Raw genomic sequence first — 72089 nt, forward strand, 5'->3', positions numbered from 1 at the left:
TCTCTGCCTCTGTCAAAGCTTCATCTTGAGCCATCTCTCCAGACATAATTTTCTTCTTTCTTGCCCTTTTCTGTGGCAGAGTGGCTTCCACCTCCTCCAGCTCTGTGTCCTCATCCTGTTCTTTGATCTTCTTATTTGCAAACTGAACAAATGTGTCTGGAGCCGACTTAGTGGTGTCAGCCTCTTGACATGCCTTTCAGGGTTTCCTGTGTAGCTACAACCATTCGATGGGCAGACAGGATGCTCATCCCGCTTGTCTGCAGGTATTTGGACAGTGGTGACATGTTCTCAAATATCAGAAGAAATATAGTATTGTCTCATATTGGAGAAGAACCTCAGTAAATCCTCTTGCCTTCACATGAACAGTTGTCTGATGGCTGATAGTGTGAGGAGTACTTCAACACAGAGACCCTGTCTGGTTTTCTAAAGGATCCAAAGACATTCTTCAAAGCACTATCCTTAGCTCACCAGCGTGTTTCTCAGATTGGAGATAGGCTTCTGTGTCACGTGTCCCTGCTCTTCTTCTCCCACACATCCATATTTTGGTAGGATTCACAGAGTAACACAGCAATGTCGTTAAGGAGAGCAAATAGTGACCCACTTAGTGTGACAATTTCAGTTCAATTTCAGTTGTGTCAGACAACCAGATTAAGGACATTTGCACAGCACCATACATGTACTTGATTGGGGGACTTTGAGGATAACAGAGTAGAGAAGCCCTTATATTTGCCCTGCATATTGGATGCTCCATCTGTACCATTTCCAATGCACTTGCTCATGTCTAATTTTAGTTTATCCACAGCATCTGTCAACAACTGGACAAAGTACTGTCCAGTGGATGCCTCACACCACAAGCCTCTCTTGTACGACGTCTGTCACATATCTCACAATGACAGAGTACTGGTCTTGAGAAGTTATGTCCTGAGTTGTGTTGATCTGGACAGAGAACATTCCAGCTCGCTCAATTTTACTTGACATGGATAATGGTCTGAATTGTGTGAATGACGGTGTTGACAGTATTCTTTGAGAGGAGTGTGATTAGAGAACCTCTGCCTCTTGCCCCAGACTGATGTAGGTTCTTGCTTTTGTCAAAGCATTCTGTAAGATGTTCTTTCAAGCAGACGTCATACTTTCCCAGCAGTATTATCATCTCTAAGAAATGACTGTGATGGATACTGGTGTCCTCTAATGTATACGCAGCCTCAGACTGTATCCCCCTGTAACTGAGCCCCCTCTTGCCAATGGCTTTCACTCTGTCTACGACACGTTCCAGCACCTGCCTTCTCCTGCGTACCTGCTCTGTGTGGGCAGACACCTGACTGCAGACACCTGACTGCAGACACCTGACTGCAGACACCTGACTGCAGACACCTGACTGCAGACACCTGACTGCAGACACCTGACTGCAGACACCTGACTGCAGACACCTGACTGCCACTGAGCAGACTCTGAATGTCTGCTCCGGAGGACCTTAAAAAGAATGCATCAGCACTACTTCTGTGCATGTCGCTCTTCTCATGCTCTTCTACACTTTGGTGAACCTGTTTCCAATCCGTCATTCCACTCATAAAAATACTGCTGTCAGTAGGCTTCGCAAATGCCATACAAATTGAACAGTATAACGCATAGCTTTCTTCATTGTATGCCAGCCATTTCCGATTGGTGCCGTCTTTAAATCAGAAAACCCTCTGTACCACAGAGTTATTTGATTCCTGCATAGGGTGGAAACCAAAAAATGTTTTTAGGTCATCTGACTTGGGTCTATTGAAATAATCAAAACTTGGTCTGGCATCCTGGCCTTCCCTGACTCTCTCTTCCACTGAAACCGGACTGGGCCTGTCATCAACCACAAAGATCCTCTCGTCCACTGAAACTGGACTGGGCCTGTCATCAACCACAAATATCCTCTCTTCCACTGAAACTGAACTGGGCCTGTCATCAACCACAAATATCCTCTCTTCCACTGAAACCGAACTGGGCCTGTCATCAACCACAAATATCCTCTCTTCCACTGAAACTGGACTGGGCCTGTCATCAACCACAAATATCCTCTCTTCCACTGAAACTGAACTGGGCCTGTCATCAACTGGGACATTAATAACATAATATTTAAATTAACTAATAAAGGCCCAATTTTGAAAAACTACAAAAACACAGCAGCAGCCCCACTATTTCATATCAAGTGAATGAATGACAACACAACATGTTTTTTTTTTGTGTGGCTTTACTTGCTGTTCACACCGGACTGCTGGCATGATGATGAGTTTCAATACATTGTCTAGTAAGAGGTGAAGTGGCAGAAACTGTGGCGATGAGGATCATTGCTAACAAATCATTGTAGACATATTCTCCCGCACAAAATATGAATTTGAGAGGGACAGGACTTGATTGGTTTTACAACATGTATACTATTTGCAACCAATGTGTCACGGATCCCTCTGGACATTTCATCACGCACACCTGGCCCCTATTCCCAGTGATTAGCAATTGTATAAGTGTGTCCAGTGTCCTGTCGATTATTGTTACAATGTCCGTTGGTTCGTGTGAGTACCTGTGCTATGTTGTTTTGGCTTTCATGCCACGTATATTGTGCAGATGATTATGGGTCTCGTCCAGTGTGATAATCATTGTTCGATTGTGTATTTATTCAAGGTACTTCTCTCTCTTTTGTTTGGGTTTCTACCCTATGTTTTGTATACATGTTTATTTGGTCTTTGTCCCCATGCATGTGCATGGCACGCTGGTGCTTAATAAAAAAAACGATTATGCATTTCTGCGCCTGTCTCCCGACACTTTATACCAGCGCGACACAATGGCTGTATAAACATGAAATAAAATTAGCTAATTAACGTTTGTATATGTCTAATGCAATTTAGCGTTTAGAAAGACAAGGCGAAAGCAAGCAGAATCAAACGAAAATGCATATTTAGCTAAGTAAAATCATATGACAGTAAATCACTGTACTCCGCTACACACGCCGAGCATGTGTCCTTGATGCGCAAGGTACTTGGACGACTGTTGGAGCATTGCCGGTTCTTTCAGCAGGCCATCTCCTTCCTAGGGTATCACATTTCCACATCAGGGGTGGAGATGGAGAGTGACCGCATAGCAGCCGTGCGTAATTGGCCGACTCCCACCACGGTAAAGGAGGTGCAGCAATTTTTATCCTGGGTTTTGGCCAGGTGGCTGCTCCCATTACCTTACTGGACATTGAGCAGGCGTTGCATACAGAGCCAGCTCCACTCCAGTGTCCCGTCGGGCGTTAGTACGTTCTGTCTCCTGTCCGTGACCAGTTGATCTATTGGGCCCACACATCACCTTTCTCTGGTCATCCGGGGATCGGTCGGATGGTGCGCTGTCTGTCTGGGAAGTACTGGTGGCCCACCTTGGCTCATGACATGAGGGTTTATGTTTCCTCCTGCTCGGTTTGCACCCAGTTTAAGGCTCCTAGACACCTGCCCAGAGGTAAGCTACATCCCTTACCCGTTCCACAATGGCCTTGGTCACACCTGTCAGTGGATTTTCTAACAGATCTTCCTCCCTCACAGGGAAACACCACAATCCTGGTCGTTGTGGATTGTTTCTCTAAGTCCTATCGTCTCATCCCTCTGCCTGGTCTCCCTACAGCCCTACAAACTGCAGAGGCCCTGTTTACACACGTCTTCCGGCACTACGGGGTGCCTGAGGATATAGTGTCTGATCGGGGTCCCCAGGTGACTACGTGAGTCTGGAGGGCGATCATGGAACGTTTGGGGTTCTCGATCAGCCTCACCTCGGGTTTTCACCCCGATAGTAATGGGCAGGTGGAGAGAGTGAACCAGGATGTGGGCAGGTTTCTGCGGTCCTATTGCCAGGACCGGCCGTGGGTGTGGGCGGTGTTCGTGCCCTGGGCAGAGATGTCGCAGAACTCGCTCCGCCACTCCTCCACTAACCTCTCCCCCTTTCAGTGTGTATTGGGGTACCAGCCGGTTCTGGCACCGTGGCATCAGAGTCAGACCGAGGCTCCTGCGGTGCAGAATTGGTTCAGACGCGCGGAGGAGACCTGGGAAGCCGCCAATGGTCACCTCCAGCAGGCCGCGCTGCGCCAGAAGAGCAGCGCGGACCGTCACCGCAGTGAGGCCCCGGTGTTCGCACCAGGGGACAGGGTCTGGCTCTCGACCTGAAACCTGCCCCTCCGCATGCCCTGCCCGGAAGCTGGGCCTGCGTTTTGTGGGGCCATTCAAAGTCCTGAGGAGAGTGAACAAGGTATGTTACAGGTTACAGCTTCCCCCCGATTACCATATTAACCCCTCATTCCATGTGTCTCTCCTCAGGCCGGTGGTGGCTGGTCCGCTCCAGGACTCTGAGGTACGGGAGGTTCCTCCACCCCCTCTGGATGAGGGGGCCCAGGCATACTCCGTCCGTTCCATACTGAATTCAAGGCGTCGGGTGAGGGGCCTTCAGTACCTTGTGAAGTGGAAGGGTACAGTCCAAAAGGGTGGTGCTGGGTTCCGCTGGGTGATGTATTGGACCCTCAGCTGCTGCGTGAGTTCCACCGTCGCCCTGCGCCTTGCCCTCCGGGTCGTCCCAGGGGCCGCTGGAGCCACACGCCTGGGGGGGGGGGGGGGGGGGTGTACTGTCACAACTCCTGCTCAAGTTGGCCTCTCACCTTGTTTGGCGGCGTTCGGCGGTCGACGTCACCGGCTTTCTAGTCATCGCTGCTCCATTTTTCATGTATCCATTTGGTTTTGTCTTGTTCCCTGAACACCTGGTTTTCATTCTCCAATCTACATGTATTTATTCCTCTGTTCCCAATCATGTCTTTGTGTAAGATTGTTTGTTATGTGTATTTTGTTACCTGGTGTTTTGTTACGCGCCAGACATTTGTCTATGTTCTGTGTTTTGGGCACGTTGATGTGCCTTTGGTATGTTCACTTCACTCTGCTCTCCTGCACCTGACTTCGTTACCTGTACGCATCATATTGACACCCGCCTACTCTTTTACCTGCGAACCGGGTTGTGGCATCTTCCTCTTGCCGGTCTAGACTTCGATGTTAGTGTCTGTGGCACTGGTACTAAACTCAGCAACAACAAAAAAACGTCCTCTCACTCTCAACTGCGTTTATTTTCAGAAAACTTAACATGTGTAAATATTTGTATGAACATAAGATTCAACAACTGACACATAAACTGAAGAAGTTCCACAGACATGTGACTAACAGAAATGGAATAATGTGTCCCTGACCTGAACAAAGGGAGGGGGGGGGGGGGGGGGGAGATACGCCAGTATCTGGTGTGGCCAGAAGCTGCATTAAGTACTCCTTCCACCAAGGAAGTACTGCAGGTACCCCACACTTCCACCAAGGAAGTACTGCAGGTACCCCTCACTTCCACCAAGGAAGTACTGCAGGTACCCCACACTTCCACCAAGGAAGTACTGCAGGTACCCCACACTTCCACCAAGGAAGTACTGCAGGTACCCCACACTTCCACCAAGGAAGTACTGCAGGTACCCCACACTTCCACCAAGGCACCTGCAAGTTCCCAGACATTTCTGGGGGGAATGGCCCTAGCCCTCACCCTCCGATCCAACAGTTCCCAGATGTGCTCAATGGGATTGAGATCCAGGCTCTTCGCTGGTCATGGCAGAACACTGACATTCCTTTCTTGCAGGAAATCACGCACAGAATGAACAGTATGGCTGGTGGCATTGTCATGCTGGAGGGTCATGTCAGGATGAGCCTGTAGGAAGGGTACCACATGAGGGAGGAGGATGTCTTCCCTGTGACGCACAGCGTTGAGATTGCCTGCAATGACTACAAGCTCAGTCCGATGATGCTGTGACACATCGCCCCAGACCATGACGGACCCTCCACCTTCTATTCGATCCCGCTCCAGAGTACAGGCCTTGGTGTAACGCTCATTCCTTCAATGATAAACGCAAATCTCACCATCACCCCTGGTGAGACAAAACGGCGACTCGTCAGTGAAGACCACTTCTTGCCAGTCCTGTCTGGTCCAGTGACGGTGGGTTTGTGCCCATAGGCGACGTTGTTGCTGGTGATGTCTGGTGAGGACTTGCCTTACACAGGCCACATCTGCAGTCCTCATGCCTCCTTGCAGCATGCCTAAGGCACGTTCACGCAGATGAGCAGGGACGCTTGGCATCTTTCTTTTGGTGTTTTTCAGAGTCAGTAGAAAGGCCTCTTTAGTGTCCTAAGTTTTCATAACTGTGACCATAATTGCCTGCCGTCTGTAAGCTGTTAGTGTCTTAACGACCGTTCCACAGGTGTATGTTCATTAATTGTTTTTGGTTCATTGAACAAGCATGGGAAACAGTGTTTAAACCATTTACAATGAAGATCTGTGAACGACAGGGTCCTGAAAAAGGGACGTTTCCTTTTTTTTTGCTGAGTTTAGTACTACTACTACCAAATAAGTTGGTTAGTTTTATACATTTACTTGCATTTGAGTGAAGACTTTTGACTCTTTTGTCTCTTAACTTTTCAGCCCCACCCTCTATTGTAGCTAGTTTTCGAGCTGTTTGTGTAAATGTGTTTGTGAGTGTGAGCGAGAAAAAGGGGGCGGGGCTAAGGGTTGCATAGAGGTTCGTTTGGAATAGACTAACGGGCATGAGGGAAAGGGGAGATTGGCCCGTGTCGCTCAACCTTCTGCCAACTTTTTTATTAGTAGTATAAAATGTATAAGGCAGGCGGCAAACCGGCCCAGAGGTTTACCAGTCCACCGGGAGTTCTCCTGGTGCTCCCGGTGGCCAGTCCGCTATTCTCCTTGTTTGTTGGCATGAATCATCTGAAGTGTAATTTGGGCTCTCCATGAGAAAGAGTAATGTGTGTCCACATGAAAATGGAGTTTCCTATTCTGAGCCGATCCAGATGTGTTTGTGTTTAGTCATTTAATGATATGTGCATGAGTGCATCAACCCCTGTCTAAAAAAGAGTTTCAATAACAAACCAATTAAAAATCGATCAGAACTGATTATCCAGTTAACAGGATTCGCCTGAGAGCCTGAGAGAGTTGACAGATGATGTGATCCAATCGGCATGCGGACCCAGCCTCCTACAGTGAAATGTGTATAAATCTGTATCGCTCAAGCCGGGAATTATCAGCAATTAGACTCAGCCTCTCATGAATATGGATTTGCGCTGGTGGGAAATGATTTATTCAAATTAGTGTTTATCTCTGTGTGTGCAGAGCCATGGACCTTCTCCGGCTGGCTTTTTCACTTGTCAGAAATGAACTATCTCACCTTTTTAATGCCGCAACTGCTGGGAGTTTGGAAAGATGAACATCATGCAGCAATCAACATTTCATTTATTTTTCAGCCCAAGAAACAGATGTAATGGATTGGGGGAGAGCTCGATCTCCACAGAAGAATACATTTTCTTCTCAAAGTAGAAGAAACACGACAGAAGAGTAATTCACAACATTTCATCCATAGAACGGTCCTTAGTAGGAAGGATTGTTGACATATATTTTACATGTCTATCTAAAAGCATAATTGAGAAATCATTAATCAAAGTTGGTATGTTTATGACATAGTGGCCTTACCCAGGCCTCCTTTAAGACTCCATAATGTTTCATCTGTAGAGTCTACAAAGCAAAACTTGGTATCATATGAAGCTTTACCGCTTCTTCTGTAATACCAAAAACACTTTTCTTACATTAATATATGAATCTGGAAAAATTTGATGAATAATTTCTAAATTATGCTTTTAGATATAAATGTCAAATATATTTCAACAATCCTTCCTCCAAAGGACAATTCTATGGATAAAAAAAACAAAAACATGGTCTCTTTTTGTTCCGTGTGGATTCACTCAGAAAACTTCTCTGAAAATAATGTATTCACCACCTCAGTCTATAACTCCAACCCTGCATATAGCTTAATTAATAGAGCAGTTCAATGACTCATCACAATAAATGTTAGCAGTCTCTAACAACAACACTCATTATAATTTACCCTACAATCGTCCACTTCTACATAACCTTGGTTGTCACAGAATGTCATATTATGTCAAGAGGATTGTCCTTGACAGACTGTTTGGCATTATCAAGAACAATGGGAAGTGGTCTCTGATTCCAACTAAAAACCAGGGGATTCTGGGAATATTTTCAATCATTCTAGTTATTTCTCTCCAAATCTAAACAGCATCCCTGCTTCATATGGCCTTTGAAGGCAAAAGAGACCACGTTAAATACGTTGTTAGTTAGTTCTTATGGAATCCAAAACACAGATGATGATGATGGTCCTCTTACAGTCAAAGGTCATTGTAACTCCCTCCTCCGATGTCTCCATTCCCCTAATCTAGTCTTCTAGACATGCCATCTCCAACAATGTGAGTGGTATGGTCCATCTCATACATGGACCTTAACATGGTCTGGGTGTACATTTCACCCCCTGCTCAGTCAACTCTGCTTGTCAAAATGGAACCTGCCTTCCTTACAAGCCTATTCAGTCTAGTTGTCTTATACAGTTGCTGTATAACACAACTGACTGTATTTGCTTATTTGCACACTAGAGCCTTTTGACGTCTGATGATGGAATAGAATGCTAATCCCATGACTTTAAAGGCAGGTCTAAATCCTAACAGCCTCTGTATGATACAGTTCATAATTCACTCGTCTCACCGTGATATCGCCATGTCTTAGATGTAGTAGAGGAAACATGTGGGTAGTGAATCTTCTCTTGTGTTCCCTGAACACCACACAGTGTGTTTCAATTAGCTGCAATGTGATGTGAAGTACACGTCAGCTGACGGTTGAAAGGTTGTCTGTCACATTTCAGTCTGTGGAGATCATAACAGGTTACCGTTATAGGAACATGACTGTAGTCAAACGGACAAGCTTCACCGGGTCCTCTAAAATATGTTATGTGCTTGATACAGATGTATAAGCATGTCTTTCATCACCACTGCAAGACTACAGTCTCATCTGAAGAGATTTCATTACAATCTCTTGTCTGGAAGCCACTTTAATGTTCTATGCAATTTGGCATGTAATGAAAATCGATTGCTGTGATGAGGATCCTTTTGTTCTATGTGGATGGCTAGGGTGAATTACTGTTTAATTTCCTAGGAGAGTGTATGCTACAAATAATACAGTATATCAGCAAAAAGCCTTAGGCCTTACCCCACTGGGCACAGACGTCAATTCAACATCTATTCCATGTTGGTTCAACGTAATTTCATTGAAATTACCTGGAAAAAAACGTTGCTTCAACCAGTGTGTGCCCAGTGGGACGAGTTATATTTACATATCTACCTCAATTACCTCGTACCCCTGCACATCGCCTCGGTACTGGAACCCTGTGTGTATAGCCAAGTTATCGTTACTCATTATGTATTTATTATTACTTTTATTATAATGTGTTTTATTTGTCTATTATTTCTTTGAGACACCAAGGCTGTTTTTCTCTTGAAACTATGTTGTACACTTTGGTCATGTCGAAAGCATGAAAAGAGAGATTGCTATGGTGAAGCTTACCCTGCCGCCAAGGCCAAATTGAGTGTGTGCATGGGCACGCCAGGATCCACGCTCAGAACCACACCAGTGGTGATGACAGTCTGTGTGTCTAAGCAGTTTCACAGTAAGACCAGCCAACCACACTGCTGACACTAGTCCAGGGAGAAGGAGATGACAGGTGAAATGATAGATGGACTTCCTGATGGAAGCTTCAACATCACTGTTACTTTATATCTTCAGCGTGAGGCTTTGCATCTACACAATCTAAGTCACATAACAAAACAATCCCCATCCAAATCTGTCAGTTTAAGCCAGATATCAGCTTTTTTGCATTTTGATGCGTCTCAATCCACCGCATCTGTAGTGAAAGGTGGCAGAGCCAGAGCGATGTTAGTCAGACCATGAGACATCCCAAAAATTGGTCTTCTCACGAAAACATCTATAGCATTCAAATGGTTTGACCTACTTTTAAGGGGAGACTCTCACAAACACGATGGTGTTCTCCGTTTCGTTCTACGGCCCCGATAAGTGTCACGGTACCTGTCTGAAGGTAGCCAATTAAAAACAAAAATGAATGGAAGTATGAAGGTAGTTTTGTGCCTACCCAAAAAAAAGGAGTTAAGACTAGTGTCTTAGACTATAAAGAAATAAAGAATTTGACGGCCAAATTGCAGTAAAAAGCTGCCTTGGCCTTTACAATCTCAGTTTCTCAGATTTATCAAGGTCAGTTGCTTATTCAGTTTCTACCTTCTCCCTCCACAACCTAGTCTCAGGGCAGTTCGGAAGATTTGGTACGTAAATTTGTCCCCTCTATTTAGGTTGGTACATTACTTTATGTTAGGTTACATTATGAATGGAATAATGGTCACACAATATCATATGAATTAGTTATAATAAGTAAGTTATAATACGGTCATACAATAACATACGAATTGGATGGCGTAATTTATCATTAGTTTTACTGGCATATAGTGATATACGTCTTTTTCTGAGACAAGGTTGCTTGTTGTGTCAACAGCAAAGGAGATAAGAAAACTAACAACAAGAAGAATTTACGTAAAAGGTTAGGTGAATTGGGTTAAGATTAGAATAAAGGTTAGGGGAAGGCGTAGCTACAGTTATCGACAACACGACTTGAACACGCACATTTTGGATTGCTAGATGATTATGGTATATTCCCACCCATCCTCCTTCCTATCATTTCTGTCTTAAGGTAGTTCACTTTATTTAAGAAAATTCTATTTTACCTGATTATGTATTTTTGCTGAAGCCACGTTCACATGCTAGTTGTAACTAGGAAACTCTGAAATTTACAATTTGGTTGTAGTTATTCACGTGCCGTGTTCAACCAGTTAGCAAGTCAGACATTTCTCAGTTTCCTAGTTCTGATTAGCACGTGAATGTTTTTATTTAACTAGGCAAGTCAGTTAAGAACAAATTCATATTTTCGACAGCCTAGGAACAGTGGGTTAACTGCCTTGTTCAGGGGCAGAACGACAGATTTGAACCTTGTCAGCTCGGGGATTCTATCTTGCAACCTTTGGTTACTAGTCCAACGCTCTAACCACTGGGCTGCCTGCCGCCCCATAGGATTATACCATGACCCAAGTGGAGACTGTTTAATGTAGAATTAAACAGTCTCCACTTGGGTCATGGTATAATCCAAGGTGTGGCTATGGGGGAGGTTCCAATAATGCTGTGTTTGTGACATATCATATACCAGTATACGACTGGAAAATGTCCACTTGAACGCCCCTCCAACTGTTAGTTACTAGTGGGAAACTCGTCTATAATCCCTGTGCTCCCAGATTCCTACTTCCACCTCTGACGTAATTTGTCAGTAAAAAAGACAACAACAATGACGGCCTCTTCAGCAGGTGTTGATAATGGTAAGAACACTATACAAATTGATGATACAAAATGTATTCTGTTCATCTTCCATTTGGTTTAGAAAGTGAAAGCAAAACAATCACACGTCTTCTAATGACCTCAATGTTTGAGGGTGTTTCCCAGTTCATTACGCGAATGCACTTAACTCGTATTTACGAATTCATAACTGCAAATTAAGTTTCTTAAATGATTCTTCCTCAGATCTTAACGTTCCTTGGATAACTCTTGCCCGATAAAGCACCTTTGAGTTAAGTTTGGGGTTCTTGGACGTGGCATTGGTGGTTCTTCAGAATTCTAAAAGGTTATTGAAATGCTGGAAGCCTGCAGATGTGTCCCTTTATTAGCACACAGCAAATTGGTCAGTGATAACTAGTGTTGATATTTCAGTGCAACATTTGTAGTGTTGATTCAAGAGTTAAATCAACACTATAAAGAGTTAAACTAACACTCAGTGGTTTAAAAGAACCACAGTGTTGTTTTTTTCATAACCACAGATGAACTTAAACCATGCCCATTATTATCATATATGCTTTATTATCAGTATGCTTTATTGCAGGTAGATTTTTTAAATAGTTTCTTTCAATATCTGCAGTTTGTTTTTGCATGTACATTGATTGATTAAATAATATTATGCTACTCAAATATAAATAACATTTTCTAAACTATTCCAATCTGTTACTTAGACTTATTGTACCCGTTACTGAAATGGTTGTTCCAGTTTAGACGTTTAACTTAGTCTTCCCAACCCTGGTCGTCATTCTGAAGCAAGTTGCAGTTGGATAAAAATGTCTAATGTTGAATATCCCCAATCTAGATGGATTTCAAAAGGCATAATGTGATTTACAGGCCTGATGACTACAGACATTTCAGGTCACTGTATTAGGGTAAAACTAGGCCCTCAACAGAATATCTTGGGAAATTGTATTGTTTTATATAGTACCATTTTATCCAAGGTCTCACCTGGTGAAAGCCACAGGACTGAAAATTAATGAACGCAACAAGCACATCTCTGTCATTAGCAAGCACCGTCATGGGTGATACTGGTAACTCTAGAATTCACTCGGAAGGCACTCTGGGAAATGTGGAAATAAGGCTTAAAACCCTACATAAGGGCTATTCATTTCCTATCTTGGAGGGCTGAAACATTTCTGGTTTTGATTTTGTTTTGATTTTTTAAAGAACCATCCCATCAATGATTCTTCAGAGGCCATAAAGTGGATATTTTATGGCATTGCTCAAAAAAAAGCTTATTTGATTACAATTTGCTCTTTGATTTTTAAAAGAAGGGTAATTACCACCTTCCCACTTGGTTATGAATGCAGCATGAATACTTACGTCTAGATGATATTTAGAAACATTTACCAGTGTTGGAATTGCTTATGGCGAGGCTGGTCAGAGCCTGTATATTGGCAGGAATGCCTGATTAGTCTGAATCCTTTTTTATTTTGAAATTCCGTGTTTTTTGATGGTATTGTCGGCCTTTTTGAAAATGTCTCTACATATTTCTGCCAACCTTAATTTATGAACATAGTTTGCATCATAACTAGATGTAATCAGTCTGCAGCTTTTCAAAGAAGGATGGTAGAAGGGGCTAGAAATGCAGACACTGGTGTCGCCTACAGTAGGAATGTTCGTTGTATTGCTGTGTTTATTGCGGCTGTCGAGTACCCAAATCCTCTCTTCCCTTGGTCCCTTCCACTCTTCAGACTCTTGCAGCTCGGTCATAATAATCATCTGGAGAGACGAGATGCTTCATAGGTTATTGCTTTCCGGAATCCTTGGGATGTCCATGCCCTAAACCCTAACCTCAACGGTTACCTTAATTTAACCGTGTTGAATTTGAATTGCAATGTACTGACGTCAGAGTGTGGACACCCGAAGGATCCAACTTAGATCCTTGCTTGATAGTCACTAAACGCCCGCGCTATAAAACCAGTGTTTGATAGAGTGCCATTCAAAAGAACGCAGTTGTGAATTCATTATAATGTGCCTGTATAAACTCGTATACCTTACCTCATTGAGACAAAACTGAGTTAATTTTGTATTACTAGAATGGATATGGAATGTTCATGAAGAGCGCGCAAAGAAGTCGCTTTGATTGATTCATCGGATCTTGAACGTGAGTAACAGCAATTTAATTTGGCCACTCGTTATTACCAGCATGTGTAGGCAACATTTGACCGTTGTTGCCCGATATGCAAACCAAACAAAGTTTGTGGTCTTACTTTGGCTTAGTAATGAGAGCATTCTCTCGTAGAGTACTGCTATTCCACTTAGAAATATTTACCCTATTCACAGGGGTTGTACTATATTATAGCCTTCACTCCAACTTGTGATGACAATTATGAACAAAATAAATAATGGAACCGGCAATGTACTTCTTTCTGATAACCAACTTCAACATTTTGCAGAAAATTAAGTGTAGGAAATTAGCCGATCCTGAATAAATATCAATGCCCATGCCAAAATTTTAGCGACAGTGACCATTTTTGTGAGTTGTCAACATTTTAATGTTCTCATATTGGAATCAAACTAGAGTTTCAACAAACAAAGAGCAGCCAGTTAGTTTAATGCTTTGTGGCTATGTACTCCTACAATAGATTGCATTAGAAGACGTATAAAGACAAACTGCTGCCCTCAGGTTGAACTAAAAGTGTACCCATTAATTGAAGATTACATCCACTAACACATTATATCTAACACATTATTGGGGCCAAATTGCATTTCCACATGCCACTGAGCATAAACTGGTGTAATCAACATTGTTTCCACATCATTTCAACCCAAAAACTAAATGTGATCGAGGTGGAAAACTGGTTGGATTTGCAAAAAGTCATCAGTGTAAGGGAACTTCGTCTTTTTTTTCACTCAACTTTGAACCTAAATCCAATGACATGGTGAAATGTTTTGTTGATTTCACATTGAATTCACAGTCGTTGACAACTCAACCGAATGTAAATCAAAACGAAACTTCTGTGTTGAGTGGAATATATTATAGAGGTGCTTGCTCAGATAGGAGCTGTGTCAGAATGCTCTTCTTCTGAGGCAGACTTATTTTTCCTCAGTGAACTGCTGTAGAATGTCTGTGTCATTCCTGGGGGTTGAATCCTCTTCTAGTCCACCAGAGACTAAACCAGAAAAGGCTATTCCATGAGGTGGAATTAACAAATGAATTTCTCGGCACATCAGAAATGTAGTATCTTCTCTCACAATTTAATTTTTTCATTACTTTATATCTGACCACACACACACACACACACACACACACACACACACACACACACACACACACACACACACACCTGTCAGGTAGGATGGCAATACCATATTGTATGAATCATCCACTGGCATCCAGAGGTGTTTAATGTCTGAATCAGTGGTACAATCTGCCGATCTGCCAGATGTCAGAGTGCCCACTGTTTCCTTCTGACGTTTTCTCTCCCCCTCCTGTCTGAGAGCTGTGGTAGGCTATTGCTAAGTGCTCTGACATGAGGCCATGGTAGGTAGACAGATGACCTTTGGATAAACCTGTCTCTGTAGACTCATGTTGACTTACGCTTAAAGTGCCTTTGAGCACGCGGTGGGTCGGGGTTAGGGAGAGGTGGGTGGTTGAGGTTGAAGGACCTTTTCTTAACTCGGTCTCCCCAGTTACTGTTTTTCCAAGTTTGTGCCCTACCCTGGAGGCTGACTCACTGGACTAGAGGTTTTGTGGTCACCAATAGGCTGAGCAAAAGTCTGGAGCTTTTGAGACGCCAAGGCTGTGTTTCTCTTGGCACTATGTTGTACACTTTGGTCATGTTGAAAGCATGAAAAGAGAGATTGCTATGGGGAAGCTTACCCTGCCGCCAAGGCCAAATTGGGGGAAAAATACTGTGTCATTTTAGGAATAGATTTTGTGTGTGCGTGCGTGCATGCACAATCCAGGATCCACGCTTAGAACCACAACAGTGGTGATGACAGTCTGTGTGTCTAAGCAGTTTCACAGTAAGACCAGCCAACCACACTGCTGACACTAGTCCATGGAGAAGGAGATGACAGGTGAAATGATAGATGGACTTCCTGATGGAAGCTTCAACATCACTGTTACTTTATATCTTCAGTGTGACGCTTTGCCTCTAAACAGTGCCAGCTTCATAGAGTGCTGTAGTACAGTAGACCTCCTTGGAGAGCTTCTGCTCGTTTCTATCCGTATACTGTAGCTACATCCTCGGATTGATGGGCTCAGTGGAGGAGTAGGCATATTAGCCTGACGCCTTGACTTGTTTTTGAGTCATGAAGATCGTTATCTGTTGTTTTATGGGTAATGCTAACGCAAGCCCCACCCCTTCCTCCATGGCAGCTATTGATTGACTTGATCGATGCCCAGTTAGTGATCAGGCAGAGAGAGTCTATTCTCCAAGGGCTACTCACATTTAATAGGCTGTGCTGACATCATTTATCTTCTGTGGGCCATAACAAAGATTTAGTGTATTTGCTATCTGCTGTTTCAGGCCATTCACGGTACATCTAACCACAGGATTCCATGATATGCCCCCCCATAAAATACATTACTTTGAATAGATAGATACAGAGACATATATCTACATTTATGGCTCTAGATACTTGTAATCTATTTTACAGTGGTTTGTCTGTTGCCATGTTATGCTTTTCCCCCATTCAGTCATAGTTCCACAGCTTCTGTATACCTCCTATCCCCATTGGTCCCTGTCCTCTTTCCCCCTCACTGAAAATGCACCTGTTAAACCAAGCTGTGGTCTTGAGCGAAGATCTGTATGTTTCTATTGAAGTGTGGGACCATTGCACGGTGCTTTAATGCTATTAAAACTTCATAACAACCAAGGTTATGTTGAAAGGTTCCTCCTACTGTAGGAGGAACCTTTCAACATAACCTTGGTTGTTATGAAGTTTTAATAGCATTAAAGCACCGTGCAATGGTCCCACACTTCAATAGAAACATACAGATCTTCGCTCAAGACCACAGCTTGGTGCCAGATGTCTCAGCACTGGACTGCAATGACCTGCTGCCCTGAACTTGTGAAAACAGTGTCTTCTGGGAATGACTCTTACAACACTAGGCTAATTATCCTTATCTCTCAAGTGATAGGACTTGGACATAAAATATAGGTCTTATAGACTCCTTTCAAGGCCCCATTTTCCCAAACTAGCGGTCACGACCCCATGTGGGGTCACCTGATTTGAAAATGGGGTTGCGCTTGGTTCATAGACTCAGGGTTGTTACACCAGTTTGGGAACCCTTCTGCTAATGTAATAGTTGCTGCCGGTAAGAGTCTTTGGTTGCATAGATATTCAACCCGTGTCAATGGGTTTGCGAGTTCATTGACTTACAGACACAACCCTCCAATAAATGTCAGAAGTTAAAATATTGAGGAAAATATTTTTGTGGTTACATGTTCATTACATTTTCAGAAATGAGAGAAAATAGCCTGATGTTGATATTTCAGTAGTGAATCACTTTCTCTGTAACAAAAATAATGGTGGAAAAAGGAAACCTCATCTGACCCAATGAGGTAAATTAATCAGACTTACAGATCTCTGTGTTCTTCTAAGAACACATTTTGGTTTCCCAACATCTAACCGGACTTACTCTGGGCCAGGCCTAAGGCTATGTCCCTGCCAACATCTAACCAGACTTACTCTGGGCCAGGCCTAAGGCTATGTCCCTGCCAACATCTAACCAGACTTACTCTGGGCCAGGCCTAAGGCTATGTCCTTGCCAACATCTAACCAGACTTACTCTGGGCCAGGCCTAAGGCTATGTCCCTGCCAACATCTAACCAGACTTACTCTGGGCCAGGCCTAAGGCTATGTCCCTGCCAACATCTAACCAGACTTACTCTGGGCCAGGCCTAAGGCTATGTCCCTGCCAACATCTAACCATACTTACTCTGGGCCAGGCCTAAGGCTATGTCCCTGCCAACATCTAACCAGACTTACTCTGGGCCAGGCCTAAGGCTATGTCCCTGCCAACATCTAACCAGACTTACTCTGGGCCAGGCCTAAGGCTATGTTCTCTACCTCAAATCAAATCAAATCAAATGTATTTATATAGCCCTTCGTACATCAGCTGATATCTCAAAGTGCTGTACAGAAACCCAGCCTAAAACCCCAAACAGCAAGCAATGCAGGTGTAGAAGCACGGTGGCTAGGAAAAACTCCCTAGAAAGGCCAAAACCTAGGAAGAAACCTAGAGAGGAACCAGGCTATGTGGGGTGGCCAGTCCTCTTCTAGCTGTGCCGGGTGGAGATTATAACAGAACATGGCCAAGATGTTTAAATGTTCATAAATGACCAGCATGGTCGAATAATAATAATAAGGCAGAACAGTTGAAACTGGAGCAGCAGCACGGTCAGGTGGACTGGGGACAGCAAGGAGTCATCATGTCAGGTAGTCCTGGGGCATGGTCCTAGGGCTCAGGTCCTCCGAGAGAAAGAAAGAGAGAAGGAGAGAATTAGAGAACGCACACTTAGATTCACACAGGACACCGAATAGGACAGGAGAAGTACTCCAGATATAACAAACTGACCCTAGCCCCTTGACACATAAACTACTGCAGCATAAATACTGGAGGCTGAGACAGGAGGGGTCAGGAGACACTGGATGCACTTATTCTCAATAGAGGGTGATGAACGGTGTGCTGTTATTCCAAAGCGTTCCAGTCCTTTTTACCACAAAGCCTAGTTTTTACTTATTGTTTTGCACAATACATATCACAAATCTCCCCTACCAGAAGGGGATTCCTCTCTTATCGCACTCTTTTGCAATGGTTCAGTGTTTTTGTGCCATCTCTTTCCCAATCCCAGAGAAGAAGCTTATCTGGTCTACTACCGCTCTCCCCACAGAGTGTTCTGAACAAGACATTCATCTGGAAGTGGTAAACATGTAGACAGGATTAGTTCACTTTCTTACTCTCCTCTTTAACTGCTTTGCCAAGTCTCTGGAACGACCGAGTATTAAGAGAGAGATGGACTGCACAACAAAGTCAGGCAAGAGTTGTCTATAGTCAGTCAATGTGAGAGGAAGGAGAAATGTAGAAGGGGTGAAGGAGACGGAGTATTGGGAGAGAGAGGGAAGAGTACTTTTTAATGTCATATTTTATCTGAAATAATGCCATGATTTATAGAGAACACACTCTCTGTCGTATTTTATTTCCTTCTCCTTTCCTGTAGTCAATCCTGCCCAAAGCAGATCTTTGTGAAGGCTGTAAATACCAGGGGTGTAGTGCTGCCAAATTGCGGAGGAGTGACGCTCCCTCACTTTTTTTCAATTATAGAATACACAGTGTTGGTAAAACTATTTCTGGAAAATGTATTCAGATAAATTCTAAATAAATTATATTTAATTACCACAAAAATTCCATGAAAAATGATAGAATCACAAACTAAATAAATATGTATAGTAGCCTAGAGGTAAATGTGGTGGTTTCTTCCCTGTCTTCTCTCTGATGGTGGCGAGAATGATGAAGAACTATAGACTACATGTGTGCAATGCGGAGGCCCGTCTGAGTTTTGACCACTTTGGCCAATCAGAACATTACAAAAAAATGCAAATTCACTGTGTGCCTGCCTTGACGTTCATCTTGCGCAGTGGAACCCAGAATGATATGTGACCACTTGGTTACACCGTTCTGCCAAGGACACCCCAACCAGAGTGGCCACTGCATAGCCCAAGGAGCCTGACTCTCTGGAAGTTGCTGTAGCCCTGCTTGTGATATTTAGCCTACATCGGCTATAGGTTGAGACGCAGGGCCGTTCTAGCTTGGTATGTCAGGGTGGGCAATTGGAAATGTGAATTGGGCCAAGTTGGAGGTAATAATGCATGTAGGTTATAGTTTATTGAGATGTATGAATACACCACACCAAAAGCTTGATTTTATGGCTGTTTTAAAACAAATTTCCTGCAATTATTTATGTTCACTGCTGGTTCAATTGATTTGATAGAATGTTTAATCTATGCAAATTATATGAATTGATAGTTCACCTCTCTGTTTTCTTTTGAACAGTACTGTATACTGTATATGTGTTCAAGCTAATGTAACATATGGGATATGAACCTAGGTCTCCCACAGGAGCAACCAATCTCTTAGACCGTTACACCAATAGGAAATCCCCAATTGGGCTGAGGGCAGACACTGGTTTTGAAGTTCGCAGGAAGGGTTGCCTGGTTGCGTGACCGCGACCGCCTCATGTCCACAAAACTAATCAAATCAAAGTTTATTTATAATACAGCGTTTTAAGCTTCACAATACAATGAAATGCCTACTCACAATAAAGTTATCCTTGCAAACAGTGCAATGATAGTAAGCTGGAGATTGTCTGGTTGGATATTTGCCTTCCCAAAACCAAGCCGATTTTGTTTGGTGTGTTACTGGCTGCCCAATCAGATTGCATTCAATGAAGGTCTTGAAATTGTTGTCAAATTGTAATGATTCCCCGGTGAAGGAAATCATTGTGTTTGGGGATTTCAATAATGATGTTTGCAAAAAGGATAGCACATCCCGCAATGTCTTTATGCACTTCTGTAGATCACTTACTCGGACCCAATTGATAATAGATCCCACCAGGGTATGTGAAACAGTGCAATGTACGATTGACTTAATATTGGTGTCTGATAAATCTAAAATATAGCAGAGTGGAGAAATAGTATATGGAATCAGTGATCAATTTATTACATTATGCACAAGGAGAGTTTTTAAAGATACATTTAAGTGTCACAAAACTGTTAGAATCAGAGGACTCCAAAAATACTGTGTTGAAATGTTTAGTGGCTAAAATTGACTGGTCACCTGTGCTGGATAGTGTAGGGGTAGACAGTGCCTGGGAAGCCTTTAAATGTGGATTCCTTGGTGAGGGGAATGTGATTGCTCCTATTAGACAGGTCAGAATAAAGCGGAGATCTAGCCCTTGGTTTAATCATGAGATTCTAGAATCTATCCAAGCAAGGAATAAGGCCAAATTTAAGAACTCTCAGGAGCAGCATGATTTTGTCCTATATAAACGTCACAGAAATGAAGCACAGAGCAGGATGGATGAAGCACAGAGCAGGATGGATGAAGCACAGAGCAGGATGGATGAAGCACAGAGCAGGATGGATGAAGCACAGAGCAGGATGGATGAAGCACAGAGCAGGATGGATGAAGCACAGAGCAGGATGGATGAAGCACAGAGCAGGATGGATGAAGCACAGAGCAGGATGGACGAAGCTAAAAGGGGTTACTTTGCTGATAAAATCATTGAAAAGAAAAGACCCTAAAATGTTTGGGAAATAATTTAACTAGGCTGTAGTAGTACTACCAAAAATAAACAAAACAGTATTAGGCTCAACATCAGGGGGGAGATGGTATATGAAAAAGCAGAGGTTGCCAATGAATTTAACTTCTGTTGCCAGTAAGCTGGCTAGCAAGCTGCCCACCAGTTCTGGTTTGTATGGGAGTGACCAAGTCAAGAAGTATTATGCCGAGTTAGGGGTTCAGCCAAACTATTTTTCTTTTGCAAAGATAGCAACAGCCAAAATAGCCAGTATGCTGGCAGAGTTTAAACGCTCCAAAGCCACAGGCCAGGATAACATTCCTGCAATGTTTCTTATAGATTCTGCTGAGCAAATTGGCCCTTGTATTACACATATCGTTAACCTCTCTTTTGAATTAGGCATCTTTCCCAGGGACATTAAACACACTAAAGTTATACCTCTGTATAAGAAGGGGATAAGGTCTGAACCTGGGAATTATAAGCATGTATCTATCCTCAGTATAACATCAAAGATCCTGGATAGAGTTTTACATGAGCAAGTGTATTAATACATGTCAACAAACAAAGTCTAATGATTTTCAGTCGGGTTTTAGAAAAACATACTCTACTTTATTTGACTGACTTCATCAGGAAAGAGATTGATGAAGTAAATCTGTGTGGAATGGTACTGCTTGACCTACAGAAGGCCTTTGATACAGTTAACCACTGTCTCCTAATCTCCAAACTGGAGGCACTGGGGTTAAGCAGTATCCCTCTAGGCCGGGTAAAGTCCTATTTATCAGGAAGGGAGCAAGTAGTTGATGTTAATGGTTCACTGTCTCAGGCAAAACCAATGAGTTGTGACATTCCGCAGGGGAGCGTGCTTGGGCCTCTACTGTTTTTACTGTCTATTAATGATATGAAAGATGCTTGTTCTGGCCGTCTTTTCCTTTATGCGGATGACTCGACACTTCCTGTGTCTCACGAAAGTAAAACTATGTTGGAGAGAATATTTAGCACAGACTTACGAACATTAGCAAATGGCTTGGAGATAATGCACCATCTCTGCACTTAGGTAAAACCGAGGCAATTCTTTTTGGATCCAGACCTGAATTGAGTACAGTAGGTCCTCTGAAATTAAGGGGTGAGGTGCTGACTACTAAAACCTCTGTTAGCTACCTAGGATGCATCCTTGATGGAAGCTTGGGAGGTGTGAGCATGGCTACTAAAGTGCTAGGGAAGGTTAATGCTAGGACTGAGTTTTTGTCTAGAAAGTCCAAGCTGCTTGATAAGGGCTCCATGAAAGTACTAGCCACTGCCCTTATTCAATACCATTTTGACTACGCTAGTACTTCCTGGTTTGGGGACTTCTCTAAGCTTATGAAGGGCAAGCTCCAGATAGCCCAGAACAAGCTGATCAGGGTAGTATTGAAGGTGAGTCCACATACTCACATAGGCAGGAGCTGCTTTCAAGAACTTAACTGGCTGCCTGTTGAGGCTAGAGTGTCCCAGATTAGACCGGGTTTGGTTTACAGGAGTATTTATGGTTCTGCGCCCAAATATTTAACTGACTACGTTCCCCATGTTAGGGACACACACAATCACTGCACCAGATCAGGTGTTGCTAATGTGTGATTATAGAGGTTCAGTAGTATTGCTGGGAAATGTACTTTATTGTATACTGGAGCCTCCGAGTAGAATGAGTTGCCACGACGTCCTCTCTGGGCAGCTTTAAAAATAAGGTAAAAAACTGTTTGATGTCTTCTGTGCCCAAATGAATGACCCCCAGTGGTGAAAAAAGTATCTAATTTTCATACTTGAGTTAAAGTAAAGATACTTAAGTCTTTTTCTATTAAGGTAAAAGTCATCCAGTAAAATACTACTTGAGTAAAAGTATTTGGTTTTAAAAATACTTTAGTATCAAAAGTAAATGTAGTTGCTAAAATATACTTAAGTATCAACAGTAAAAGTACAAACAATTTAACATTCCTTAAATTCAGCAAACCAGAAGGTACAATAATTAAAAACATTTGTTTTTACAGGTAGCCAGGGTCACACTCATAATTTACAAACAATAATTTGTGTTTAGTGAGTCTGCCAGATCAGAGGGAGTAGGATCTGGTGCTGTCATACTGTGTTCAACCGTGTTCGATCTTGTCTAGCCATCTTGTTTCAAGAGGACCACAATGAAAATAAGTCCCAGATTGCATTGTGTGTTATCCTCCATGATTAAACTCATGTGCATGTATGGCTTTTTCAAGTTTTTCAAGGGTGCTTGTTTTTTCAAAATGTTGGAAGTAATAAACTAAACTATATGTATTAGTATTTACATTAGACTATAGCCTACAAATAGCTATACCACATAGTCATAGGCCTATTAGGCAATAGGTTACTGCACATTGTGGTTTGTTCGTGAACTGGCCGAATGGCAGGGCTATCCTTCAGCATTACAAGTTGGTTCAACAAATGGAAGTTAGAGGTAGTTTTGTGGCAACACAACGAAAGGGGTTAAATATGTGTAAAAAAACAAACATTAAAAAAACTATAATATATATAAGATTTAGGACAGACACCTCAAAACCTTTTTTCTTATGATTTAGCTATTGACTGTCCTTTTTGCCATTTCTGAATGTGTTATCCAATGCATTTCTATAGGCTTTAGTAGTAAAGGCCAAAATCAATATCTTATCTTTGTTTAAAATGTTCTTTTTTCTTACACCTAAAATTCTCAATCAAATGGGTAAATGATGGGCATCCCGGGTGGCACAGTGGTCTAGGGCACTGCATCGCATATCCTTGTCTCATCGCGCGGTAGCGACTCCTGTGGCGGGCCGGGCGCAGTGCACGGTAACTACTAACAATTGGGGAGAAAAAGGGGTAAAATTAAAATAAAAAAATAGAAATATTTTTTTTTTCCTAAATCTTAAATAAATTCCATATGTAAGCTTAGCAATAAAACTTCTCCCTCAAAGTGATCAAAACAAAGGAGATGACTGTGGACTACAGGAAAAGAAGGGCCGAGCACAGAGCAGGTTGAGTGCTTCCAAGTTCCTTGGTGTCCAAATCACCAACAAACTATCATGGTCCAAACACACCAAGATAGTCATGAAGAGAGCACGACAATGCCTATTCCCCTGCAGGACACTGAAAAGATTTGGCATGGGTCCTCATATCCTCAGAAAGTTATAAAGCTGCACCATCGAGAGCATCCTGAATGGTTGCATCAAATCTGTTATGGCAACTGTTCCATATCGGACTGCAAGGCGCAACAGAGGGCAGTGCGTATGGCCCAGTACATCACTGGAGCCAAGCTTCCTGCCATCCAGGACCTCTATACCAGGCGGTGTCAGAGGAAGGCCCTAAAAATGCCCAAAGCTACCCTGGTCAAAGACTGTTCTCTCTGCTACCGCATGGCAAGTGGTACCGGAGCACCAAGTCTAGGTCCAAAAAAGACTTCTTAACAGCTTCTACCCTGAAGCCATAATAATGCTGAACAGCTAATCAAATGGCTACCTGGGCTATTTGCATTGATTCCCCCACCCCCTTTTTTACATTGCTGCTACTTGCCGTTTATTATCTGTGCTTCCCCCTACCTACATGTACATATTACCTCAATTATCTCAACTAACCTGTACCCCCGCACATTGACTCGGTACTGGTACCCCCTGTATTAAGCATAGTTATTGTTATTTTATTGTTGGTCTTTTTTTTATTTTTTACTTTTGTTTATTTAGTAAATATATTTTTTAACTCTTATTTTTCTTAACTGCTTTGTTGGTTAAGGGCTTGTAAGTAAGCATTTGATTTGATAAAATGTCACACTACATCACATAATGAATTAGCATTTTACATAAGATAACAAAATATGATAGCATAGTATGCCTATAGCGCTACTGTTACACCAAAAACACCTAATTTCTGATGAGATTTTAGGATGGTTAGCCGATATACAGTTCATTCGGAAAGTATTCAGACCCCTTGGCTTTTTCCACATTTTGTTACAATACAGCCTTATTCTAAAATGTATTAAATTATTCTATACATTTTTTAATCGACACACAATATCACAATGACAAAGCCAAAAAAGGTTTTAGAAATGTTTGCAAAGTTATAAAAAAAACTGAAATCATATTTACCCAATTATTCAGATCCTTTACTCAGTACTTCGTTCAAGCACCTTTTGCAGCGATTACAGCCTTGAGGCTTCTTGGGTATGACACTGCAAACTTGGCACACCTGTATTTTGGGAGTTTCTCCCATTCTTCTCTGCAGATCCTCAAGCTCTGTCAGGTGAGATGCGGAGCGTCGATGCACAGCTATTTTCAGGTCTCTCCAGTAGAGGTCGACCGATTAATCGGAATGGCCGATTAATTTGGTCCGATTTCAAGTTTTCATAACAATCGGAAATTTGTATTTTTGGGGGCCAATTTTTTAATTTTTTTTTTTATATACCTTTATTTAACTAGGCAAGTCAGTTAAGAACACATTCTTATTTTCAATGACGGCCTAGGAACGGTGTGTTAACTGCCTTGTTCAGGGGCAGAACGACAGATTTTCACCTTGTCCGCTCGGGGATTCAATCTTGCAACCTTACAGTTAACTAGTCCAACGCAATAACGACCTGCCTCTCTCTCGTTGCACTCCACAAGGAGACTGCCTGTTACACGAATGCAGTAAGCCAAGGTAAGTTGCTAGTAGCATTAAACTTATCTTATAAAAAACAATCAATCATAATCACTAGTTAACTACACATGGTTGATGATATTACTAGATATTATCTAGCGTGTCCTGTGTTGCATATAATCTGACTGAACATACAAGTATCTAAGTACATGACTGAGCGGTGGTAGGCAGAAGCAGGCAGGTAAACATTCATTCAAACAGCACTTTCAGGCGTTTTGCCAGCAGCTCTTCATGGTGTGTCAAGCATTGCGCTGTTTATGACTTCAAGCCTATCAACTCCCGAGATGAGGCTGGTGTAACCGAAGTGAAATGGCTAGGTAGTTAGCGTGCGCTAATAGCGTTTCAAACGTCACTCGCTCTTAGCCTTCTAGTAGTTGTTCCCCTTGCTCTGCATGGGTAACGCTGCTTCGATGGTGGCTGTTGTCGTTGTGTTGCTGGTTCGAGCCCAGGGAGGAGCGAGGAGAGGGTCGGAACCTATACTGTTACACTGGCATTACTAAAGTGCCTATAAGAACATCCAATAGTCAAAGGTTAATGAAATACAAATGGTATAGAGGGAAATAGTCCTATAATTCCTATAATAACTACAACCTAAAACTTCTTACCTGGGAATATTGAAGACTCGTGTTAAAAGGTACCACCAGCTTTCATATGTTCTCATGTTCTGAGCAAGGAACTGAAACGTTCAGTTAGCTTTCTTACATGGCACATATTGCACTTTTACTTTCTTCTCCAACACTTTGTTTTTGCATTATCTAAACCAAATTGAACATGTTTCATTATTTACTTGAGGCTAAATTGATTTTATTTATGTATTATATTAAGTTAAAATAAGTGTTCATTCAGTATTGTTGTAATTGTCATTATTACAAATAAATACATTTGAAAAATCGTCAGATTAATCGGTATCGGCTATTTTGGTCCTCCAATAATCGGTATCGGTCGACCTCTACTCTCCACAGATGTTAGATCGGGTTCAAGTCAGGGCTCTGGCTGGGCCACTCAGGACCTTCAGTGACTTGTCCCGAAGCCACTCCTGTGTTGCCTTGGCTGTGTGCTTAGGGTCGTTGTCCTTTTGGACAATGCCCCATTCTGAGGCCCTGAGCGCTCCGGAGCAGGTTTTCATCAAGGATCTCTCTATACTTTGCGCTGTTCGTCTTTCCCTTGATCCTGACTTGTCTCCCAGGCCCTCCGCTGAGTAACATTCCCACAGCATGATGCTGCCACCACCATGCTTCACCATAGGGATGGTGCCAGGTTTCCTCCAGACATGATGCTTGGCATTCAGGCCAAAGAGTTCAATCTTGATTTCATCAGACCAGAGAATCTTGTTTCTCATGGTCTGAGAGTCTTTAGGTGCCTTTTGGCAAACTCCAAATGGGCTGCTTCTGCACCTGCATTGCTTGCTGTTTGGGGTTTTAGGCTGGGTTTCTGTACAGCACTTTGAGATATCAGCTGATGTACGAAGGGCTTTATAAATACATTTGATTTGATTTGGCTGTCATCTGCCTTCTACTGAGGAGTGGCTGAAACATCTCAATGATGGTCAATGGAAACAGTGTGCACCTGCGCTCAATTTCGAGTATCATAGCAAAGGGTCTGAATACTTACGTAAATATGGTAATTCCGCTTTAAAAATGTTTTTTTAATAAATTTTTTATATTTTTGCTTTGTCATTGTTGGGTATTGTGTGTAGATTGCTGAGGGAAAAAATAATTTCATCCATTTTATAAGGCTGTAACGTCACAAAATATGGAAAAAGTGAAGGGGTCTGAATACTTTACAAATGCACTGTACGCTTTGATTGAAATTAGGTAGCCTCCTGTATGCTTGGTGTTTGAGGGTATTAAAATACAACCTTTTCTTCAGACAATATGTGTGGGCATATGCAGACGTTGCAATTGGAGGATACATTTTCCATAATGATATGCTATTCAATTGGCTACATCTGGTACAAACTTTGAGGAAATGTTGACGTCTGAATATATTCAGTTAAAAAAAAAAATCTTCACACTCCCATTCTAGAACATGAATGAAAGCGAGTACTTTAAAGGATGGAGACATCCCCTATGATAGCACTTTGTGTCTTTGAAAGCCTACCTAGGAATCCCACTGGGCTGCTGCCTGTGTGTGTGTGGTGTGTGTGTGTGTGGAGGGTGTGATGGAGGCTGTGAAATACAGGTGACTGCATAACCTACTCCCAATTAAAGGCCTGATATTCATGAATTACACAAGAACATATAAATCTGCCATTTTATATGAATTACAATCTACCTTTTAATATCGGACTGTCACAGCATTGTCTTCCTGGCGGTAGTGACGCTCTCTTGGACATTGGACATGGAGAGAGACCAGGGGTAATGGTCAGAGGGACATATGGAATGGAGTAGGGAAGGGTCAATGCAGATAATCTGGATAGCTTGCCTTGCGGTAGCATAGAGAATAGTCTATGACTTGGGTGGCTGGAGTCTTTGACCATTTTTAGGGCTTTCCTCTGACACTGCCTGGTATAGAGATCCTGGATGGACCCCCATTTCCTGTAGTCCACAATCAGCTTCTTTGTTTTGCTGATGTTTAGGGAGAGGTTGTTGTCCTGGCACCACTGCCAGGTCACTGACCTCCTCTCTATAGGCGGTCTCATCGTAGTCGGTGATCAGGCCTACCACCGTCGTGTCATCAGCAAACTTAATGATGATGTTGGAGTCGTGCGCTGCCACGCAGTCTTACAGGAGGGGACCAAGCATGCACCCCTGAGGGGCCCCTGTGTTGAGGGTCCTCGTGGCGGATATGTTGTTGCTACCCTCACCAACTGGGGCCCTGCTTTCAGCTTTATATGTCCCCTCCTCCACCAGTACCAGTACAGGTGTAGGGTCTTAATTTGATCACCTTGTTGCTTAGGGCCGGGACGATACCAGTATTGCAATACTCATTATTGTGATGGCAAGTAAAACAAAACACAAAGCGGATTTAACTTCTAATGTTGGAAACTAACATCATTATGTTGTTTTCATTTTTGCCATGGAAAAAAATATTATGAAACTGGTATCATCCCGGCCCTACTGTCGCAGGAAAACTTTCCTACAATGCAGGAAATGTAAAACTTGTAGTGTATTTGAGGTTTAAAAAGACTTCTGAAGTTTGTAATTTCCACTTTGAAATTTCAGACTTGGTTTTCCCTTACTTAAAATGTATCAACCCCTATAAAATGTTCATAAATTATAATCCACATAATAATTCACGTTTCCTGTTGCTGCAGGATTATTTTCCTGCTTTAGCAAACTAGCTTAAATTAAGATCCTACATTTGTACTAGTACCACCACTGATCTCTCATCCCGGAGACACAGTTTATGTATGCTCTGCTTGCATGCAAACTACATACTGGACCTACACCTTGTTTGCCTGACGACTCATACTGAATTTAATTCCTCTGTTCTATCGATCCCTACTTAGTGAGCTCAAAAAGTTTTGGGACAGTGACAAATGTTTTGTTGTTTTGGCCCTGTACTTGAAATGATACAATGACTACTACTAGTCTGTCAGCTTTAATTTGAGGTTATTTTCATCCATATCAGGTGAACTGTTTAGAAAGTCCAACACTTTTTGTATATAGTCCCCCCCATTTTAAGGGGACCAAAGGTATTGGGACAAATTCACTTATACACTACATTACCAAAAGTATGTGGACACCTGCTTGTCTAACATCTCATTCCAAAATCATGGGCATTAATACGGAGTTGGCCCCCCTTTCTACTATAACAGCCTCCACTCTTCTGGGAAGGCTTTCTAGCCACGAGCAATAGTGAGGTCGGGTACTGATGTTAGGCATGGCTCGCAGTCGACGTTCCAATTCATCCCAAAGGTGTTCGATTAGGTTGAGGTCAGGGCTCTATGCAGGCCAGTCAAGTTCTCTCACACCGATCTCGACAAACCATTTCTGTATGGACCTCGCTTTGTGCATGGGGGCATTGTTATGCTGAAACAGGAAAAGGCCTTCTCCAAACTGTTGCCACAAGGTTGGAACCAGAGTATCGACTTGAATTTCATTGTATGCTGTAGCGTTACAATTTCCCTTCACTGGAACTAAGGGGCCTAGCCCGAACCATAAAAAACAGCACCTCGTTCACCAAACTTTACAGTTGTCACTATGCAATTGGGCAGGTAGCTTTCTCCTGGCATCCACCAAACCCAGATTTGTCCGTCGGACTGCCAGATGTTGAAGCGTGATTCATCACTCCAGAGAACGTGTTTCCACTGCTCCAGAGTCCAATGGCTGTGAGCTTTACACCACTCCAGCCGACGCTTGGCTTTGCAGATAGTGATCTTAGGCTTGTGTGCGGCTGCTTGGCCATGGAAACCCACATTTCCCGCCGAACAGTTCTTGTGCTGACATTGCTTCTAGAGGCAGTTTGGAACTCGGTAGTGAGTGTTTATGTCAAATTATTTTTATGTGCAACATGCTTTAGCACTCTGCGATCCCATTCTGTGAGCTTGTGTGGCCTCCCACTTCGCTGCTGAGAAGTTGTTGCTCCTAGATGTTTCCACTGCCCCGGTACCGGGGAAGCTCTAGCAGGGCAGAGATTTGACAAACTGACTTCTTGGAAAGGTGGCATCCTATGACGGTGACACATTGAAAGTCACGGAGCTCTTCAGAAAGGCCATTCTACTACAAATGTTTGTCAATGGAGATCGCATGGCTGTGTGCTCGATTTTATAAACCTGTCAGCTACGGGCTAAAATAGCCAAATCCATCATTTAAAGGGGTCAAATTACAACACTTTTTTTGTTTTACATAGTCCCCCCATTTTAGGGGACCAAACGTATTGTGACAAATTCACTTATATGTGTATTAAAGTAGTCAAAAGTGTAGTATTTGGTCCCATATTCATAGCACACAATGCTTACTTCAAGCTTGTGACTACAAATTTGTTGATGCGTTTGCTGTTTGTTTTGGTTGTATTTCAGATTATTTTGTGCTCGATAGAAATGAATGGTAAATAATGTATTGTGTCATCACTCTTATTGTAAATAAGAATAGAACATGTTATTAATTAAAACTTCTACATTAATGTGGATGCTACCATGATTGCGGATAGTCCTGAATGAATCGTGAATAATGATGAGTGAAAACGTTACAGATGCCCAAAAAATGCTAACCTCCACTGTTACTGTAATGGTGAGCGGTTAGCATATCTTGGGGGTATGATATTTGTGCGTATAACTTTCCCACTCATCACTTTAACCTCAGTCATTGTATAATTTCAAATCCAAAGTGCTGGAGTACAGAGCCAAAACTAAAAAATATTTGTCACTGTCCCAATACTAATTTATTAATCTGCCATCCTAGAAGTTGTTTGTGTGAGGGGCGTTGTACAAAAAAAAAATAAGCAGTGATTGGAACGTCTCTAACAAATGTAACCAATCAAAGTTGATAACGTAATTGTTTAGGCCGGCTCTGGCCCAACCCATCGGTTTCTGGGACCAATCAGAACAGTCGGAATGTGTTTGCGTTCATAAGCGTAATGCTGAACTTACAAACGCTTCCTAATGTTTATCTGGCTGGCCTCACTCAGCTCAAAATAGATTACAATTTATCTCCTTGGCAGGGAATGAAAGCCACGTATAAATCTTGATATTTGTTCCTGCAGGCCCTAATACTCCAATTTAATTCAGAACACAGAGAAAGAGACAGTGAGACAGATTGGCCAGAGTGATGTGGATGGGTAGCCAGGCAACCACCTTGTGGAGAGGACCTCAAACACATTGCATTTTTTGGGGGTAATTGTATTTCTAACTCAGCTCAAGAGCATGTAGACATTGTGGGTAATCCAAATGGAAATTGGACTCGCATCAACCTTTGTAACATTGAGCACTCATAGTGTCTGCAAACATCTGCTCGGATATCCACAAGGATTCTAGATTATGGTAGAAATGACTGTGGGTGTGTGTTACTGTATCAATCATTCCCTTCCATACGGTAAAAAAATATATCAAATGTGTTTTAAATACATTTGCATATTTCCTCGAATGTAAGTAATGCCTGATAATATTATTAAATGAATGGTAATGACATCTAGTCTACATGGTGGCCAAAGTGGTTCCTAATTCGGCTTCTTAAATTCCTCTCTATGTATTCTAGGGCCCTATAACACGTATTGTAAGGTCCTATCAAGCGTTTTGTAGGGCCCTATAAAATCTACGTTGTGGAGAACACGGGCGGGATCACAGAATCCAGACATTAAAACTGATTTCAACAGTATGTGGCGCAGGGGTCTAAGGCGCTGCATCTCAGTGCTAGAGGCGTCACTACAGACCGTGGTTCGATTCTAGGCCGTATCACAACCGGCCGTGATTGGGAGTCCCATAGGGTGGCGAACAATTGACCCAGCATCATCCGGGTTAGGGTTTGACCAGGCTAGGAGCTGTAAATAAACATTTGTTCGTAGCTGACTTGCCTAGTTAAATAAATTTTAAAAACTAAAATATATACATACATACAGTGGGGCAAAAAAGTATTTAGTCAGCCACCAATTGTGCAAGTTCTCCCACTTAAAAAGATGAGAGAGGCCTGTAATTTTCATCATAGGTACACTTCAACTATGACAAACAAAATTAAAAAAGAAAATGCAGAAAATCACATTGTAGGATTGTTAATGAATTTATTTGCAAATTATGGTGGAAAATAAGTATTTGGTCACCTACAAACAAGCAAGATTTCTGGCTCTCACAGACCTGTAACTTCTTTAAGAGGCTCCTCTGTCCTCCACTCGTTACCTGTATTAATGGCACGTGTTTGAACTTGATATCAGTATAAAAGACACCTGTCCACAACCTCAAACAGTCACAATCCAAACTCCACTATGGCCAAGACCAAAGAGCTGTCAAAGTACACCAGAAACAAAATTGTAGACCTGCACCAGGCTGGGAAGACTGAATCTGCAATAGGTAAGCAGCTTGGTTTGAAGAAATCAACTGTGGGAGCAATTATTAGGAAATGGAAGACATACAAGACCACTGATAATCTCCCTCGATCTGGGGCTCCACGCAAGATCTCACCCCGTGGGTTCAAAATGATCACAAGAACGGTGAGCAAAAATCCCAGAACCACACGGGGGGACCTAGTGAATGACCTGCAGAGAGCTGGGACCAAAGTAACAAAGCCTACCATCAGTAACGCACTACGCCGCCAGGGACTCAAATCCTGCAGTGCCAGACGTGTCCCCCTGCTTAAGCCAGTATATGTCCAGGCCCGTCTGAAGTTTGCTAGAGAGCATTTGAATGATCCAGAAGAAGATTGGGAGAATGTCATATGGTCAGATGAAACCAAAATATAACTTTTTGGTAAAAACTCAACTCGTTGTGTTTGGAGGACAAAGAATGCTGAGTTGCATCCAAAGAACACCATACCTACTGTAAATACTCTCTTGAGAAACAAGATTCTCTGGTCTGAAACCAAGATTGAACTATTTTGCCTGAATTCCAAGCATCACATCTGGTGGAAACATGTCACCATTGCTACGGTGAAGTATGGTGGTGGCAGCATCATGCTGTGGGGATGTTTTCAGCGGCAGGGACTGGGAGACTAGTCAGGATCAAGGGAAAGATGTACTTGCACTTAATGCTGATTTGTTAAGGTTCTGACTCACTACAAGGCAGATGTGTCCAGTTTTATTTATCTTCATTACCACCACATGTAGTATTAACACACAAACACACTCTTCAGTGATTTAGAAATCGACTTGTGGTTCTGAAAGGCAATAACAAACAATGTTGTAAGCTATGCAACGGGAATATGTACTCAGGAAAGAATGGTGTAGCATCTATACCGGACTATTCACATAACAGCATATACATTTACAGCAGTATATTTATAAACATATCTCAGAGAGAGAACTAATTACTTAGACCAGGCTAGATTTATGGTCCTCTCCGCTGACTGGTGGAGATCTTATCTGAGTCTGGTGCCGGAGTCATGAATCTTACTGTGCATGCTGGAGCATGGAGGATGGTCTCTGAAACTCCTAGAACCTCTCGCCAGCTAGAGAGCTTATCAGATAAATCAAATGTGCATGCGGAAGCGCTCCAGAGGTCTAGAATCTTCTACTAACTTACTAACTTTAGCTGGCATATACACACTCTCTTCCAGTAATAGTAACATGCACCTCATACTCCTTTGTTTTTACATTGCTGCTACTCGCTGTTTATTATCTATGCATAGTCACTTTACACCTACCTACATATACAATTTACCTCGACTAACCTGTACCCCCGCGCATTGACTTGGTACCGGTACCCCCTGTATATAGCCTCATTATTGTTATTTTATTTTGTAACTTAAAACAAACTTTAGTTTATTTAGTCAATATTTTCTTAACTGCATTGTTGGTTAAGGTCTTGAAAGTAAGCGTTAAAGTCTACACCTGTTGTATTCGGTGGATTGATTTAATTTGATACTCATAATAGTAAATATAACGATGCAATAGGTTCATTAAAGCGGCAATATGTAAGTTTATAGAAATATGTGTTATAGAGCTGTCATTCTCATTGAAAGCAAGTCTAAGACGCGGTAGATCTGTTTTATGTGCCATATGTGTATGCTTCCTCTTCTTTAGTTTTGTTTTTGCATCTTTTACTTTTGGTTTTGTACATCAGCTTCAAAGAGCTAAAAATACTATATTTTTGGTTACATTTCCTAAAAATAAACACAGGCAACTTAGTTGCTAACCAGAACTTGCGCCATCTTCTTCAGTGACGCGACGGCTATGTGTGGCGCTGTGGGCTGACGTGGGTGCTGACAGGCGTCTCTTGGCAAGATGCACAGACTCCTCTTTGGGGCACCTCAACATCTCAAATATAGCAGGACAGAATCCGGCGATGCGAAGGACCATGTAAATACGTCTAGCTGGAGCTCGTCTGAGTGGTTGGCTGGATATGCACTCACCCACTTAATACTGATTGGTTTTATCCACTGTTATGCTGTACAGTTAACGTGACAGTGAGGCCCATCACACAGTCGCGCACGCACACACACACACACACACGCACACACGCACACACACACACACACACACACACACGCGCACACACACACACACACACGCACACACACACACAGCTGTTTCCATTTGAATGTGTTTTATGTGATTGTTTACTCTGCCTTTGTTAGAACCACAATCATTAGGAGCCATGCAGAGCAATGCAGAGTAATATACTCCATAGTAATAACATACAAACATAAGACATGATATTATACCTACAAATGATTGCTATAATATAGTATGAAACACAGGGATATTTACATGACATAAGAAATAACCATGTGAAAGAAAGAGAGACATGTAAGGCCTAAGGGGATTAAGGCATAGCTCTCTCTAGTTCCTGGCTACATATCTTATCTAATGGCATAGCTACTGTGCATGCGCTAGAGCAGAGAGCAGAGAGCAGACTGGAAAGTTAAAGAAACTCTACAGTCACTAGCATGTGATAAACACTTCTCATATAAAGGTCATTAGCAACACTCAGTATGTAGAATTGCAAATTGGCTATTGATAATATGGCAATAAAAATACCTGCATTAATGTTTTTTAGATATTTTTTTATATTCTTTTATATTCTTCTTTTGTTTTTATGGATTTAAACAAAAACTATACATTGTACAATGCTCCAAGAGTGTGCAAAGCTGTCATCAAGGCAAAGGGTGGCTATTTGAAGAATGTCAAATATAAAATATATTTTGATTTGTTTAGCACTTTTGTGGTTACTACATGATGCCATACATGTTATTTCATAATTTTGATGTCTTCACTGTTGTTCTACAATGAAGAAAATAGTAAAAATAAAGAAACTCTTGAATGAGTAGGCGTGTCCAAACGTTGACCAAACGTGACTGATAGTGTATATATTTTTTGAAATACTTTAAATACATTTTCCGATGCAATTAACATATATTTTGTTATACTTTTGTACATTTTTTTTAATAGATTTGATTTTTTTTTTTTTAATCTAAAATAGATATTTTTCTATATATATTTGTTCAGTTCTGGCTCCCACACTCCCACCTCCCCTCACAACCTCCTCAGCCCCGTCCTCCTCCTCCTCAGCCCCTGTCAGTTTCCCACGCAAGTTCCATCACAGATGCTTCTATATGGGCTTTAATGGTTATCTTGCCCTCTCTCCTTCGTACCTTGTTTTTACTCTTTCCTTCATATTGTCTATCCTCATCTCTCCGTCTTGCACATCTCCATCCCCTTCTTCTCTCTCTACAGAAATCAAGCCTACAATCCGGATGTTTAATGCTGGCTCTGGCAGACAATAACTTTCCATGGGTTTTACAGAGAGAGGACAGGAGACCCTCTCCGTCAGCAACACCAAGATCACGACCAGGAGAAGAACACGTTCAGCTGAGACCTTGTAAGTAGGATACAAACCTTTATACTACATAATGATGCATAGCTCAGTTGGTAGAGCATGGCACTTGCAGTGCCAGGATAGTGGGTTTGATTCCTGTGACCACTCGTATGTAAAAAATGTATGCGTGCATGGCTGTAAGTCGCCTTGGATAAAAGCATATTCTAAATGGCATATACTGTATCATATTATACATTGAATGTGTCTTTCAACTAAATGTGTTTTTAATTGCTGTACACTACAGGTTGTATGGCACATGGCTCAAGTAAAGTGTAACCCACAGTTTTTGACAGCCAGTGATAGAAATATAATATGTGATTATTTAAATTCACAGAGGTGTTTAGTGGTCTCTGTTTAATAAGGCCCAAGAGTGAATAGAACAACATTTATGCAATGAGAAATAACACTGAATTCATTGAATGTACCAAGTGTAATTCACTGTATCTGGGCGGGGGTTTAATTTCAACATCCAGAGTAATTGTTAACGTGTGTAAACTCTGGAAGAAAAGAAAGCAGGATGAATTATGGCTCCAGGAAGTGTGATGGAAGAGTTTGTGAAACATTCGGTCGGTCCTGTTTCTGGAATTCTTCAACACACAGGTCCAGAAATAATACTCGCTTTCTCTCTCTCTAACTTGAGGGAAAGACCTTGCCGCACTGCTCGTCCACCTGTATCAATACAGTACACTTTTGGTGTCACGAGAAAACCTTTCATCTCCAAAAACATAACATTTTCATGGATCAACCTTGTATTTCCTTGTAGGATAGAGATCTGGCGTGTTCTAAGAGGTTGATGTTTATTTTAGCCAACAGTGATGAAACTGTCTTCTTCTTTGATCAGCCCTAAACGCAGAGGATGAAGGTGCAGACTTACCATTATGCTCTCACATTATAAGCTTTTGTACCCACTGTATTATCCTTCTCCCTAAAGCAGGGGAGCGTTATCCGACAAGAACTCACACTCTCTCTGCTATGAGCTGCCTGTGAGGTTGTCATGAGTAATTGGGCTGAAGTCACCCTTGCTAGTGGAGGAAGAAGAATTCATCTGAGATGTCTCATGTTCGATCGCCCCTAACTGAACCCTCATCCTGGAATAATACTTAGCACCTGGTCAGGAAACAGCTGTGAGCTGTCTATAACACAGTCCAGGGCCCCTCAAAACACTACACCGTTGAAGGGGAAAAACGAATCACAGATTAATTGAGAATTGTCGTGTCCAAAAGTTTCCTCTGTTTTAAGCACCGTATGTGGTGTTACAGTACCTGGTGTGCCTACAGCAACATTTGGAGCAGTCATGATGGATGAACCCTCCACTGCTCCTCCACACACCTCCATCCCATTATAGATGTGCCTTGACGGCAGATGTGCCTCGAAGTCCCTCCCCTCTGACATCACCCATCCCCCTCCACACAGCTCTGTTCCATCAGGTCTACAGCATGTCTCTTACAGACTACAAACATGGTTCCATTCCTCAAATGGACTACACATATGGCCCACCCTGCCCTATGTAAGTTGAGAACTACAGGAAGAGACGCACAATGCCCTGTTTGGACGATGGGGATAACAGCCGCAGAGGCCTGCCCAGTGTCCTAGAGTTGAGGCGGGTTCCTCTATGGTCATTGGGGCCCCTGAGGAGTGTCAGAAAGGTCAAGGTTATCAGCTTCCTGCTAGGATTGACGTTGACCTTCCTCATCATGGCTTCTTACATCTTAACCTGGGATAAAAAGGGTCTGATGCTGACAATGTCACCGTTCCACCTCAGGACTATAGTCAACCCAAGCAGCACCCTCCCCCATAACCTGTCTTCTACCAAGGACTATACCAACATTAAGCTCCTGGTGAAGTGCATTACATCTAAGCTTGAGTTCAGCCCAAGGAAGCTGCCTCTTCTGAAGGACGTTGTCAATACGGACTCTCATGTGAGTATGAGCAGAGTATGTGTGCCGTTTTGTCTCAAGACAAAAATCCTTTCAAGCATTTATAATAGCAAATAAGATAATAGCATCATTACAATTGTCTAGAAGTGTTTGAAAGGTATTTTGACAATTTCTCTGTTTTGTCCTTCCCAGTTGTTTTCCGTTATTCCTCGTCAGTTCCTACCCAATACCAAGAGTCCATGCTGGTATGAGGAGCTCTCTGGGAAAACCAAAGTGGATCCTTACAGTAAAAACCTGTATGCAGTTCGCTCTAAGAGTTTCCGGACTGTCTGTGACTACCTAAGGAAACATTTCCAGGAACACTTGTACCACAGTGACGACAACAAGCAATACCGCCTGCGCTGTCTGCCATATTTCTACATCATTGGCCAGCCCAAATGTGGCACAACGGACCTGTTTCACCGACTGCTGCTACACCCGGAGGTCAAGTTCACCACCATGAAAGAGCCCCACTGGTGGACGCGGAAAAGGTTTGGTAAGCACTAGTCCCCGTCTTTACTTTGGTAGAGCTGCCCAGAGAACTTGGCTTCCATTGATTTGGATGGAAAACTTTTACATTGGCTTCAACAGCCTTTTCACCTTGCCAAAATAAATTTCTAGGGGGAACCACCAGTGATGTGTGGAATAACTTCTTCCCATTTATATTCATATTATATCTATTTTGAGGTAATATTGTGTGCTTATTTTCCTAATTGTTGTACCTACATTCTACACTTTGCACACTAGTAACAGTATAACTGAATGAAAACCCAAAGTGTTGTCTCTTTTATGATAATCATCTGCTTCTAATTTTCCTTACAGTTATTTTTCTAAGATTTGTACAGAGTGAGTAAGTGTTGCTCTGAACCTCTACTGTAGTGTGTGGGGGATGGATGAGACCAGGTCCAGCCATCCAAACTAGTGTCTGTTGTAATTAATCTAATTGAATGAGATGTTTAAGAGTCTGAGAGGCAGTGTAGGTGTCAGATCACACTCTAAGGAGAGCTATACTGTTGATCATGCAGAGCGCATTGATTTCAGGCTCCATCGCCAAGTGGGTTTGTGGGCATTCAAAGCAGCAGGGGGAAATGGTTTGGGATGTTGATCTTTGTGCTGACAATTGAATGAGAAGGGCATCTACATCAGGTCTCCTGGGGCCGTCTAGTAAGAAGTCTTGATCTTCTTTGAGCTCTGACAAGTGTGAAAATATGGACAGAACTTCCTCTCAGACTTTGATCACCTTTTGCTTTTGAGAAGGTCTATGATAGATCATAGATGGAAGTAGACGATAGTGACATTTGATTGAATGATGACGTCATTGACCACGGTGTTGCTCTCCCTTGCAGGTATCATCCATCTTAAAGATGGCCTCCTAGAACGCTTCCCTGTGGAGGATTACCTGGACCTGTTTGAACTGGCTGCCTACCACATCCAGGAGGGAATACTGGGGAATACCTCTGGAGACCACAGCCAGCGACACATTATTACAGGTAACCTACAGGTCATCGTAGGTCATTTATATCTACTGGATACATATTGAATTATAATAAAATTAGGTCAAGTTTTAAAATCTTTATAAACTCTTGGGATGTACTGCTTTCAACAAAGTGTGTGTGTGTGTGTGTGTGTGTGTGTGTGTGTGTGAGAGAGAGAGAAAGAGATGTTGTGTGATTACAAACCTCATTCAGTATTCACAGCCAGTCTAGGACCTTCGACACTTATTAACACCAGAAGACTGTTTGTTTCTCCTTCCTCCATTATCAGTTCTCTCACTCCATTATTCACTCCATTCCCTCTTAATTGGCTCTGCACTAACCAGCATGATAATGCCAACACTCAAAACTGACATTTAAGGGCAAGGTTTTGAAGTAGAATGTTGTTGCTAAAGCCACCATAAGGTCCAGTGTTATTGAGGAATTATGAAAGGCTACGACTGTTGTGTTATATGCAGTGTCAAGTGTAATCACATAATGGGTATCACAAATATGTTTGACAGGTGAAGCAAGCGCATCCACAATGTGGGACAACCAAGCCTGGAGCTATCTCCATGACTACCGGGCAGATGGGGAGCCTCCTTTCCTGGCCCAGGACTTCATCCACGCAGTTCAGCCCAATGCTAAAATCATTGTCATGCTCAGAGACCCAGTAGAGAGGTAAATATGTGGGAATTTTAATTTAGCAGTTTCTCACAGCAGGAAAATAATCATGCAGCAGCAGGAATTGTAAATGATTATGTGGATTATAATGAATGGACATTTTTGTAGGGGGTTGATAAATGTTTTGTTAGGGCAAATAAAGTCTGTCATTTCCACTTGAAAACATCAGACTTTAGAAGCCCTTTTAAACCTTGAGTACACCCTTCTCACACAACAGCGTGATCAAATTAAGTCCTATACCTGTAGGACTCAGTAATGTTTTGGCATGCTGTCACAGTTTTCACTATAGGAATATCTGTGCATTTGGTCAATGTAGCTGAAGAAAGTATGTTTTCTGGTTGGTGTGTGTGTGTGTGGGGGGGTGTGTGTGTGTGTGTGTCTCCCTCTGGTTTAGGTTATATTCAGACTACCTGTACTTCAACATGGCTAACAAGTCTGTGGAGGACTTTGACCTGAGGGTCTCAGAATCCCTACAGCTGTTTGAGGCTTGTTTAGCAGAAAACTCTGTGCGTTCCTGTGTCTACAACACAACCCTCTCCAATGCCATGACGGTGAGCGGGACTCTTATGAATAAATAATAAATATGCCATTTAGCAGACATACTTTACTCTTATTGCTGACATTGAAAATGTACAACACTCAACTGTATGTTCGTGCTGAACGATTAGTGATGAGTGCTTTTTGAGGTCGGTTCGATTAGGTTATTAAAAAATAATCACCGTTTTTGATTTTGGTATAGATCATTTTTTTAAACATTAAATGTATTATGAAATAATGACAAAAATATTTGAGAGCTTTTTAATGAATATCCCAAAGCCAAAAATAGTGAACAATGAATTTCCAAAACATTGAAAACATTCCATTGTTTCTGTCAGGTCCACATTGGGGAGCTGTCTGACAAAATCATTTGACCAGTTCTTCAAGTACAGTGAGCTCCAAAAGTATTGGTACAGTGACAATTGTTTTGTTGTTTTGGCTCTGTACTCCAGCACGTTGGATGAAATTATACAAAGACTATGAAGTTAAAGTGCAGACTGACAGTTTTAATTTGAGGGTATTTTCCATTTAGAAATTACAGTGCTTTTTGTACATATTCCCCCCATTTAGGGGACCAAAAGTATTGGTACAAAATCACTTACATGTGTATTAAAGTAGTAAAAAGTTAAGTATTTGGTCCCATATTCATAGCACGCAATGACTACATCAAGAACAGAATGTTTCTAAACCCTTTTACATTTATGTGGATGCTGCCTTGATTATGAATCATCCTGAATGAATTGTGAATAATCCTCCCCTGTTATTGTAATGGTGAGATATTAGCATGTCTTGGGGTATGAGGTTTGTGTGTAACTTTCTGACTCATTATTCACAATTTATTCATGATTATACATAATCCTGGTACTGCAGCATCCACATTAATGTAGAAGTGTTTAGAAACGTATTCTTATTTACAATAAAAGGGACTCAAAAATGACTCTGTACATTATCTACCATTAATTTCTATTGGGCACAATTAAACTGAAACACAACCAAAACAAACTGCAAATGTAACACGTTTTAGGAAAGACCCAGATGCAGACAGTGTCAAAGTAACAAAAGTTTATTACTAGAACATGGACGGACAAAACGACAGGTCAAGGTCAGGCAGAGGTCAGTAATCCAGATCAGAGTCAAAAGGTACCGAACGGCAGGCAGTCTCAGGGTCAGGGCAAGCAGAGGTCAATAATCCAGGGCGGTGTGACAAGGTACTGAATGGAAGGCAGGCCCAGGGCAGGCAGAATGGTCAAAACTGGGAAAACTAGAAAACAGGATGTTTTTTTAATTTTTATTTCACCTTCATTTAACCAGGTTGGCTAGTTGAGAAGAAGTTCTCATTTGCAACTGCGACCTGGCCAAGATAAAGCAAAGCAGTGTGACACAGACAACAGAGTTACACATGGCGTAAACAATAAACAAGCCAATAATACAAACAAGTCAATGACACAGTAGAAAAAAGAAAGTCTATATACAGTGTGTGCAAAAGGTAGACAATAAATAGGCCATAGGAGCGAATAATTACAATTTAGCAGATTAACACTGGAGTGATAAATAAGCAGATGATAATGTGCAAGTAGGGATACTGGTGTGCAAAAGAGCAGAAAAGTAAATAAAATAAAATCAGTATGGGGATTGGGTGGGCTATTTACAGATGGACTATGTACAGCTGCAGTGATCGGTTAGCTGCTCAGATAGTTGATGTTTAAAGAGGGAAATAAGTCTCCAACTTCAGCGATTTTTGCAATTCGTTCCAGTCACTGGTTGCAGAGAACTGGAAGGAAAGGCGGCCAAATGAGGTGTTGGCTTTGGGTACTACGTGTGGGTGTTATCGTGACCAGTGAACTGAGATAAGGCGGAGCTTTACCTAGGATAGACTTATAGATGACCTGGAGCCAGTGGGTCTGGCGACGAATATGTAGCGAGGGACAGCCGACTAGAGCCAACAGGTCACAGTGGTGGGTGGTATAAGGTGATTTGGTAACAAAACGGATGGCACTGTGATAGACTGCATCCAGTTTGCTGAGTAGAGTGTTGGAAGCTATTTTGTAGATGACATCGCCGAAGTCGAGGATCAGTAGGATAGTCAGTTTTACTAGGGCAAGTTTGGCGGCGTGAGTGAAGGAGGCTTTGTTGCAAAATAGAAAGCCGATTCTAGATTTGATTTTGGATTGGAGATGTTTAATATGAGTCTGGAAGGAGAGTCTAGTCTAGCCAGACACCTAGGTATTTATAGTTGTCCACATATTCTAGGTCGTAACCGTCTAGGGTGGTGATGCTAGTCGGGCGGGCGGGTGCGGGCAGTGAATGGTTGAAGAGCATGCATTTAGTTTTACTAGCATTTTAAGAGCAGTTGGAGGCCACGGAAGGAGTGTTGTATGGCATTGAAGCTCGTTTGGAGGTTAGTTAGCACAGTGTCCAAGGGAGGGCCAGAAGTACACAGAATGGTGTTGTCTGCTTAGAGGTAAATCAGGGAATCGCCCGCAGCAAGAGCGACATCATTAATATATACAGAGAAAATAGTCGACTCGAGAATTTAACCCTGTGGTACCCCCATAGAGACTGCCAGAGGTCCAGACAACTTGCCCTCCGATTTGACACACTGAACTCTGTCTGCAAGGTAGTTGGTGAACCAGGCGAGGCAATCGTCAGAAAAACCAAGTCTATCGAGTCTGCCGATAAGAATACGGTGATTGACAGTGTCGAAAGCCTTGGCCAGGTCGATGAAGATGGCTGCACAGTACTGTCTTTTATCGATGGCGATTATGATATTGTTTAGTACCTTGAGCGTGGCTGAGGTGCACCCGTGACCGGCTCGGAAGCCGGATTGCACAACGGAGATGGTACGGTGGGAATCGAAATGGTCAGTGATCTGTTTATTAACTTGGCTTTCGAAGACTTTAGATAGGCAAGGCAGGATGGATATAGGTCTGTAACAGTTTGGGTCTAGGGTGCCTTTGAAGAGGGGGATGACCGCGGCAGCTTTCCAATCTTTAGGGATCTCGGACGATACGAAAGAGAGGTTGAACAGGCTGGTAATAGGGGTTGCAACAATGGCGGCGGATAGTTTTAGAAAGAGGGTCCAAATTGTCTAGCCCAGCTGATTTGTACTGGTCCAGGTTTTGCAGCACTTTCAGAACATCTGCTGTCTGGATATGGTTGAAGGAGAAGCTGGGGAGGCTTGGGCGAGTAGCTGCATGGGGGGGGGGGCGTAGCTGTTGGCCGGGGTTGGAGTAGCCATGAGGAAGGCATGGCCAGCCGTTGAGAAATGCTTATGGAAATGTTCGATGATCATGGATTTATCAGTGGTTACCGTGTTACCTAGCCTCAGTGCAGTTGGCAGCTGGGAGGACTTGCTCTTGTTCTCCATGGACTTTACAGTGTCCCAAAACTTTTTGGAGTTAGAGCTACAGGTTTTGAATTTCTGCTTGAAAAAGCTAGCCTTTGCTTTCCTGACTGACTGCGTGTATTGGTTCCTGACTTCCCTGAACAGTTTCATATCGTGGGGACTATTCGATGCTATGGCAGTCCGCCACAGGATGTTTTTGTGCTGGTCAAGGGCAGTCAAGTCTGGAGTGAACCAAGGGCTATATCTGTTCTTAGTTCTGCATTTTTTCTATGATGGTGAGGAAATTACTTTTAAAGAATGACCAGGCATCCTCGACTGACGGGATGAGGTCAATATCCTTCCAGGATACCCGGGCCAGGTCAAATAGAAAGGCCTGCTCGCAGAAGTGTTTTAGGGAGCGTTTGACAGTGATGAGGGGTGGTCGTTTGACCGCGGACCCATAGCGGATACAGGCAATGAGGCAGTGATCGCTGAGATGCTGATTGAAAACAGCGGAGGTGTATTTGGAGGGTAAGTTGGTCAGGATAATGTCTATGAGGGTGCCCATGTTTATGGATTTAGGGTTGTACCTGATGGGTTCCTTGATGATTTGTATGAAATTGAGGGCATCTAGCTTGGTGGGCGGAGACAAGCACAAAAACAGGTGTAACAGATCAGGGTGTGGCAAAATGCAGTCAACAAATGTGTAGAGTCAAAAGCTTGATGTTGTCATTGTGTGCTATGAATATGGGAACAAATACCTAACTTAACTAATTTAATACACATATGTGAATTTGGCACAATACGTTTAGTCCCCTAAAATGGGGGGACTATGTACAAAAAGTGTTGTAATTTCTAAACTGTTCACCTGATATGGATGAAAATACCCTCAAATTGAAACTGACAGTCTGCACTTAACCTCATAGTCATTGTATTATATCAGTACTGGAGTACAGAGCCAAAACAACAAAAATGGTCACTGTCCCAATACTTTCAAGACTGCTTATTACCAACTACTACAACTATCAATGCAGTAGAGCTACCTCACAAACTTCCTCTATCCCTCTCTTCATTGTGTTGTGTACATTCCTCTCTCATGCGTTCTGTGTGTAGGCTATCCATCTCTGTCAGAACAGGCACAATGGATAATGGTAATTGTAGTTAATTACCATGTTTCTCTTCTGAACTAGGTTGAATATTTGCCTAATGAAAACTACAACTAAAATGTGCCTGTAATCCAGCGTGAATGACGTCCAGAATGATTTGATTTCTCTCTAGAGAAACAGAGCGTTGAGCTCACAAAAAAAAAAAACTAAATGGAATTCAAGTAATTGAACCGACGTTGGTCAATCGGTTGTTTAATAACAGAACCCCCCCCCACCACCACCCCCCCTCAGCACTACCGTAGGTGTTCAAGGTAAATGCATTGGAATGCATATCCTGTTGTATCACTGTTCTTGGTGGATAGTGTGTTGTCTAGATGGAAACATAAGAAAATTGTGCAAAAGCAAGAAGAAACACTTAGTTTGACTGCATTTATTAAGAGATCTGATTATGTAAACAAAGTGCATACAAAGTTAAGCAGAGATGGCTTTGTCTATGCCAAATTGTATTACTTAACTAAATAGATTCCATGCCAAATTGCGATCCATAACTCAGGACTTTTTTCCCCATGTCTAATAGGATTTGTTATTCAAATCACGGCCACTTCCTGGAAGGTGGTGAAAATGTGCTGTGACATATGCCTCAGTAGATCTACTGACTTGATAACTGATTAACTAATCAAGAACCGTGAAGTTTCCTTTCAGAACAGATTCGACTGAGATGCAGTTACTGTAAGTCATTTAGGAAGTAGTTGTCTCTGGAAATATTGGCATTTATTTCCAGAAATTCTTATTACTGTTTTAACTATTTTACTACCCTGAAATGGATATTGGCTCAGTTTTATACAGGCACAGTATGTATGCTTTGTTTAGTTTATTTGGATCCTCATTAGCTGTTACACTTTCAGCAGCTACTCTTCCTGGGGTCCACAAGTTTTAATGCTGTAAACATTTCCTTACTTGGGTGCAGCTGTCATAGCCTGGGGCACAGCTAGTTTACATAGGAAAAGCACAAATCTAGATACCTACTGCCAGAGATGTACACTACTGTTCACACTGTTCTACATACATCTCAGCCTGATTTGTGGTAGTAATGTCATTGTATTGGTGCCAACATGGGGCTCAGAGTTCCGTGTGTACCTATTAAGGCACATCGTTTCTAAGTAAAATGCATTTGATGTTCAGCAACGTGAATGTCATTGTCAACCGGCATGAATGTTGACCTACAGTAGCTCCCCGTTTACATTTGACTTCTGAATCCATGCTGTTGAGCTTATGATCATTTTAAAAATATGTAATGTTTTTCTCAGAAGGTGCCACTTCTCTTTTTGCTGCATCTGCAGAGACATAATTACTTTTGTCGGTTGGTCTCTAGCACTCCCTGCAGGTTAGCTTGTGTACTGTTAACAGGAGTCATGCTGTGGTCTCTAGCACTCCCTGCAGGTTAAGTTGTGTACTGTTAACAGGAGTCATAGCATGTAGCTTGTTCTCCACCTTCACAATGAAGCCTTAGAGTTATGGAAATCATATAGAAGTCTTACCTGCAGTGTTTGTTGTGATCCTCTCCAGGTCAGACTGAACCTAGGACTGTATAGTGTCTTCCTGCTGGACTGGTTGACTGTCTTCCATAGAGATCAGATCCTAGTTCTGCAGTTAGAAGATTACGCTGCCAATCTGAGACTCACCATACGTAAAGTCTTTGACTTCCTAAATGTGGGTACGTACCGGGATAAAAACAGTTATTCCACTGATACTACATCAACATCCTAGGTGTGTCCAGAGTTAGGACACAATGTTGGTGATGCATGTCTGCTTCTTCCTCTGTGTGAATTTCAACATCTACTGATCCTGTATGTGTCTGTCTTTACTGCATGTCCCTCAGGGCCTTTATCTGAGCAGACGGAGGCAGCTCTCACCAAGAGGCCCATGTCCAACACACGGAGAGCAGCAGACAGGAGCCTGGGCCCCATGCTGCCCAGCACCAGGGACCTCCTCAGGGAGTTCCACCAGCCATTCAACCACAAACTGGCCACAATCCTGGACAACAAGGTCTTCCACTGGACAGAGACATAAGGAATGGCTCCACCTCAGATGGATACAGACCCGAGGAATAAGTACTGTACTAAATCCCCCATGGTCATTTGAGTCCTATGAGATGAACTGTCAAGTGGGATAAGCCATGGGACATGAATTAAGTCACAATGGGAGAACATATAGTCAGTAAAATGTATGAGGTGCTCCGAAGACCTGAGCAATGCATCTGTCTAGTGCTTGAAGTTTTTCCTTTTGTTTGCCTTTCGTGATGATGCATTGACGGCGGTGCCCTTATACTGTATATTGTAGAATCGTTTGCTTTTTGTAGGAAAGACTCTTGGAAAATGACTGGGGTAGACCCTGATGGACTACTCCCTCTAGTGGGAAAGCTTTGACACGACAAATATTGAGAGTAGAAAGAGAGCCTTCACATGCTAATGATTGATAATTTTAAAATACTGTTTGCCACTGGGTATTTTACTCTCAATCATTGTGAAACCATTATGTAAAAAACAATTTGGGAGCAAACAGTACAATGGATTTTATCATGATGTTGCCTACAATTTTCTTTAAACAAACATGAAACACCCCGTCTTCAACGCCATACGCTGTTCTTTTTAACTACATTCAATTAAGTAAAGGGCAAAGAAGTGACCACGTGGTCGTAACCTGCTTTTTTAATGTGAAATATGGTGATGCCATTATACACTGGTCTAGACTCACAATGGACACATCCTCACACCAGAGGGCAACAGAACCACAGAGACACACTATGGAATCTAATTTCCCACCAATGCAAACTATCTTCTCACCAAAGACTGGCAAATTTGTTTCTAACTTATATTTTCCAGTAGTTTTCTTGTTTGTACACGCTCTGCACATGGACACATTTTACGTAAACTCAAGCATCAAGCCTAACTTGCCTGACAGGCCGCCCCGAGGTGATGAGGGTAGGCGACAACACATTCGCCACGCTGACACTCAACATGGGGGACCCTTAGAGGTGCATGCTTAGTCCCCTCCTGTACTCCCTGTTCACCCACGACTGTGTGGCTGCACACGACTACAACACCATCGTTACGTGTGCCGATGACACGACGGTGGTAGGCCTAATCACTGACGATGATGAGATGGCCTATAGGGAGGAGATCAGAGACCTGGCAGTGTGGTGCCAGAACAACAACCTCTCATCTTGGAGCACCAAGTCTGGGTGCTAAAGGCTCCTGAACAGCTTCCACCCCCCAAGCCATAAGACTCCTGAACAGCTTCTACCACCAAGCCATAAGGCTCCTGAACAGTTAGTCAAATGGCTAGCAGGACTATTTGCGTGGACCCCTTTTTTTTGCACTGACTCTCTTGCACTGGCTCTATGCACACTCACTGGACTCACACATACTATACTGACACTCCCTCCAACACACACGCTCACACACACACACACAAAACACATGCATGTTGATGCCACACACACACACACACACACAAACTAACACATAGAAACACGTTCACACTCTTCACATACGCTGCTGCTATTCTGTTTATTATCTATCCTGATTGCCGAGTCACTTTTACCCCAACCTACATATACGTATTACCTCACCTCAAATATCTTGTACCCCTGCACATTCGGTACTGGTACTTGTATATAGCATTGTTATTGTATTGTGTTACTATTTCCTTTTTATTTTGCAAATTGTTCTTACTTTTTAACTCTGTATTGTTGGGAAAGGACTTGTAAGTAAACATTTCACCGTGAAGTCTACACCTGTTGTATTCGAGCGCATGTGACAAATAAAATGTATTTGATAACTTACCAGCCACCCACTTGCATCTCTAGTCAATTTTTGATGTGTCTCAGCACAGGTTGACGTGTTTTTCAAGTGTTTTACTGTCATAAGAGTCCTTGACTCAAATCACACACTACACTGAGTATACAAAACATTAAGAACACCTGCTCTTTCTATGACATAAACTGACCAGGTGAATCCAGGTGAAAGCTATGATCCCTTATTGATGTCACCTGTTAAATCCACTTCAATCAATGTAGATGAAGGGGAGGAGACAAGTTAAAGAAGGATTTTTAAGCCTTGAGGTAATTGAGACATGGATTGTGTATGTGTGCAACTCAGAGTGAATGAGCAAGACAAAAGATTTAAGTGCCTTTGAATGGTGTATGGTAGTAGGTGCCAGGCACACCGGTTTGAGTGTATCAAGAACTGCAACGTTGCTGGGTTTTTCACGCTCAACAGTTTCACGTGTGTATCAAGAATTGTCCACCACCCAAAGGACATCCAGCTAACTTGACACAACTGTGGAAAGCATTGGAGTCAACATGGGCCAGCTTTCCTGTGGAAGGCTTTTGACACCTTGTGGAGTCCATACCCCAACGAATTGAGCCTGCTCTGATGGAGAAAGGGTTGCAGCTAAATATTAGGAAGGTGTTCCTAGTGTTTTGTACACTCAGTGTATATACTGTACCTTATAGTGCACTACTGTTAGCTTGGTGACTACAAATTGCACTAAATGGGCTATATTGTATTATTTGAGACGAATCCAGAGGAACTGTTCACACAAACAGTATTAACTTCCCTAATGAACTGGTAAAAAAGCAGCAAGCTCATATTTTCACATGCAAATTTGTTTTGTGGCAAACTGTTGTGGTGACTTGTGAACTTCTGGGAAACAATTCTGGGCAACTTGTGGCGAACATTCTACTGTTTGCTGCAAACTCATTATGAATATGTAAATTAAATTATATATTTGGTTACTTTTGTATATTAACCAAAATAAAATGGCTTATCTACATAAACCAAATAAAATATAACTTTACATGAGCTTCCTTCTTGCAGAGAAAACCTACTTAATATACCATATGTATTCAATGTATTAAACAGATACAAATAAATCCAATACATCTTATCTCACATTGAAAACATTATGCCAAGTGCTACAATATTAACTTTGAAATCATCCGCATGCCAATGAAGAAAAGAGCAAAGACGGAATATTTCTCCAATAAATTGTTTCATATTTTCATGTATAGTAGCTATAACATTTACATGTGAGAAATGTGAACACTATGGGGATGTTGACCTTAGGATGTTTAAAGGGGCAACTACAGAAATGATGTGAGGCAAGTGACAACTGAGCAATGAGCTTTCAAACCCAGTTCAGGGCTATTGACTTACCGAGTGAACATTGGAGATTTCGGACCTGTGGAAGTCCTTCTTCCAAAGCTTGTTGAATACATGCACTTTAACAATCAGAAAACACAAAACAAATGCATCATTAAGATACTGAGAACATTTGATATTTTGCCATCTTAAAAGGTATACTCACTAGCTAATGGACAGGCTTGGCAATCTGTCTTTTTTACAACCGACATAACAAATATTACAGTTTACTATAGAATAGTATTGTACTTACTATATCATTCTATAGTATTCTGTAAACTGTAGTGCTTACTATATAATTTCATAGTAATCTGTAGAATACTATACTACACACTGTATTGATATGCTAATGTGCCATTTGCACATGCCATGATCATTCCCCTCCTCCATATCCCAATTTGTGCCACTTATGATGGAAAAACCTACATGCCAAGTATATACCAGCTATTGTGTTCTCTACAGGTTATAGAAAAGAGCAAAAGCGCTGAACCTAACTGGTCAGACCACCGGCCTACCCATCTACCTACAGGTTATGGACAATTTGCTTGTTTAGTCTTTGTCCAGTAAGTTTCCTCAAGGAGAAAGCCCCCAAAAATATATATAAAATGTATTTAATTTAAAAGGTAACAAACAAAAGGTAATTTAGAAAACATCACAGTAAATACTACACTATACTACAGTCCTCAAAAACACTACAGTGAATACTGTAGTATATACAGTGTATTTGGAAAATATTCAGACCCCTTGACTTTTTCCACATTTTGTTACGTTACAGCCTTATTCTAGAATTGATTAAATCGTTTTCCCCTCTCATTAATCAACACACAAACCCCATAATGACAAAGCAAAAACAGGTTTTTGTATTTTTTTAATGAATGTACTAATAAAAAAACAGAAATATCACATTTACATAAGTATTCAAACTCTTTACTCAGTACGTTGTTGAAGCACCTTTGGCATCGATTACAGTCTCGTCTTCTTGGGTATGACGCTACAAGCTTGGCACACCTGTATTTGGGCAGTTTCTCCCATTCTTCTCAGCAGATCCTCTCAAGCTCTGTCAGAATGGATGGGGAGCACAGCTGCACAGCTATTTTCAGGTCTCTCCAGAGAGGTTCGATCGGGTTCAAGTCCGGGCTCTGGCTGGGCCACTCAAGGACATTCAGAGACTTGTCCCGAAGCCACTCCTGCGTTGGGTTGTCTGTGTGCTTAGGATCGTTGTTCTTTTGGAAGGTGAACCTTTGCACCAGTCTGACGTCCTGAGTGCTCTGGAGCAGGTTTTCATCAAGGAACTCTCTGTACTTGGCTAAGTTCATCTTTCCCTCGATCCTGACAAGTCTCCCATTCCCTGCCGCTGAAAAACATCCCCACAGCATGATGCTGCCACCACAATGCTTCACCATAGGGATGGTGCCAGGTTTCCTCCAGACATGACGCTTGGCATTCAGGCCAAAGAGTTCAATCTTGGTTTCATCAGACCAGATAATCTTGTTTCTCATGGTCTGAAAGTCCTTTAGGTACCTCCCTGACCAAGACCCTTGTCCCCGATTGCTCAGTTTGGCCGGGCGGCCAACTCTAGGATGAGTCTTGATAGTTCCGGACTTCTTCCATTTAAGAATGATGGAGGCCACTGTGTTCTTGGGGACCTTCAATGCTGCAGAAATGTTTGGTACCCTTCCCCAGATAAAGTATAAATAAGGTAAGTAAGGTATTTTTGTTTTTTATTTTTAATTCATTTGAAAAAAAAAGCTGATTTCACTTTGTCGTTATGAGGTATTGGGTGTAGATTAATGAGGATTGTTATTTTCATTTAATCCATTTTAGAATAAGGCTATAACATAACATGTGGAAAGAGGGAAGAGGTCTGAATACTCTCTGAATGCACTGTAAATAAAATAATACAAAGCTATAATATTTTTTCATATGGGAACACGTGATCAAGATGAGCTAGCTACTAGTTTAAAGCAATTAAACATTATTGAAATAATTAATGTATTGGCTACTTTTATGACAATAATACATGCATTTGCTTACCATATCAAGCTTGAAGTTGATACACTAGTTTATCACTCACAAAAGTGTTATGTGTGAATGCACCACAAACATATTTCCAGGGTGTTGGTGCATCCTCTTCTCAATACAGCATCTTCCAACACCATGGGTAGGGGAAGGATATCCATCTGCAAAAATGAAGTTTTGCCTTAATATCAAGTCAGCTCATGTTGTTGCTAGCTGTTGTGCTAGCTAACATGCTCCTGAACAGTGACAATAGCATATTGACATGGATATTGGTATTAAAAGACAGCAACTTCTTCACCTAAAAATAGATGTTTTAAAATATATAAAAATCATTAATTTGCTAGCTAGCTAGTAGCTATCACACTCATTGTGCAACAATATCATAGTTAGCTAAGCGTTAGCCCTAGATAGCTAGCTAGCCAGCCAGTGGCGCTGACAGGTTGAAACTGATATACCAACAAAATGTGTCATTCTATCCCATAAAACATGACATTGCTAACCAGGCTAACACAATTTGAAAGTTATTTAGATAGTTTAATTAATAAGTTGTTAGACACTCAGCAGACAACTTTGGTAGGTAGATCGCTTGGTTTCCATTTCCAACTGATTTCTCTTTTCCCCTGACTGGTCGTCAACAGTTACTGGTCTTCAAACTCCTGTGTTCACCAGAAACGACTTCTGGTAAACTGTTTGCCACTAGCGGCAATAGATATTGTTAACATTAAAATAGAATCTCGAGAGAATTGTTTGACAGAAAACAACTCCGGCTTCCAGTAAAGGGAGAGTGTTCACTGAGCCAGAGTTAAATCACTGGCCCCTGGAATCACTCTTTTTGTCTCTAGGGACTGTTTGCTTGGTCGTAGATGGAAAAAAAATATCACATAGGTAAGCGTATGCCATATACCCAAACAGAGACAAACACCGAGGCATACCCTGGAACAGTGTTATACCGTTATGGAAAAATTGTCCCTGTTGCATGCGGTAGTATTTTTCGAGCAATGGATCAGCTTGACTCTTAACATAAAGTGGTTAAGTGCTCTGTTTTGTAAGATCAGTCACTACTATTTCAAAATTAGCAGTGCTTGACAAAGACTCTTTGACAAGAGCATTGTTTACCTTGATTGCAATTATAACCACAGGTGTTAGATGAAATTATTTTTTGCAACCAACTCTCTCTTTTGATGAAAAGTGATTAGTGCAGAGGATGAATCGCAACATCTTTGCTTTCTGATTAGGGAGTTGTAGGGTGGTTACGGTCGAATAGTGTGATTGGGTAGAACTGGTAATGTCGACTGTCTTCCTACAGTGGCGAGTGAGTGCGTGGTGAGTGAAGCAGCAGCAGTGAAGCGTGGTTGATTGCCCCCTCCTTGTGCTATCAACACGAATCCTCCACTGGATTTTGACAGGCGGAAGGAAACTGATAAGGTCTCATTTGACATTCTCTCATTTTGTCAAGGACTTAGACGACATGCCCGATGTGTGATGGGCTAGGACAGCTTTCTCCTGCTTTAACCATGCACATGTTTCATATCACATGATCAGTGCAAAATGTTTGCTACAAATATATACTGTAATGCAAGAGTGATCCACCTCCTACTGGTTGTCAAACATTAGGTTGCCATTAGGTCATCAAACAAGACAGTCTCTTATCAAGGGTGAGTAGTCACAATTACTACTCATCAACAAACTGGTCATTCCAAAAGAATGAGCTGAACCTCAATAGTGTTCCATTCCTCCCCAGAAGTCATTTAAATGACCAAAACAACAGATGCCTTTAAAAAATAATCTGCTGTGATCCGGAAAATACAGTGCCTTCGGAAAGTATTCAGACCCCTAGACTTTTCCACATTTTGTTAGGTTACAGCCTTATTCTAAAATTGAATAAATGTTTTTTTTTTGTTCTCGTTAATCTGCACATAGAAATGTTTCCTAATTTATGTAATAAAAAAATGAAATATCAAATTTACATAAGTATTCAGACCCTTTACTCAGTACTTTGTTGAAGCACCGTTGGCAGGGATTACAGCCTTGAGTCTTCTTGGGTATGACGCTACAAGCTTGGCACACCTGTGTTTGGGGAATTTCTCTCATTGTTCTCTGCAGATCCTCTCAAGCTCTGTCAGGTTGGATGGGGAGCGTCGCTACGCAGCTATTTTCAAGTCTCTCCAGAGATGTTCGATTGGGTTCAAGTCCGGGCTCTGGCTGGGCCACTTAAGGTTCGTTGTCCTGTTGGAAGGTGAACGTTCGCCCAAGTCTGAGGTCCTGAGGGCTATGGATCAGGTTTTCCATCAAGGATCTCTCTATACTTTGCTCTGTTCATTTTTGCATCAATCCTGACAAGCCTCCCAGTCCCTGCCCCTGAAAACATCCCCACAGCATGATGTTGCCACCACCATGCTTCACCGTAGCAATGGTGACATGTTTCCACCAGATGTGACTCTTGGCATTCAGGAAAAATAGATCAATCTTGGTTTCATCAGACCAGAGAATCCTGTTTCTCATGGTCTGAGAGTCTTTAGGTGCTTTCTGGCAAACTCAAATCGGGCTGTCGTGCCTTTTACTGAGGAGTGGCTTCAGTCTGCCCACTCTATCATAAAAGCCTCATTGGTGGAGTGCTGCAGAGATGGTTGTCCTTCTGGAAGGTTCTCTCATCTCCACAGAGGAACTCTAGAGCTCTGTCAGAGTGACCATCGGGTTCTTGGTCACCTCCCTGACCAAGGACCTTCTCCCCCGATTGCTCAGTTTGGCTGGGCCAGCTCTAGGAAGAGTCTTGGTTGTTCCAAAGTTCTTGCATTTAATAATGATGGAGGCCGCTGTGTTCTTGGGGACCTTCAATGCTGCAGAAATGTTCTTGTACCCTTCCCCAGATCTGTGCCTCGACACAATCCTGTCTCGGTGCTCTGCGGACAAAATCATGGCTTGGTTTTTGCTCAGACATGCACTGTCAACTGTGGGACCTTATGTAGACAGGTGTTGGCCTTTCCAAATCATGTCCAATCAATTGAATTTACCACAGGTGGACTCCAATCAAGTTGTAGAAACATCTCAAGGATGATCAACGTAAACAGGATGCACCTGAGCTCAAATTCGAGTCTCATTCAAAGGGTCTCAGTACTTATGTAAATAAGGTATTTCTGTTTTTTATTTTTAATACATTTGCAAAATTTCTAAAAACCTGTTTTCGCTTTGTCATTATGGGGTATTGTGTGTATTTGGGGCTATTTAAAAAAACATACATTTTAGAATAAGGCTGTAATATAACAAAATGTGGGAAAAGTCGAGGGGTGTGAACACTTTCCGAAGGCACTGTATCCTAAGTGAGATACGTGAGTGGCTGTCTGTCACTGTTTATTCTTTATTTATGTATTTTTATTAGTTACCTTTTTCTCCCCAATTTCATGGAATCCAATTGGTAGTTACAGTCTTGTATCATCACTGCAACTCCCGTACGGACTCAGGAGAGGCGAAGGTCAAGAGCCGTGCATCCTCCAAAACATAACCCAACCAAGCCACACTGCTCTTGACACAATGCCTACTTAACCCAGAAGCCAGACGCAAAATGTTGGAGGAAACACCGTACACCTGGCAACCGTGTCAGCGTGCACTGCGCTCGGCCTGCCACAGGAGTCGCTAGTGCGCGATGGGGCTGCGACAGAGCCTGGACTCAAACCCAGAATCTCTAGTGGCTATCACTGTGATGCAGTGCTTTAGACCACTCCGCCACTAGGGAGGCCCAATGTTCATTATTAAACATTATCGTAAGCAATTGAAGTTCTGGAGCATCTTTTGCTCAATTGATTGCCTAATCAATTCAGATTGTAATGAATAACAATCACCTCTCCTACAGTCCCTGAAGTTCATTAGAATTAGAGGGGTGTTATAGAGGCATACTGAACCAGAATGTGCAATGGCATCACTGTATGTGGAGTGGAGAGATACATTACAGTATGTACTGCTTTTCAAGGCATTAATGTCTTTCTAATGCATAGGGACAATAGTTTTTCCAGACCAGGTGACCAGGTAATGTAGACTGTCCACCTACAGGGGTGAGTGAGGACTTTGTGAGGGAAGTAGCAACAGTGAAGCTGGATCTATGGCATCAGCTTGCCCATGTGATTAATTTCTTTCCTAACATTCCCTAGAGACAACAAGAGTGATACCAGGGCGCAGTGAATTAACTCTGGCTCAGTGTGTCCATTCTCCCTTTAATGGAGGCCAGGGTAACTGATATTGGGAGCTGAACAGAGGAAGCCTGGAGACTAGCCCCTTCCCCTTTAACCTAAGGTTATGCCTGTCAGACAACAAACTCACACTGGAAACTGTGTACATGATTAAAACAGAGACAATTATCTCAGCAGGCCTTGTAGAAAGTAACCAATAATGTGGCTGGCTGGAGACACTCACAAAAATGTATTTGCTGCTGCAAACGTTCTGCAATTTTGTGGCAAATTTACTGCACATTATTATGTGCCATAAAATGTTGCCACTGGTGGTGAGTCTGCAGCAAAAAATGATATTTATTGCCACTAGTGGCTAAGAGTTGGCCAGAGATTATTTTATGGCAAACAACTCTCTCGAGAATCTACTTGAATCTGCAGCACTAATGGGAAACTGTTTCTGGTAAACACATGAGTTTCAAGACCAGTAACCGTTGACAACCAGTCAGGGGGAGAAGAAAAATCAGTTGGAAATGGAAACCATTTGGAAATGGAAACCACGTCTGCTGAGTAACTAACTTATTCAGTAAACTACCTAATAAACTTTAAAATTACAATATGTTAGCCTGTTTAGCAATGTCATGTTCTATGGGATAGAAATGAACATATTTTGTTGGTGTATCAGTTTCAACCTGTCAGTGCCTCTGACTGGCTAACTAGCTGGCTAACTAACTTGCAAAATTAATGTGATAGCTAGAAAGTATTAGTATTAGTTAGTTAGTATTAGTATTTACTACAGTGTTTTTGCTGACATGACTGTAGTGTAGTGTAGTATCTACTGTGGTGTTCTTGTAGACATTACTGTAATATATTTACAGTAATATACTGTAACATATTAATATATATTAATAGTATTTACTTCAGTGTTTCAGTGGACATTACTCTAGTATACTGTAGTATTTACTATAGTGTTTTAGTTTTATCTTTTTCGTTTTCTTTTTTAGAATATATACAGTAGGGAAAAAAGTATTTAGCCAGCCACCAATTGTGCAAGTTCTCCCACTGATATACTGATAACAAGTTCAAACAGGGGCCATTAATACAGGTGTGCATCATGTTCAAATCATCTAGAAGTGACTTTGTTGAGCTTCATAATCCATTTGAGATACATTTGGATGATTAGCACATGATGCAAAAAAAAAAAAAAAAAAATTGAGCATGTCACCCAAAAGATCTGTGCTAGGCTCTGGTCTGGGCTTCATGTTAAATTAGTGCATTCATTCAGCTCATCCATGTCTAAGCAGCAGCTTAGCATGTCTTCTTTAGCTGTTATCATGTGGATGTTCCACTTGTTATCAATGTACTCTACCAGCAATGTGGTGTAGCACAGAGCAGGCTTGAGGTGTTGCCATGGGGATAGTGACCCACACAATGAGGGGGAAAAGCCAGCATAGTTATTCCAGCTAATCACACATCAGGCTTTCTTTTGTTTTACAGTTGTTTCCACCTCAACAAACAAATCAAATTGTATTTGTCATGTGCAATGAATACAACAGCTCTAGACCTTACAGTGAAATGCTTACTGACAGGCTCTAACCAATAGTGCAAAAAAGGTATTAGGTGAACAATAGGTAGGTAAAGAAATAAAACAAAAGTAAAAAGACAGGCTATATACAGTAGCGAGGCTATTAAAGTAGCGAGGCTACATACAGACATCGATTAGTCAGGCTGATTGAGGTAGTATGTACATGTAGATATGGTTAAAGTGACTATGCATATGTGATGAACAGAGAGTAGCAGTAGCGTAAAAGAAGGGTTGGCGGTTGGTGGGTGGGACACAATGTAGATAGCCCAGTTAGTCAATGTGCGAGAGCACTGGTTGGTCGGCCCAATTGAGGTAGTATGTACATGAATGTATAGTTAAAGTGACTATGCATATATGATAAACAGAGAGTAGAAGCAGCGTAAAAAGAGGGGTTGGGGGAGGCACACAATGCAAATAGCCCGGGTAGCCATTTGATTACCTGTTCAGGAGTCTTTTGGCTTGGGGGTAAAAAATGTTGAGTAGCCTTTTTGTCCGCTTGCCATGCGGTAGTAGAGAGAACAGTCTATGACTGGGGTGGCTGGGGTCTTTGACCATTTTTAGGGCCTTCCTTTGACATTGCCTGGTGTAGAGGTCCTGGATGGCAGGAAGCTTAGCCCCAGTGATGTACTGGGCCGTACACACCACCCTCTGTAGTGCCTTGCGGTCAGTGGCCGAGCAATTGCCGTACCAGGCAGTGATTCAACAAGTCAGGATGCTCTTGATGTTGCCATGCCAGGACCCATGCCAAATCCATGCCAAATCTTTTTAGTTTCCTGAAGGGGAATAGGCTTTGTTGCGCCCTCTTCACGACTGTCTTGGTGTGTTTGGACCATTCTAGTTTGTTGTTGATGTGGACACCAAGGAGCTTGAAGCGCTCAACCCGCTCCACTACAGCCCCGTTGATGAGAATGGGGGCGTGCTCGGTGCTCCTTTTCCTGTAGTCCACCATAATCTCCTTAGTCTTGGTTATGTTGAGGGATAGGTTGTTATTCTGGAACCACTCGGCCAGATCTCTGGCTTCCTCCCTATAGGCTGTCTTGTCGTTGTCGGTGATCAGGCCTACCACTGTTGTGTCGTCTGCAAACTTAATGATGGTGTTGGAGTAATGCCTGGCCATGCAATCATGTGTGAACAGGGAGTAGGAGGGGACTGAGCACGCACCCCTGGGGAGCTCCAGTGTTGAGGATAAGCGTGGCAGATGTGTTGCTACCTACCCTCACCACCTAGGGACGGCCCATCAGGAAGTTCAGGATTCAGTTGCAGAGGGAGGTGTTTAGTCCCAGGATCCTTAGCTTCGTGATGAGCTTTGAGGGTACTATGTTGTTGAACGCTGAGCTGTAGTCAATGAATAGTATTCTCACATAAGTGTTCCTTTTGTCCAGGTGGGAAAGGGCAGTGTGGAGTGCAATAGAGATTGCATCATCTGTGGATCTGTTTGGGCGGTATGCAAATTGGAGTGGGTCTAGGGTTTCTGGGATAATGGTGTTGATGTGAGCCATTACCAACCTTTCAAAGCACTTCATGGCTACGGACGTGAGTGCTACGGGTCTGTAGTCATTTAGGAAGGTTGCCTTTGTGTTCTTGGGCACAGGGACTATGGTGGTCTGCTTGAAACATGTTGGTATTACAGACTTAATCAGGGGCACGTTGAAAATGTCAGTGAAGACACCTGCCAGTTGGTCAGCACATGCCCGGAGCACATGTCCTGGTAATCCATCTGACCCAGCAGCCTTGTGTTTGTTGACCTGTTTAAAGGTCTTACTCACGTCGGCTACGGAGAGCGTGATCACACAGTCGTCCGGAACAGCTGATGCTCTCATGCATGCCCCAGTGTTGCTTGCCTCAAAGCGAGCATAGAAGTGATTTAGCTCGTCTGCTAGGCTCGTGTCACTGGGCAGCACGCAGCTGTGCTTCCCTTTGTAGTATGTCATAGTTTCCAAGCGGTAGCTCTACCCTTTAGCTCAGTGCGAATGTTGCCTGTAATCCATGGCTTCTGGTTGGGGTATGTACTGTCACTGTGGGGACGACGTCCTTGATGAACTTGTTGATAAAGGCAGTGACTGATGTGGTGTACTCCTCAATGCCATCGGAAGAATCCCGGAACATGTTCCAGTCTGTGATAGCAAAACAGTCCTGTAGTTTAGCATCTGCTTCATCTGACCACTTTTTTTATAGACCGAGTCACTGGTGCTTCCTGCTTTAATTTTTGCTTGTAAGCAGGAATCAGGAGGATACAACCACAACAATAGTGATTTAACTTCATTGCACATGAAAAGTGCATGAAAGTGACTTTCTATCTCGTTAAGTTTAGGATGACAAAGGCACCTAACACATATAATGATGGTGACGGGAATGATGGTGACGGGGATGATGATTATGGCGACGATGATGACAACAATGCTGCTAATAACATAATGACAATGATAATTATCAGCAACAAATGGACAATTTTCAAATTAAAGACAGAGAATATGACTACAGTGTGCCAAAAATGCTTTTTATAAGGTTAGGAGGCATACTATGTTATTCATCAACCAAAATCTAATTTAATTTGAGACAATTCTTTGTTAACATCAACATTTTGAGGTCATGCATGCTGTGAACAACCCAATGTTTCTATCTTCTTTAGTGATTCAGATAGCAGTCAGCCATATTAATTACATTTCATGGCCCATCCCCAGACGGCTGAGGCGGTGTTGAGACAGCTACCCTAAGAACCCAAATTGAATTTTCTTTCTATATCAATCCTTTTTTTCCTGACTGTCCACACCAGTGGAGGCTGGTGACTTCAAAAATGTAGGAGGATGGGAGACACATGGTATAGGTGTGGAACACACGGAGACGTCTACTGTAAGTGTGTTTTAAAAATCATCAAAGAGTAATTATTTTTACCTAAAGCATTTAATAAAGACAATTATAATACAATATTATGGGAAATGTTAGTGAGAAGGCTACTTAAACCATTTTGGGAAGGGACCACAGCAGTGATTGAATAAGGGTATGAGGCATGAGTTGAGGTGCTCAGATGCTTGACTTCAGTGCAGGACAGGATTTAACTGAGAAGACAAAAAAAAAATAACACAACACACTACACAGTTAGACAAAAGAACTAAGAATGAGTTTGTCCAAGCAAGGAGGAAAATCATTGATGTGTAATAATGTGATTGTGTTTGTGTATATGATTGACTCTACATACAGTAATGAGAGAAAATTGATAGGGGTACTCACAGTGCTAGAGAGGAAACATTCCATGTGCAAGTGGATGAGCGGGCACATGAGACGTGGCTTCAGTTCATGTCAGTTCACGAACAGGAGGGGATTTCAGTTCATGAACAGGAGGGGACTTAGCTGGAAATACAAATAGCAGATACATTCCATTACAGCTGCGCCATCGTAGGTTTGAACAACAAGTTTGTCCATGAAGTTAAACATCTCACCCACTTGACACATCAAAGTAGCCCAAGAAACGTTCCTGAATAAAGCCCTGATCATCCACATACCTGACGATAACTGACTACTGCAAGCAGACTGGTGGCACCATAGGTCCCAGAGTGGTGGGGAAATGTTTACCCCCTGTGGCCCAGAGTTTTTCCTTATCTGTTTACCTAACCAGGAAAACCCTGGACCCTATACGGTATGACAGGGATTAATCAGTTGTAAAAACCCTGTCAAACTGCAGAAACCATATACGTGTTCATATGAATTATATTTAAACTAGATTAGGAGGGGGATTACCTCTACCCAGACACAGAGACAACAACTGATAGACAATAGAACTCACAGGGCTGAGCTTGCTTTATTCATGTTTGCATCATGCAGGCCTATGCAACTGTAGGCCTTGTAAAAAATGTACTCACATCTGTCATCAGTATTATGTTGATTGATTAATTCCAGTTAATCATTTTGGATTGAAAACATATAGGCAGCCTCACCAGATGCATTTTGAATATAAACCAAATTTGATCACATTCACATTTTCTCCTTACACACAAATGGACTATAAATACATAACGTTACCAATTAGTTACCCTGACCAAATGGACAGCGGACATAGGCTACCAGCTCGGCGGCAAAGGGTGCACGCACACTCGAGCTGGTAGCTAGCTACTGCTACTGCTACTGAAGTTAGCAAGGCAAATTGAAATAAATTGCACTAACTGGACACAAAAAGAAAGTTATAAAACCAAGAAAATTATTCATAATCTACCTCCTCCGTCTCCTGTAATTTGAAGAAACTAATTTGAATTGAACAATATCCCAAAAATGCTAAACTATCACTTTTCAATCTCTATCCAATGATGTCACCAACTCATCAAGCTTCTCAACACATATAACCCTCCATAATGCTCTGTGGCACAACCCCAATACAACACACTAGGTTCATTGTCTGATCCTAATCCTATGATTGGATGGACAACATGTCAGTTCATGCTGAAAAAGCTTTGATTGGTTGGAGGACGTCCTCTGAAAGTGGTCATAATTACCATGTAGGTCTATGGAAGGGGGTGAGGCCAACGAGCCTCGTAGGTTTTGCATTGTACCAGAGGACAGAAGCCAGCTGTCCTCCGGCAACACCATGGTGCTACCCCAGAGAGTGCTGTTGAAGTTACCTTCATGAAGTAGACCTTCATTGCAAACAGTATTTTATTCAATTATTTGGTGACATATGAATATATTTAGTGTAGTTTTATCTAAAAAAGATAACCTTTTTAGTGTTTCACTATTTTTATTTGTATGAAATTTCTCTGAGGAGGATGGTCCTCCCCTTCCTCCTCTGTTCCAAACACAGTTTTACATGTGACCCATATAAAATGTGCAAATTCACACTGATGTAGCACACAGATGCCATACTCATTTCCTGTCACTGTTCCTTTACATTTTGGGGTGGTTGTCAACATCAGGTCATGTACAAAAAAACACTTCTGATCTGAACGTCCAGAAAGAGGATGGAGAGTACGGAGGATCGTGTTTGAATCAGGATTCAGATCCATATATGGAGATGGTTTAAATCGGAAGATAAAATATCAGATTTTTTTGCTGTTTACACATTAGGGAAAAAATCAGATATGTATCAGATATGTTAAAATAACTGTTAAAGAAACCTGTTTAACTCCTCATTTATTGATTTAATTCTAACTAATAACCCCCAAAGTGGAGTATTTACATGTGATCATTGTCCCATATTATGTATTAGAGATACAAAACAGCAAAATACTAATCCTTGTTTAATTAAGAATATATATTTTTTTATGTTTTCTCCTCAAGGGTTTTTACATGACATCTTCTACTCTGATTCTACTGTACCCCTGACCTTGATTTGGCTCTGGAAAATGTTTCCTCCATAATTATTCCTCTGGCAAATAGACACTCTCCTTTTAAACAATTCAGAGTCAAAGATAGATCTAACCCTTAGTTTTCTTCTGAGCTTAGTCAGATGAGAAATCAGGTCTGGGCCAAAGCAAGGAAAACTGACTCTTTAGTGGACTGGCATTCTTTCATACAATTGAGAAACAGATGTACTATCTCCATTAAGAAATCTAAATCAAGCTACTTGTTAAGCTCTGTCTCTGACTCTGCTGGTGATCCTTCAACATTTTGGAAAACAGGGAAGTGTACAAATAGATGCAGGGAAGTGTACAAATTCCTCTTCTTCCCTGCATAAGAAAGTTCTCTCTGACTCTGGCATCATAACTGATCACTATTATTATCATGGCAGGCTTTTTATTTGAGAGAAACGGTTGTTTAATTGACCCTGGTCAGTCAATGGGCTGCTCTTCCCTCTGTCAGCCTCTAGCTGATTTGACGGTTAACCCGTCATATTCTATTGAACCTTTGTTTTCATTTCAACAATTTACTATCTGTGATGTGCTAGATAACTTGCTTAAGATTGAGGTAAAAACAAATCCATTGGGGCTGATATGCTTGATCCATTTTTACTGCAGCTCTCTGCAACCCCTGATTGTTAAATAATAATAAACCCATATTTTAAGCTGATGATTAAATCTGGTACTCTCCCCAAGGTTTGGAAGGCGGCCCATGTACTCCCCCTTCACAAAGGTGTTGACCTTTGTGACCTAAATAATTACCGCCCTATTTCTAAACTTTCTTGCCTAGCTAAAATATTAAAATCCTTGATAAGATCTTTCTTGTCTTTGAAATGTATCCTAAATGTACATCAGTCAGGTTTTAGACCAGGTCATAGCACTATCTCTGCTGCAACCCTAGTTATAAATGACGTGGTTAACTGTATGGATAGAAGGCAACATTGTGCTGCCCTCTTCATTGACCTGTCAAAGGCTTTCGATAAGGTTGATCACTCACTGCTAATTCAGAGGCTTTCCTCAATTGGCCAAGACTAGATTGCTTGTAACTGGTTTAAAAATGACTTGACAGATAGAACTCAATGTGTATCTACTGATGGTGTTAAATCACATTTCCTGGATATTACAAAAGGTGTCTGTCACGATCGTTATAATGAGTGGACCAAAGCGCAGCGTGATCTGGGTTCCACATCTTTTTATTACTAAGTGAATCTCACAGCAAAACAATACATCTCAAACAAAACTTGCCGCTAACAATAGTGCTAACATCCATAGTCAAGATCCCACAAAACACAAAGGGGAAATGGCTGCCTAAATATGATTCCCAATCAGAGACAATGATAAACAGCTGCCTCTGTTTGGGAACCATACCAGGCCAACATAGATGTATAAATCACCTAGATAAACCACCCTAGTCACACCCCGACCTAACCAATATAGAGAATAAAAAGCTCTCATGATCAGGGCGTGACAGTGTCCCACAGGAGTCGATTCTGAGTCCTGTACTTTTTACTGTTTACAGTAACAATATTGACTTGTCTGTAAAAAAAAATGGAAACTGCACTTGTATGCCTAGGATACTGTTGTCTATTCTATTGCCCCCACAGTTGTCCAGACTCTGTCTGAACTACCGTCTGCCTTCATTATATTACAGAAAAACTTTATTGATCTGAAAGTAGTAATGAATGCAGGTTAAACTAAGTATATGTTGTTCTCTAGAGCACCTAAAAATAACTCTGATGGTTTAAGCATATGTCACTGACCAGCTCGATTCGGTCTTATGTAACAACATTTTGCGTTGGATAAAAGTAAAGACTCAGAGCTAGAAAAGGGTATATCATACAATACAGTTGAGGAACAATGGGAAAGTATTTCTACTTTTAAAGTTAATAAACTTGTAACCCCACTTTTGAGAAAATGACCCTTGAATGTTTTGGTAAACCTACTGGAGAGTTTAACTATTACTTGAAGTAACAATAACTTCACCTGAATGCAGCACGTCTCATTTTCAAGGACAAACAGAAAGAGATACATCTTTGTATTCCACTGGGCCAAAGCAGAAGCAATCTATCATGGTTCAACTGTGTGTATGCCTTCAATTTCAGCCCATCGTCCTGTTTGGCTGCACAGTGTTGGGTCTGTGTTCATTCTGCGCTCACAGAATGGAAAAATTCAGTTAGTGCTCCCTATATTAGATGCATTTACAGTGCTGTGTCAATGCATACCATGTATCTATTGTAACTTGTGTTTGAGGGGAATCTGTCATAGTTGCTCAGGTAGCATCACTTCAAGGTTTGTTCAAATGACTCAAAATCCAGACCGAGATTTACATAAAGGTTATAGGAGTTAAGAAGAAGAAGGCATGTCTTTGCATGAAAACATATATATTAACACTGATAAGCAAAATTATGTGTGCTTTGAATTAAAAGCTGCATTTTATTATCTTCTTGTAATTTAAATGTTTCCTAAGCCTCATGATCAGTTCATACTGTAATGCAATATAACTAAGATGATAGGACACTCGGCTGTCGAGTATATGCACTACTGCGAAGAAACAAATCTTCTTTGACACAGATAACTTTCAAGGTCATGTTGCCATAGAGACCACCCAATTCACTGGTAAAGCCATGTGTAAATTCATTTACGCATCAATCCGGTTACAGACTACGCATATATTCTTAGATGAGAAATAATTGGACGGAATGATATGACCCTGAACTACTTGGGTTATAATAAACGATGTAATGAAAAAAACAAATGGTCTGTGCATAGTACTCAGTGTTAGTCACTTGGCCTAGGGGGTGTACACCCACTCACTCCCACCCCAGCACACACACCTTCATGTGACAGATGGTGGCCTTTAGCTGTGCTGATCACATCTCAAATATTAACTCAACACATACATTATCACACACCCATTATTCAACATATACATTAACATACACCCATTATTCAACATATACATTAACATACACCCATTATTCAACATATACATTAACATACACCCATTATTCAACATATACATTAACATACACACATTATTCAACATATACATTATCATACACCCATTATTCAACATATACATTAACATACACCCATTATTCAACATATACATTAACATACACCCATTATTCAACATATACATTAACATACACACATTATTCAACATATACATTATCATACACCCATTATTCAACACATACATTATCATACACCCATTATTCAACATATACATTATCATACACCCATTATTCAACATATACATTAACATACACACATTATTCAACATATACATTAACATACACACATTATTCAACATACACATTAACATACACACATTATTCAACATATACATTAACATACACCCATTATTCAACATACACATTAACATACACACATTATTCAACATATACATTAACATACACCCATTATTCAACATATACATTATCATACACCCATTATTCAACATATACATTAACATACACACATTATTCAACATACACATGAACATACACACATTATTCAACATATACATTATCATACACCCATTATTCAACATATACATTAACACACACCCATTATTCAACATACACATTATTCCATGTATAGACACATTTCTAGAAATGTGGGCATAATAAGAATGTAGACAAGATCAGGACAAAGCACTCATGTTAGCACAAGGTATAAACAGGGCGTAAGTGTGTCTGTTGTCATACACTAATCTATTATGGTAATCTGGTAAAAATGGATGTTCCATAATGTGGGTTGGTGATGAAATAAGCACACAGTGTTTGTGTGTGGAAAGTAGCACATATCACACCTTTTTACAGTAGTTATTGAAATGTAAACATACTGTATGTCAAAGCTTTCTCTGTAAAGGGGAGCACGTCGATGTCAAAATGACCATTCTTTGAACAGATTCTGATTGTATTTTGTCAATCAATTGAGACAATCAATTTTGTTTTGTCAATCAACACAGAACATCCCCATGGCATGTGGCAGTCACAGTGAGTCTACACCTAAACTCACAGTTCAATAAGCCCATCCCTGAGAGTTGCTTCAGGACCAAATAACGGTCAGACAAGATTTATCCTTGCCTGTACTATCTGTTGACACCTGTGACAGTAAATAGAGCTCTCTATGTGTGTGACTAATCTGATCCTGGAGCAGCAGAGGTGCTACAATATGTTTGATGGCTTTGCCAACTCTCCTCCTCCACATAGTCTTCAAATATGCACCACGCATTTTCAACAGTTTCAAAACTTTAGAGAGCCAGGAAACCATGGCAACTAGGGGTGTGTTTATTCCCTATGAGATTCATAGGGAGGTTGTTAATTCAGTGTCTATTAACGTCATAGCCTACTCACATCTGCTGTTGTATGATGTTGCGTGTATGTCGGTGTTTGCATGTGTGTGTGTGTGTGTGTGTGTGTGTGTGTGTGTGTGTGTGTGTGTGTGTGTGTGTGTGCGTGTGTGTGTGTGTGTGTGTGTGTGTACGTACGTGTGAATTGTGTGTGTGTGTGTGTGTGTATGTGTGCATTGTGTGTATTGTGGAGGGGGGTTGCTGCAGGCTCAATGTGTATCTGTGAGTCAAACTCATCGTTGTCTCAAAACATCAACAATTCAATGCAATGACAGCAAACCAAAATGTAATTTGTGACTAAGATGACTTAGTCATGGTAAATATTATGAATCCAATGTCTCTGTGACATACTATATGCTCCCTTTTAACATAATGTAACAGATGTATGCTTCAGTTGGTCACATGTGAGTAATATAAATCACTATCCAGTAAATGTTCTTCTGAGTTCGTGCTGAGCTGCAGTTGCAAGAAACAGTTCAGGTTGTGGAGACCCCAAGACTGGTCAACAGTACATTTGGATATTGTTCAGTCGTGTACAGGTAATGGGAATGATTGAAACAAAAAAGGTGCATTCAGTGGGTGTCCTTTTCGAGTCCAGTTGAGACGTCCAATTGAGATGATAATCCGGTCACACAATTCAATGACTAGAATCCGTATCTGAAAGTGTTACTTCCTCCATCTGTACAGCGTATCTTCATTATTTTCGTTCCAGATTAGGAGAGAAGATGTGGCCAGTAGACCAGTGGAACTGGGTGAGGAGCCTTTGTACTGTAGTTGACAAGAAGAGATGATGTCTCCTGTTTGTCAGATGCAATGTCACGCCGTCCCCGTTTCCCATCCCCACACATACACACACACAACATGTGTCCAATTCTCACTCCATGCCTCACCTCTTCCAGTGTCTGCCACCCCCAGCTCCATACTCCCTCACAGCTGGGTGATAGCGTGAGAGGGAGAAGGCTTGTCATGAACAGGGTCTCTCCCACTAATTATCCTAGAGCGTATCTAGCTGAGTGCAGACTTCATGCACAGACTGGATCACTGAAGTCGTCAATTCATAGGTTAGTAACAGCTCTGCTATTGAGCTCAATCTCAATGGAAAGAAAAGGGGGATACCTGGTCATTTGTACAACTGAATGCATTCAAATGAAATATGTATTCTGCATTTAACCCAACCCCACATAGTATTATACTGTTTTCTTACCCTATGCCTTCCCATCGGGCAAAAACTGGTTAAAATGACATCATAAAGTCTTAATTCCAAACATTTTTGCCTGCTGGGTTGGTTGTTTATAATGGAAAATAGAGATTGAATCCATCTTTGTGGTGGCTTTTTCTTTCTTTCTTTTCTTTCTTTTTCTGCAGACCCATCCTCTATCTTCGAATCCAATTTTGAAATAAATGAAATGAAAGAAATTTTATTAGACACATGCAGCTGAACAGGTGTGCAGTTAATTGCTTACTTACGAGCCCCTAACTGACAGTGCAGTTTAAAACAAATATGGATAAGAATAAGAGATAAAAGTAACAAATAATTAAAGAGCAGCAGTAAAAAATAACAATAAATACAGGGGGGTGCCGGATAGTTGAGGCAGTCTGTACATGTAGGTAGAGTTATGGTGTATCTGTATGTAAAACAGCTTCTATCCCAAGGCCATCAAATTGTTAAACAGCCACCACTAGCACAGAGAGGCGGCTGCCTACCTATAGACTTGATATCATTGGCCACTTTAATAAATGGAACACTAGTCACTTTAATAACGCCACTTTAAGAATGTTTACATATCTCGCATTGCTTATCTCATATGTATATACTGTATACTGTATCCTTCACTATCTATTCTTTACGATCTATTGCATCTCAGTCGTTCTGTCACTGCTCATGCATATATTTTATATTTATAGATTATCATCCCATTCTTTTACTACAGTAGATTGTGTGTATTAGGTTTTGTTGTGGACTTGGTTAGATATTAGGTTTTGTTGTGGAATTGTTAGATATTACCTGTTAGATACTGCTGCACTGTCGGATCTAGAAGCATAAGCATTTCACTACACTCACAATAACATCTGCTAACCATGTGTATGTGACCAATACAATTTGATTTGATTTGATTTATTTCAAGTTTATCTTCCCCATTGTAACGATTCCTCATTCAACAACACAGATAAAACCTTAATCTTACAGGAAAACATTTGACATCTATCTTTCCAAATATATTTTTGTATCTACAGTTTGACTATACTGTCCTTTGCTTTATCTGAAGAAGATTGTAAAAGGCCCTCTGCATGGTAAACTGATTGATAGATTATCCCAGGTCTTGACAATGTCCCTAGTGTGAAGTATATTCCTTCTGGAATGGTCCGTCCTCCTGTTTGCAATGCAGCGGGAGAGTTTCCTTTCCATGTTGACCTTAAGTGGGGCAAACACAGGTATATTGATAGCTCGGGCTACTCAGAATGTCCCCATTCTTGGCCAGTCTTTTCACAGCTGAAGTATATCCTAATGAAATGAGTTAATGGATTCTCCTAAACCAGGGGTTTTCGTTAGTCGAAACAATGATTGTATGGTCCTAAGTCAGTGGTTTTTGTTAGTCCAAACAATTATTGTATGGATCAGCTTTACCGAGGTACTGCTTTGTCCTACTGATTGGAGAGGAATCCCTCTTACTGGGTGCTCTCTGTCATATATCTGACTGACTGTGGACCCTTAAAATGGACTTTTTCCTCCTAAGATTTCTTTAGCAGGGCTGTTGACTTGGACGAAGGATTGTAGATGACCTGGACCATAGTCAGTCAGCTATATTACAGAGAGCTATATTCATCCTACATGACAACATAGTGTTCATGTCATCCTTTCATTAAGAGATGCTCCAATATTCCACATAATCCCATCCAATATTCCACAAAATCCCATCAAATTGTGATCTGTAAAAGATATTACAACAGTGAAAGGTTCCATCTCCCTGTCTCCACCTTTGTTCCTGTTCAAGCACTATCTCAGGCAGATGAAAAAGGTGATAGACTACACTGTTTCAGTTTGAATCTGAAAGCACATAAAAAGCAAACAAACAAAACAAAAAACACATTTAAATTGAGAGGGTAGAGATAGAGATTGAATGTCTCGATTTGGTTTAGGATGAAAGGCTGGGAGTTGAGGCAGTTTGGATATTTATATTACACAGCTAAAACAACTACAATATGTAATGAGAGGGGTGAAAATACCTTTCTGAACCTCTGGCTTAACATAGTGGTGGTGGGGATGTGTTACATCTGGTGGTGGTGGGGATGTGTTACATCTGGTGGTGGTGGGGATGTGTTACATCTGGTGGTGGTGGGGATGTGTTACATCTGGTGGTGGTGGGGACGCTTTACATCTGGTGGTGGTGGGGATGTGTTACATCTGGTGGTGGTGGGGATGTGTTACATCTGGTGGTAGTGGGGATGTGTTACATCTGGTGGTGGTGGGGATGTGTTACATCTGGTGGTGGTGGGGATGTGTTACATCTGGTGGTGGTGGTGGGGATGTGTTACATCTGGTGGTGGTGGGGATGTGTTACATATGGTGGTGGTGGGGACATGTTACATCTGGTGGTGGTGGGGATGTGTTACATCTGGTGGTGGTGGGGATGTGTTACATCTGGTGGTGGTGGTGGGGATGTGTTACATCTGGTGGTGGTGGGGATGTGTTACATCTGGTGGTGGTGGGGATGTGTTACATCTGGTGGTGGTGGGGACGTGTTACATCTGGTGGTGGTGGGGATGTGTTACATTTTTCCCACTGGGAAAAAACTGTTTGAATCAACTTTGCTTCCACGTCATTTCAACAACAACAAAAACGAATGTGACGACGTTGAATCAATGTGGAAAACTGATTGTATTTGCAAAAAGTAATCAACATAAATGAATTTAGTATCCCCCCCAAACTTTTAACCTAAATCCAATGACACAGTGACATTTTTTAGTTGATTACACAATGAAGTCACATTAGTTGAAAACTCCACCAGACGTAAATCAAAACTAGACATTGAAATGAAGTCTGTGCCCAGTGGGCTGTCAGAGATAGAATGACCTGAACTGATGTGATGAGTGACATATGTATTTCGCTTGTATAATTTATATTCCCTATTCTTTCATCTAGAACATTATGAGTATGAAGAGAAATAACTATAGGCTTAAGAAACACACCAATATGATATGGTCTTTTATTTACAGGTTGCACTTTTTATCCCTTTCGTAATGTTTAATTTAGTGTATGTGCTAATGTTCTATTCCATCTTAAAAGTAGCAGGTGTATCTCTGCCATGTTTATGCTGTTTTCATCTTTTACTCTGTGTATTTGGATCAACAGACTTGTTGGCATGGATGGTACTTTACAGAAGAGTTGAAGGTAATCAGATGTTGTCTTGACAGAAAAAAAGCAAACACCCTTTAAAAGTTGTTGCTTGCTGAAAATTGATTTAATTGCTGTTGATTAATTATTCAATGCATTTTCATGGGCTATAGTAGTAAAGGTACCTACAGGGCTCCTAAAAATTCAAAATCAAATGGCAAAATTATCCATGGTATGACCATCTTAAAACAATTCCATATTAGCTACGTAGAACACTCCAGGTTAATGGATTTCAGTACAGTACGAGTGTGTGTTTTCATGCAGGTCTACATCGAGTCATTGATGAATGGAAGTAGCAACCTGGATATGCCCCTGGTTACTA

The 72089-nt window shown here is 41.6% G+C and overlaps 1 protein-coding gene across 6 annotated transcripts; it reads left to right on the top strand.

The window, feature by feature from the left end:
- The first annotated feature begins 12730 nt into the window (after positions 1 to 12730).
- LOC110529439 (carbohydrate sulfotransferase 15) lies at positions 12731 to 48240 on the top strand. Of its 6 annotated transcripts, XM_021611656.2 has the most exons (9): positions 12731 to 13471; positions 35544 to 35688; positions 37448 to 37604; positions 37755 to 38097; positions 38948 to 39091; positions 39598 to 39754; positions 40152 to 40308; positions 46292 to 46435; positions 46605 to 48240. In XM_021611656.2, exons 2-9 carry the CDS (start codon positions 35600 to 35602, stop codon positions 46896 to 46898), a joined length of 1485 nt encoding a protein of 494 aa, XP_021467331.2. In that variant the 5' UTR covers positions 12731 to 13471; positions 35544 to 35599; the 3' UTR covers positions 46899 to 48240. The 6 variants fall into 6 exon arrangements, with proteins under 6 accessions (XP_021467331.2, XP_021467303.2, XP_021467288.2 ...); XM_021611628.2 differs by lacking the exon at positions 12731 to 13471 and having other exon boundaries at positions 35551 to 35688; positions 36620 to 37604; XM_021611613.2 differs by lacking the exon at positions 12731 to 13471 and having other exon boundaries at positions 35553 to 35688; positions 36617 to 37604.
- The last annotated feature ends 23849 nt before the right edge of the window (positions 48241 to 72089 follow it).

The sequence above is a fragment of the Oncorhynchus mykiss genome, chromosome 1 (assembly GCF_013265735.2).
Source record: "Oncorhynchus mykiss isolate Arlee chromosome 1, USDA_OmykA_1.1, whole genome shotgun sequence".
NCBI classification, from domain to species: domain Eukaryota; kingdom Metazoa; phylum Chordata; class Actinopteri; order Salmoniformes; family Salmonidae; genus Oncorhynchus; species Oncorhynchus mykiss.

Excerpts from the sequence above, each read along its gene's own strand:
- LOC110529439 (XM_021611628.2), top strand. The coding sequence starts at position 37,224 with ATGCCCTGTTTGGACGATGGGGATAACAGCCGCAGAGGCCTGCCCAGT. Across the intron at positions 38,098-38,947 it reads GTGGACGCGGAAAAGGTTTG|GTATCATCCATCTTAAAGAT; the intron begins GTAAGCACTAGT and ends TCTCCCTTGCAG. Across the intron at positions 46,436-46,604 it reads AAGTCTTTGACTTCCTAAAT|GGCCTTTATCTGAGCAGACG; the intron begins GTGGGTACGTAC and ends CATGTCCCTCAG.